Here is a 72,089-nt window from a genome sequence, read left to right as displayed (position 1 = left end):
TTTAAGGCATTACGATGCAGGGGGTAGAGTGAAACAAAAAGATTTCTTCGGCAAATTTTATGACGTATTGGAAGAGAACATTAAATAAAAAAACTCCAAGTAGTCTTATAGGTGTTTTCTTAAGGCGGCATTCATATATTTATTTCGGTGTGATTATGACGGACCGTATAATCTGTTAATTTTCATGTTTTATACCTTATTGTCAATGGTTTACGGGCTGGTTTGGCCTGGTTCTGTAACTAGCGGGGCAGAGGGATTTGCAGATCTGTGCCTCCAGAAAGGGACCCCAAATAATTAAAAACAGTGGCAATGATCTGAGAAGAAGCAAACTAATTTACTAAATATGGTATCAAAAAGCAAGATAACACGCTGTCATGAAAGATAATTAGAATTGAAGCTAATAAATCAAATGAAATGAGAGAGAGTATCCAAAAGGTGGAAAGGCCTCATCATAACACTGATGTGAGATGTGCAGTCAGGTGGAGCAGCAAGGAGGAGAGCTGAAAAAAAAGGGAAGGTCTCATAACCTTTCCAGACTTTATGTCTCCTCTCTGAACTCAAAGCCTTCTGGGGTATGTAGTTCATCGTCTCTTCTGGACAGGTGCCTAGAACTGGAGCATTAACTTTTTAACTCTCAGTACACTACATGAGGTGGAATACCAATAACCAAAAGTCATAAAACCATGACACTTACGCTTATCCAAATGTATATGAATTATATTATCTGTTTAATGCACCGATGTCCTGTTGCAATTAGTAAGGATAGAACTGTAAAATAACTACACTTTTTCATGTAGTTTACTAAGATTTCTTTGAGTAACTAAGGTGTCTCAATTTATCTTTAGACTTAATCAAATTAGAGATTTGCTAGGACATGATTCATCTTATCCTACATTAGATTTATACATATGGCCATACAAATTCTTAAAGTATCCTGAAATTCTCCATTTACCATGAAAGTATTTTGAAGATCTAGACAACCCAGATGTCAGAAGTTCTGTAGATTTAACTATATTTTTGGCCACGTCAGTCCTTCAGTACAGCTAAATAACTTTTAAAAGGAAAACAAAATAAAGATATGCAACAAATTTGAAGTCCCAATTGCCTTTATTAAAGTAAAAAATGTTGATTTCCCTTCGGAACAAGATCTGAAATTAAATTATAGTATTGCAATAGTTTTTATTTAAAAAGGAAAGTCAATCATTTTCTCTCATTACACTTAGAAATTATTTTAGAATGTTTATTCACGAAGTGTAACTGTTTTCATGAAAAGTAAAATTTTATTTATAGTTCACAGTAACTGAAAAATTAAGTAATATTCTAAAGTTAGGCTGTAACACTGAAAGGTGAGATGGGCCTCACCAGTGAAAGCAAAAAGGCGAAAGGCTTCACAGTGACTGAGAATAAGGAGGGTGAAGGGGAATAGTTAGAGATAGTTTATAGAAGCAAAAATGTAGAGCTTGTTAGAAAATAAGGGATGGCAGACACTGGGTCTGGGATAGTGAGGGAGATGAAGGCCATAAAGATAAGGGTTTGAGAACAGCCTGAGGACATTTGGCAGGGAGGTGATTAGATGCCACAGGGCAAGAAGAAACTGGTTTGGGGGATGCCCCCCTGAAAGGTCAGAAGTTTACAGAGAGAAAGGTCAGAAGCCTTCGCGAGGAAAACAACAAATCTTCATCCTACGACCCATTACGCACGCACAAGAGGGGAGGGTCTGCATGCTAATGAACTCTCGGGGTGTAATGAATATGTATCTGAATTCTAGAAAAACTATTGATTATGTATTAGTTTCGCCTGTATCTGTAGCACAATTACTCCAGACGGTATGCAAGTTAGGCGGATCTTTCCCCCTTGCACCTGATGTCTGTGCAGCACTGAATAAACCGTACCTGCTTTGTAATCTTATTTGGGTTACAGAGTTTGATTCTGCACGTCAACACTTCAAAGTTCATAAATGTGTTTCCAGAAAATTGGCTAAAATAATAGGATAGACTAAAACAAACAAATAAATAAATAAATTTGCCTTCTATTCTTCAGTCATCTTCCCACCTCCCCCTGCTTTTATTCAGTTTGTTTTATTTTCTAATAGGGAACAGTTTACTTCAACTTGATTTACTTCTGCTTTCATTATGTAGCAATATCTGTTCTTAGTATAAAAGTATATATATAGATTCAGATTTTCTGAACATATTTTGTCAGTATATTCTCCCTTTCTAAAGAAAGGTCCATAATCTCTTTGTCATAGGCTGTGTATACTTTTATCACTTTAAATGTACAGCAAATATTTGTGATCAAAATAACATTTTCTAAAAACAAACAGATCTAAAAAGGTGTGAAAACCTTAAACAAAATTTAATGAAGAAGAAAAAACAGTAATGTTTAATTCACCTCCCAATTCTGAAAACGTTTATTTGTACTTCAACACTGAACAGCTTCCATCAGCCACACCATAAAGTCAGCATATTAAGTTGTACATGCAAAACGGAGCCAAATGTAAATGTGGGCTTCCTGTTGAATGAGGTATGGGACCTAGTGAGAATGGACATGAAAAAGACTAAATAAATCCTTGACTTCTGAAACTTGACGGAAAATCTGGAGCAAGGAAGATTCACATTCAGTAGTGGAAGATCAGAATAGGAAATATTTCACTCACACACAATCTCTCCAATTGGAAGGGATCTGCAGGAATTATCATGTCCAATTCTTGGTTCTGGGCAGGACTTCCCTGGTATGGCTTTATGATTTTTTGTTATTGGTGTTCCACATCATAACATCATGTGCACTGGGAGTTAAAAACTTAATGCTCCAGTTCCATGGATCATCAGTAGTTCCGGGTATACCTGTCTCAGAAGAGAAGGAGAATAACATGCCCCAGAGGACTTTTCATTTCCATTTTCCTTTCAGAGGGAAAAATAAAACTGTTCACAGGTCATGAGACTTCCCTTTTTCCCCTTCTACTCATATGTGGTGTGTATGCTCCCTAACCATCTCACTTTCAGCATTAGAGTAAAACCTTCGGTTTTTGGACACTCTTTTTTCTCTCATTTTATTTGCTTTATTAGCTTCAATTCCAATTATTTTGTATAATATTGTGTTATCTTGCATTCCAATATCTTATTTAGTAAATTAACTTTCCTCTGCAGATCACTGCAGCTTATTTTTAGACTCATCTCCCTACCTTTCACCTTTCCTGGGGTGTGGGTCTGTGGGTCATTCTTCCCCATTAGTCACGGAACCAGGCTGAAAAATCCCATAAACTGTTGACACTCCCAAAAATCAAATCATAGTTCTGGGAGCATTGTACAGATTAGACACTCAGGAACACTCTTGATTATGTTTGAAAAGATGTGGCAAATGCAGGAAGTTCCTAAAGGATGGAAAAGAGCAAATATTGCTCCTTGATTCATAAAAGGAAAGAATAAAGATCTAGAGAATGCCAGGAAATTCAGTGTTGATTCTTGGAAACAGCATGGAGTAAACAGAAAGTGAACTGAAGAAAATTTCCAGGCACATGAAAGACAAGAAGATGATGGAGAACAGTCTCAGGAACTGAGCTTTTCAGTGTATTAGAAGTTGTCTAGAGGCAGAAAATAATTCAGAAGAGTCAAAACTGAAATGACAGTGAAGGGCTGTAGCATATCCTCATGAAACTCTAAGTGGCTTAATCTTACCAACATTGAAACAGACCTGCAGTACAGTCATCTACAATCTGAGTTGGTCAGTTAATATGTTGCAGAGTAGACCAGCTATTCAAGGAGACATGAGCAGGCTTGAGAAATGGGTTGGCAGAAGCCTCAGTAAGTTCAACAAGCAAAGATGTCAAGACCAGCAACTGAGGAAGGATAACCTCCTGAAAGTGTAGGCTGAATAAGATTAGAAAGTAGCTTTGCGGAAAAGGATTTGATGGCCATCTATTCCCTTGCATTTGCAAGTCATTTCCTTATGACAAAGGTCAACAAAATCCTGGTCTGCATTAGTAAGACTGTTCCAGCAGGTCAAGGAAGGTAATCCTTCTCTACTCAACAGTGTTAAAACACAGCTAGAGTACTTTGTCCAGACCTGTACAAGTACAAAATATAGATCAAGCTCAGAAGAGTGAAAATGAGGTGGTCAGGCAATCAGAACACATACTGCATAAGAAGAAGGCACTGAGAGTTGAATTCATTCATCTTGGACAGAAGATTCAAGGGAAAACAGCTTGCTGACGATGAGCATCCTCTTGAGAGGATGAGCATAAAGAAGGCGAGGCCAGACTTTTCTGAGAATTGCACTATGGAAGTGTAGCTAGGAAGGGAAATAAACACAAATTTGAATGTCTCAATATCAGAAGAGGTTTTTTTTCACTGTGAAGGGAATCAAACACAAAGAAATTGCTGAGAGTTTGTGGAATCCCCATTCTTGGAAATATTCTGGAATTAAATACGATATGCTTTGAAGTGAAATTTGAACTAGATAGCTTGTACAGTCCCAATCCAACATTTGTGATTCTGTGACTATATGATTCTTTGAAAAAATTCTTGGTCCGTAACTTCAGTATTAAACATATTAATATTTGATTCTTAACAATTAAATGAGTTCAATCTTACTGCTAGGGTGACCTGAGGTACATTTCTTTTCCCTCCCTTCCTTTCCTAAGTTTTTCTTTTGAGATATTACAAGAATAGGAAAAAAAAAATGTTTTCTTTTCCTCTGCTTCTTTAGAATCTCAGTACCTACAAAGTACTTCCCAAGAAATTGTCTGGTGCAATTACACAGCAGAAGTCTTCTCCAGTTTACATATCTTATATTATGATATCAGGGAATAGAATCTGAAGATTTTGTTTTTGTGAAACAAAATAAAGGTAGTGCATACATAACAGGGATCAATTAGAATACTTCCTCTATTTCCTCCTCTCTGTAAACTTAAATCGTCTCTAATCTCTTCCTTGATGTCTAATCTGTCTGGTTTCCTACTATTTATCAAAAAGCAGTACCTATGTTTTTATACATGTTCTATTTCCAAATCATGCATACTTATATATAATTTCCTTCCTCTAAAGAAAATCATGTCTTTAATCACCAGCACTTCTAAGTTTCAAAGCAGTCATCTTCTTTAAATTTCCAGTGTAATATATATTTTGTGTCCATAATTTTGCTCATTAGCTACTTCATGATTATAATGTAAAGGGATACATAATGTGTTGATCCAAAATGTGCTGTTATATTCAAGAGATGTAACAAGATGTGCTTTAAACAGGCAAAATTCTGAAATTCTGAAAGGAGGAACTCAGTATCACTATTCTGTAATAACTGAAGGGGAAGAATTATTATTTAGGAAATATTATTGCTGTTATTGTTGTTAATTATTTGAAGCATTATTTGGATGAGGAGCTGCGAGATATGGTTTAGAAGCTTGTAGCAGTGGTAATGAGAAGACGGTTGGACCCCCTAGTTGATCTTATAGGTTGTTTCCAATCTTGTGATTCTATGATTCTATGATCATTGTTCAAAGCTTTTCATTTTAGCGTAAAGTGAGAATACATGGTCATTTATTCATTATTACTTTAGAATAGAATTTTTGATACTTTGGCTGTAAAGACTTCGATGTAGAGTCATGTACTTTTAAAAACAAAGTAATTTATTATAATTGGTGTAATGCCAGTGGTGACTACAATTAAAAAAAAAAAATCCTTTAGAAGAGCTTTGAAGACTGACAAATGAATAGCAATGTAGTTGCAACATGAGGAAAAGAAATTAAAAAAAAAAAAAAGCTTTTTAAAACATTATGAATTCTAATAAAACAACTCTTCAGACATTCCCAGAATGCTATTGCCCCTTCTCTTAATAAATATTTAACCATTGAAAGAGAGCTAATCCACGTTTAAGACCCCATCATGTTCACGATCAATGAAGCTCTTCTTCTGCACATTAAGCTGTTGAATATTCAGTAGAAACAAGTAGAAATGGATCTCTCACAGGGTAAGTGCCTCCAATCTCACCCAGAATTCTTCTGGCTTTTCTTTTTCCCTAGTTAAGGATTAGTTAATGCAACGATTTAGAACTTTTAACAAAATAATTACACAAAGAAACAAACAAATATTAAGTATCTCCAACACATCATGTTGATATAAGCATTTACTTGACTAGGAAGTATATATACACTTCATGAAGCAAGAAAATAGGTTAAGTCTCCTCTGGCAGTTGCCTGCAAAATATAACCTTGAGGATTCTTTCTTTTGCTAGGATACCGGTTAAGAAATGACACTCACTGGTTGTTCTTTTTTTGCAACACATGGTTGGCTTGAGAATGTACTGAGCAAAGCTTATATTGAACAGAGGGTTCTTGACTGAGAATCCCAGATGCAATCTCTAATACACAAAAAATTATTGTGATTATTTCTGTAAGCCACACTGATTCCCAGGAATATTCATGCATTATTTTTCTCCTTATTTATTGTTATTTATTTATTTATTTATTTATTTATAAGTATGCTGGGTTGGGAGGCTTCTTGCTGTTGTTTGTTTGTTTTGTGGAAACTATTTATAGTTGCCAAATCCCCTCTTGTGCTGCATAAAACCCTTGCATTCCTGACTTGAAATTTCAATTCCCGAGTTTGTTATCCAAATCTGGAAAAGAAATGTAAGCATTGTGACAGCTGCAAATACAAAATATATGAGTTTCACAGCACACTTCAGAAATCAAAAACCTAAACTTTTCAATCAAAACTCCTTAATTTGGCAGCTATACTACCTATGAATTCAAGCTGTTTTCATTTGAGAATATGACTGAAGAACTGAAAAACTTCAATGTATATCCCAGCACAATGGTTAGGATACTTCCTAAGAAGCAGGGTACATGAGTTTGAAATATTATGAACCTTCAAAGAAGATTCAGTAGTAAATTATTTTTTATGGAACACTTTTTAAAATGTTCAAATTCTCAGAGAATATAAATACTTCAAGCATCTGCCCAAATACATATGTCAGTTTGTCAGAGGTAAGTGGTAACTTATTTTGTTTTTCCTTACTAGTATTTTTGTAGGGATAAAGTTATTTCGATCTGAAGAAAAATCACTTCAGCTTTCTTTGTTTAGATGTGAAAAAAAAACCACAAAAACGAAACCTCCACACTTTTATTAGAAATGTAGAAAAAAATGCAAAATGTCATAATCAAGTAAAAAAGTCTGCTTTTCCTATTCTTGCTGAATTTCTAACATTACAGCTTTTCATTTTTTTCTCTCTCTGTTTTATGAGATAAATGGTAAAGAAATAGGTACAAAATGTTCTTTAGTTTGCTCTGAAATATCAGTAAATTCAGAAGTGACTTATTAATGATCTCTGCCACAACTTCTTTAGCTAAGCTTGTTCTACATTGTTTCTAAATATAGACTCATCAAGGTAGGTGTACAGTGACTTCTATTCCCTTCAAAAAAAAAATAATAAATAAATAAATTGGAGAGTCTTTTCCAATGAAAATTTGCTTTTGCTGAGAGACTGAATGGCTAAATACTTTTTAGACTTTCCTGGGGGAACTGAGCAATCTTTTGAGGAGCTATTTTGGGAACAAAATAATTTTCCCCAAATAATTCAGATCTTGTGTGCAGGACATAATGTCCTTCAAGGTCTTGGCCGATTTCTTGGAAAAAATAAAGACACTCACTGCCCCAGTGAGCGGGAGTCAGTTTTTAGCCTTGGTTTAGTCTACATTGAATACAGTGCCATTTTGATCGCAATTGTACAAAACAAACAAACAAATAAACAAATAAATAGAGCAAAGAAGTGGTAAAAGACAATATTGAACATTGTACTGTGCTTTTATCTACTATATTATAAGGCATCTTCACAATATTTTGTACAAACTACTGACATTTCTGCTTAAGTTGTAGAATGCAACAGAGTGGCTTGTATGTACAGAACTATGGTGCATTTCACCAACTCATGCCTCTTAGCTGCAGCTGAGGGCAGAAGGAGGAGTAACAGTCTTGAACCCTGGGTCTTAAAAGCTTACAGGGTCAGGTAGATATAGACTGTAGGAGCTTCAAAGACTGCTTAAACTTATGCTGGATATTGCATTAAATGTCTGTAGAAACAGAACAAACAAACAAATAAAACAATATCACATTATTTTTATCCCTTTTACAACCCCAAAGAGTATGTTTGCTGTACTATGGCTTCTGAATCATATGTGTTTGTCATTCCAGGTAAATATACAGGCCAAGGATTCTTTGTCCTCTATCAAAGAGAGAGGAGCTAAATTTAAATGGCTTCCACAAGCAAGATTTTAACTCTGATTTGTACCCATTTTCTGCTTCCTTTTCTCTGACATTAGCATAACATGTTTTATATGACAGTGTAAATTCTCTGTGGACTAAAGAAATGCCTGGTTGTTGAAAATGAGATGCATTTGTGTGATCACTTTACCTCTACAATGGAAGAATACATAAAAGGAGACAGGCACAGCCCATGTGCTGATACTGCTCAGGGAAGAATGCGGAGACTGACCACAAGTGTTGTCAGTCATTTTTTAAAAATAGCTGGACTCACCTGAACAAAGAGTGTGACCTGTTTAGATAAAATGTTGTACTGGTTGAGTGGATCAGCTGGATATGTATGTAATTACATTACATTGCTGTATCTGGTAAGGTTTTTTGTTATTGCTTCTTTGAAATTACGAACCATTTGAAGAGATCAATTATTAAACTTTGTCATAATTATGAAACTAATTCAAGCTAATGGAGTTACCCCCAAATAGGTTACTGTCTCACTCCAATTTATGGGAAGGAGAGGAGGTTCTTTTAACGTAACACACCCAGTGTGAGATTAATGGTTCAAATGTTGGTCCAACCAGTTTATTTTAAATCCTAATCAGGGAGACAAGGAAGGGAAGGACGGTGACTATTACAAATTAGGGTGACGGGGAAGAGAAGGAGGGTGATAGAAAAGATAGGAAAGAAGCAAGAATTGTGTAAAGCGGGGATAGTCACCACCAGGATCCAGCAGCGGTCCCAATGCACGACGTTTCGAAGGTCCGAGGCAAAATCACAGCAGGGGGAGAGCAGCAGCAGAGTGGCCAGCCTTGGGCAGCAAGCAGGTAGCAGGAAGAAATTGCAGAGCCAATCCATGAGGAAGCAGCAGGTCTCAGGTAGCAGGCCCAGGAGAGTCCGTCAGCATGCAGGAATTCCACAGTGAGGAATCTGATGGCAGACACCTTTGTTCTTCAGCATGCTGGTAGAGCTCAGAGCAAGTCCAGGAGGGAGAGAAGCAGGTTGTGAGGCTTCTCGTGTCAGAAACCTTTTGAGGAATCTGTTGCCAGAAAACCTCCACCTCATGTTTATTATAGGTCTCCTTTTTATCCTCCTCTTCTGCCAGCGTGGCATTCCTGGGCGCTCGTGTGCAGCACCTCCTGAGATGGCCATCTTCCTCGAGATAAACCCACTCAAAAGACTGCTTCCTGGTCATTAATCTGCAGCTTATCTCTCTCTCATTTCCCCTGGCCTTGTCATCTGTGTTCCTCAGACAAAGGATTTTGCAACCCTTGCCCAGGACTTGCTTGGACTTGTTCATCTGTATCCCCAGTAAGCTTTGAGACAATGATGTAAAAGAATAATCTCTTACAGTTACTTAGTGGAAAAATTCAGACAAAAAAAAAAAAAAAAGAAAAAAAAAAAGATAAAAAAAAGCTTTCAATAAAAGAACAGCGTTCTTTGCAATAACTAGAACTAAAGATTTTAACATAATAATGCTTTAAGAAAATTGTGAAAGGTTACATTAGAAATACTAGTTATTGTAAAACAGAGTACTTCTTCCAAAAATACTGTTTTTAGAAAAGTGATTCCCTCCTGCTTCTTGTCCTGCCTCTTTGTCATCCCAGTTCCTTTCATTAACAGTCTTGTCAATGTAGTACTAAGAAAAAAAATGTTATAGCTAAAACCTTTTAAATTGAAAGTAGCTTATATACACGAGCTGTTAATGTTTATGAAGCATATTTATTTTCTGAAGCTTAAAGTAAAGCTCTTTCTACCACTAGCACACAGATTTTCTTCTGAGTTACTGGTTCCAGTCATACAGTTTCATCATTATCCAAATTGTACAGCTATGTTATTTTTTCTTCCACATATTTCTAAATTTCTAAACTCAAAATGGCTACAGTCTCTACTGCTTTCAGACAAGATACTTTCATTTAATTATGTGTCCCTAGAAGGAGAGGTCAAGTAAGCAAGAAAAAATAAGTAAGTGAAAATGTATGAATCTTCCCACGTAGATCCTACTACATCTGGATCCTACTATACAGGCAGCACAGTTTGCAAGATCCTACATTTCCATTTCTGTCCATTGTAGTTTTATTCATGAGCTCAGGGTATGCCATCACATTAACACAGCTGACATGCAAAACTTGCATGCAGCAAGTACTCTGGTATTCCTAACATTCTCTGAATTAAATATACATGAAACTAAAGGTGATATTTTGTTAGTGTTTCAAAAATAAGAAAGACTTGCAGGAAATTAGCATCTGACAGAACCTGACAGCTACACAATATTTCCACCCCATGAATCTAAGCAGATTTTCTGTGATTGTGACTGCTAGGTAGAACCTATTATTATGATGATACGATGATTCTTTGTCTTAAGCAAATTGTCTTTTTCAAAATTTTATGTATGAACTGTTGCAGACATTAGCAGAATGACAAGTATATAAATATAAAATACCATGGTTTTTTTTAGAACTTGCATTGTAATTTATGTAGACTACTTATAAAAGTATATGAAATACTGAAGGTGTAGATACAAAACCTGTCAGAAAATAAGCATTAAAAAAATGCATATGAAAAAAGTCACTCAGATTAGTTTCTGTATTTAGTGTATGAATCTCTTGCACTTCTGTTAATAGTTTCTTAAGTGATTCTTTCTGATATCTTGCTACGTCTAAAATTAAGAAATGCAGGCAATTGACAGCTGGAGAATAAAGAAGAACCATAAAACATAGCATCTCTGTGGGAAGAAAATAAAAGGAATTGGCTTTATTCTCTAAGTACTCACATATTTTCTCAAATTCTCAAATAAAATGTTTGCAAAATAAATTTTACATTATATGGAAAACTATATTTTTAGAGTGAGTGCAGAAATGGAAACATTTTTCTTTCAAATTTGTCATTGTGTTTTGTCAGCATAAATTGCAAAACTTTAGCTGCTAGAAGAACGTAAGCTGTTGAAGCATTATGTATGCATTCATTTTTATGTTTTGCAGGAATTATAATTCTTATTAAGGTTTTCACTTGTTATGAAGTTTTTGTTGTTTTTGTTTTTTTACAAGATTTAATTATGGAGAGAAATTATAGAGGCTATATATTCTAGAGTTGTGGAATATAGGAGGAACTTTCAGCTGTTCCTAAAAAATGTTTAAATCTTCAGCTTTCCAAAGTTGTCTGATTTTTCTGCTTAGTACTTATTTTATATGAGTACAAGCTACTGTTGCTTTTAGATTGTTGGTCATAAGTTCTGAGTTTTCAGATTTAGAGTCATTCTACTTATTGATCTACATAATTTCTATGTCTCTCTTTCATGGAGAGTAATTATTTTCCATGTTTCCTGAATAGCTGGTGGGTTTTGTAAAAATGTGATTGCTAGTGTGAAATGGAGAATATATTTTAAAAAGTTAGAATAAAAGCCCCAAATCATTATTGACTCAACTCTTTTATAAAGGCTGGAAAAGCAAGTGTTTGCTTTTAAATTGCTCACATAGTTCTGTATTCATAGTAAATTGCTCTCACATTATAAAATGCAATTAAATTTCTAGGCCTTTTTGACCTCAATAAATTTGCAGTGACTAGGAAAAGAATAAGGAAGGTTACAGTCCGGAGGGGCAGTATCACAACTGTATGATTACTACAGCAAGAAATAGCTGCTGAATCTCCTTTTTAAAGACTATAATCATAAGCAGTATATTAAGGAATAGAATTATAAAAAGATGAGATGTATATCTGAAAGATTAAGCATACACACTTATCTGAAGCAGTTTAGGGATGAATCTCAATGGTTCTAGAGCTTAGTATCTTCACCTTTACAGTTGTGGGAATATAGGGTCTGAATTTCACTCCTGAAGCATTCTTCCTTTTTCACTAAAGTAAAGTGGGTTTCAGTTCTCAACTACAGAATTATTTTCACCTGTTCTTCATGGTTTCTTTAAAGAGAAAATTAACTTCAACAACAATGGCTATTAATAGAACTTTAACTATGGTTGAAACATTAATTCACACTCAAGTCAAGCTCTTATTAAGTCAAATTCTTAGGAGTAAATGGGTCTTCTTGTTAGTGTAATAACAGCACAGAAATGCATAGAAATTAGTTTTTGAGCCTGTAAGATTTGTAATATGAAAAATGTCTTTGCAAGTAATAAATGTTTTCTTTGTATCAGATGAAAGTGTTTTCTTTTATCACGGTGTGGTCATAGTGGTGTCTCTGATAGATTCCTGTTTTATTTCTACAATAATAATAGCAAATTTTACAAAGAAATCCCTATTTTCTGAAATTCACAAAATCAAGGATTATTTATTATTTCCCTATATTCTGCTCCAGTACTGAGAACATAAGTAAGCTGTATTCTCAACATCTGCTCAAGTCAACTCCAAAATTATGTGATTTCATTTCTACCACTTGTGAGACTACCATAGAGATTCCTTCCTTTTATCCTTTTTATCTGAGTCTGTTTAACATAACTCTCATCTGAAATTTATCATAATATACTTTTTAGGATTTCAATTTCTCATTATACATAAAACAACACTTTTTTTTTTTTTAATTTGAAAATCCTTTTTACAGACACAACAAAATTAAACTGTAAGTACACTTACTTGTTATTTCATACGCAAAATCATTAAGCATTTTTCTACTTTATGTAGAATTTAAAGTAAAAATAACAATATTTGACAAAAGACATAGAAAATAAAACAATATAGAAAAATAAAATAAGTAGCTAATAGCATAAAGAAGGTTCTGCCTTCTTAGTAGTGAACACCCATGACTCATTATACAAAGCATGAAACAGAAGAAACTACAACAAAACCTAAGCCTGTGAGAATGGAAATATATCAGTTTGCCATGGGAAAAAAAAAAAACAGAAAACAAATAAATCCCCTGTCCTACATAGGAAACATTTACATATTTAAGAAGCAGCAACAATAAGTTTGTTATCCATAAGTTTATCCAAATTTATGTAAAGATATACTATCTCTAAATTCTTTCATTTTGAATATAATATTTGAGCTCTTTATAAAGAAAATCACTAATGTCTATGATAAAGTGTTTAGAAGGTAATGACATGGAGTTCTTCATATGATTAGTATGTTACTAGATAAACAGAGACTTGACTGAATATTGCCTGTGCGAGAAAGAAAGGTAGCAAGGACAATAGAATTGATGAGGTCGATGAGGTCTATTTTTGGCCTTCTTTTCCTCACGCCTTCGGCTTTCTGACTCTAAGCAACTATAAAGTTACCCTGCACGCTTTAAATAGATTTTGGCACTTTCCATTCTACACAGAGGAAGCATATCAACAACCAACAACAAAGAAAGTTTTGTTTGTTTGTTTATTTTTACCATGCCCACTTGCCCACCCCATAGGGTATTTTCCTGGAAAGAGGGACAACTTCAGCCTAAGGTTAGGTCACTTCTGTGTTCTCAAAAACTTGTTTGATAAGTGAAATATATTATGTTAGTGGTGGGCACCAGTTTACATATGTAAAAAAACACTCAAGAATTGATAAATACCCATCTGTTAAGAACTTATGGATAGATTTCACAAACAAACAAATGCAAAAAAAAAGGATATATATAATATTTCTGATAAATACAAACATCTATATGTAATTTGTGTTCCCAGAGGGTTATTCATTGTTGAATGTATTAGGACTTGAGAGGATTAAAGATGACAAAATCAAGTTAGTGAGGACTGAGATAAGCTGGGCTTCCTTCAGCCATGTAAACAATGACTTTAATGAGTAGAAATTTTCAAAGTTATGGTAGTTGGGCAATAAGCTCTATGTTTTGTTTTTTAAACAAAGACTTCAGAACAGCCTGAAACTTTTTCTTCTTCCCCTTGTTTTGGAAAAGATCTGATGAATATCCTTTCTCTTTTTTTTTTTTTTTTTTTTTTTCTTTTTTTAATACAATGTGTATCATAACCCTTGAAGTAGTATCAGAACTTACTACTTGTCTGTTTACAAGAAAGCAGGTAGACTAAACACATAGAACATCTCAGAAAAAGTTGAATGATGGTGTAAGACTGGGATCTTTCAAGCCAGCATTTGTAACAAAATGGAAGGTCTCAGATATGTATTTAGGTATGTGAATGTCTTTTTCTGATTGTATTTTTGTAGAAATATAGCTCACATCTGCCCTCAGCACGGATGGTAAAATACATGAAGACCAGACAAGTGTCATTCTCTGAGATGTATGACCCTTAGTTTACTTGTCTGAAGGACACTGACCTTAGTGTTATGGCACAAACATTGTTTTAACCAATGAACGTCATGCCAAATTAGAGATAGTACCTTCATTAACTTATAAGCTAAAAACTTGTCCAATGAAAGGGAAGATTAATGTGCTTGTCTTGAGGAAAGCATTCTCTGAATATCAATTTGCATATTTCCTTTCTTACTTAAAAGGTCTGTAGGGACACCTTGTGGATTTGAATCTATCTGAATTGTTTGTTAATAGTATGAATTACAATGTAGTTTCAGTAGACTCAAGGAAAAAAATGCAATTTCTTTTTCTTAAGACCTGACAAATTGTTTTCTGCCGTATACTTTCATAAGCTGATGTTATACATTAAAAGTTCAGAGATTAGAAGAAATGAATCTAAATGTCAAATTTTGACTTGAGAAAGGGAAAGCTTTAGCTTTTAGGCTAAAAACAGTACTAATAAAATCATAAGTTTACTAAGACATGAGATGAGTAAGATGATTTTGGAATTATAATTTAGGCTTGTGTGGGAACATCAGTATATTTAATAGACTGAAGAGTTTAATTGATTTTTTATTGAATATATATAATTCCCATTAGGTTCAGTAGAATTTTTAAGTGTAAATACTGGTAATAATATGTGTCTCCATTTTACTATTTAAAATGGTCTAATTAGAGCACTGTCAAACAAAGTTTCAGAGAAGCTTGGTAAAGTACAACAGTAAAAGTGAAATTAACATTTATGGCTATTGGTTTATACAGGTATTCATAATAAAATGATTTCCTTATTTCATCTTTGCCATTTTTTAAGCAGAAAAGTTTTTATTTACAACATAAGTTTTCCTTCAGAAAGTGGTAGGTGTTTTCATCAAGAAAGTGATCTAGAGATTTTCCTATTGCTGATTTTTGCAAGTATCAATATATGGGAAAAAAAAAAAGAAATATGAAAAAAAAAAATGCACGCATTGAAATTAATTGATGTCTGTTGAACATTTAGAGAGCATAGAGTGGATGTTTGCAGAGGTAGTGGGTTAGTATGTTTTAGCAGTTATGACAACAGCTTGAAAGACAAGCTACTTTCCAGACAGCAGTGAGTATTTTCACGTGTGTCATGCAGGCTCTTGTTCATTGCTGGCAAAAATATAGAGCTAATAATTGTGACTATGTTAAAAAATAGTCAGAATATTTTTTTTTTTTTCTTTTTCCTCCAGCTTTTCAGAAACCAAGAAACAGAATAGGTGAATTGGGTAATTAAAAAAAAATTCTTTATTGTGCCTGCATTTTAGAATGGATTAACAGATTTGGAAATAACTATTCCTTGTTACCACAAATACCCTGATAAATCAGAGTTGAGTGGAAAGACAGAGGAATACAGTTAATTAACAGAAAGTTAATCTAAGAGTCAATTGGTCCTCTCTGAATGCCTGACTTCAAACACAAAAGGAAAATGTCTTCCTTCCCCTGAAAATAGTATTCTACTCTTCATAACCGGAAATGTCGTGCCTGCATGCTGACTGGCTGAATTTGCTTACTCTCTTAATTGCCTTCCTCAAATCACTGCTGCTGTTGCAACAAGTCCCAAATCTCCCAGGTGCTCTGCAAAGACCTGGTGAGGTCTCTAAGATAATGCCATATGACTTGCAAGAAATGGCATAAGGCATGTGCAAAGTTGGATGCTGGTCTCCATGTATAAAATGTTGGGAGTGTTAATAGTGTCACATACCACTGAGAAAAACATAAGTACTTTCCTCTGCTGTGGTAAATAGGAATACTGTGTAGCAATAATGGACTGAAATCTCTTCTTTTCCTAATACCTTAGCGAGGGTACCGAGAGAGTCATTATACCACTTGGAATGAATGGTTTGAATGATTTTCCTCAAGTAAAGCACCATGTGTGCTTCTTTCAAGAGAGACTTCTCTTTCAGTAGAAATGGAAAGAATTTTATCTTTTTCATGTGTAGACCAGAAAAACATTGGTTAAATTTCATTTTCTTCTTTCAACAAAGCCCTGAAGTAAGAGATTCTTAAAGTTGTCTTGTTTATCAGGCAACTTCTTCCTCTTGTAATAAATATCCTCTGTGGAGTGAAAAAGACCTCAAGGTTTACTGGTTTAGAGAAGATGTAAAAATGAATAATGCTTTTGTAGCCCAGTAGACCTCTCAAGAATACATACTTGCACAAAGTACTGATTAGTATGCTGGCTTGGGTTATGCTCCCTGCCCCTAGTAGTACTCATGTATTTTACATAACTAATTAAGAAAAATAAAGAGGCAGCCCTAGTAGCAGGGATCAAAATCCTGTTTCACTACTTTTATATGAATAGCTTACATAGTAGGCTACAGAGTCACTTTCTCATTTCTTCCCTGTAATTATTATTGAATCCTTCTCTATGCACTGGCAATGGAGAGTGGAGACCTGATTCAAGCACTTGTGTGCCTTCTAGTTGAAAGTGATAAATAAACTCCCTTTCTGAGAACAGTTCTATTCCTAATAGAGATTACTAAGACTGTAAAACTCCCTTTACATGGTCAGTAATACCATTTGGACAAAAAATCTTTGAAGGCTCTCTACATTTTATACACAGTCTGCTCCTTATCCACAGAGTCAAAATATCAAATTTTAACCTTCAGCTATAGCAGCTGAATAGTTCCTGTGTAAATCCAGATTCTGTAGATAATTCTATATATACCAAAATGTTAGATTTCATTGAAACAAATTCTAATTATGCCAAAATGTTGTTATTAAGCAGTTCATTGTAAGGAAGTAATATATAGTTTTTCAAAGCCATATGTAATTTTAAACATGTTTTTCTTATACCATTAACTACATAACTGGTTAAACATAAATATTTTAAATATAAAATCATAGAATCATAGAAGCATAGAATCCTTGGAGTTGAAAGGGAGATTCATAGGTCATCTAGTCCAACTCCCCTGCAATGAACAGGAACATCTGCAGCTAGATCAGATTGCTCAAAACTTGGTCTATCCTGACCTTTAATGTCTCCAGGAACAGGACTTCCACTACATCTCAGGGCAACTTGTTCCAGTGCCTCACCATCCTTTCTGTAACAGATATATATATATACAGTCTAAATCCATACTCTTTAAGGAGCCTTCTCTTCTCAGGCTGAGCAGCCTCAGCTATTCTGGACTGTCCTTGTAGAAAAGGTGTTCCATCCCTTGAATTATTTTGGTGGCCCTTGTCTGGATGTATTCTGACACATCCATATCACTCTTGTACTGAGGAATCCACATCTGGATGCAGTACTCCAGGTGAGGTCTCACCAGCTCGGAGTAGTGGGCCAGAATCACCCTCCCCTCCCCAACATGCTGGCAGAGTATGGTTGGCTTTCTGGGCTATGAGAGTAAATTGATGTCTCATGTCCAGCTTACCATTCACCACTATCTGCAGGCCCCCTTCGGCAGGGCTGTGCTCAATCATTTCCTCCCTCTGCTTGTATTGGTTTTGGGGGTTGCCATGATTCAGGTGCCAAAACTTGCACTTGGTTATGTTAAACCTCTTGAAGTTCTCATGAGACCACTGCTCAAGCCTGTTCTAGCTCCCTCTGGATAGCAGTGCTGGAGCTGATAATCTTTAATGTCTTCATTAATAACACTGACACTAGGGTCGACAACTCCACAGCTTGGTGTCATCTGCAAAAACTTGCTGAGGGTGCACCTGACACCACTGTTGATGTCACTGATTATGATATTAAAGAGTATTGGTCCCAGCACTGACCCCTGGGGGACACCACTCATCCCTGATCTCCACTGAGACACTGAGCCATTGACCATCACTCTCTGGACTCAATCCTGCAGCCAATTCTTCGTCCATCGAGCATTCCACCCATCAGATCCATACCTTTCCAATTTGGAGAGAAGGATGTTGTTGTGGGGCCGTGTCAAAGGCCTTACTGAAGTCCAGGTAGATGACATCAGTGGCTCTTCCCTTGTTTGCTGGTGCAGTTACACCATTGTAGAAGGCACCTATGTTGGTCAGGTTGGAATTCCCTTTGGTAATGCCATGCTGGTTGTCTCATATCACCTCCCAGTCAGTCTTCCATGCGCCATAAGATGGCATCCAGAAGGATCTGTTCCATGAGCTTCCCCAGCACAGAGGTGAGGCCGACAGGTCACTAGTTGTCTGGGTCATCCTTTCTATCCCTCTTAAAAATGACTGAGATATTGCCTTTTTTTTCCAGTCACCAGAAACTTCACTTGACTGCCATGTCTTTTCAAATATAACATTGAGAATGGTCACCCAGTTCCCTCAGGACTCTGGATGCATCTTAGTCAAACCCATAGACTTGTGAACGTTCAGGTTTCTCAAGCAGTCATGACCCTAATTTTTGCTTACACTGGGAGGGACATTTCTCCCCTAGTTCCCACCATTTGACCCATCTGCTTGAGGGGTGTGTGAACAGTATTCACCAGAGAAGATTGAGGGTAAAATACTTTTGAGTACCTCCACCTTCTCCTTATTTATTGTTCCCAGCCTACTTGTATTTCTTGCTATGGGGATATACCTCCTTGGATTTACCTCTTCTGTTTGTTGTACCTGCAGAAGCCTTTCTTGCGCTTCTTTGCACTCCTTGCCAAGGTCAGTTACAGTTAGGCCTTGGCCTTCCTGACCCAATATCTACACACCCTAGCAGCATCTTTATACTCCTCCCAGGTTACCTGTTTCTGCTTCCACTGCCTGAGCATTTTCTTCTTGCTCTCCTGTTTTGTTTTTGATTGACAAGAGAGCACGAAGTGTCAGTGGGATGAGTGCAACTACTGTGTGTGTGCAGTGATCACCAAGCTGAAGCAGTCAGCAAGTACTGGATCCATAGGGAAGAGGAGAGATCTGGCAAAGTGCAGGTAGAGAGGCCATGTCAGTGCTCAGGGTATATACGTGTGTGTGTGTACTGGTGAGCCTGGAGGCATGTGCATGTTCTTGTATCATAGAGCTGTTCTCTCTGCTGGCACAAGAGAAGAGGACCTAACTATCAAAATATGTATTTCATGTGAATCCCGTGTGAGAGTGCTCCTGAAGACAGTGCCTTGTCTGTGGCAGTCTGTGTGACCAGCTGTATCAGTGTCTTCTGCACTCACAAAGGATGGCTGTATTCGTGTCCTTATCTGGGACACGTGCTCAGCTTTACTACTGTTTGAACTTGTGAACATGAAGGCAGCATGTGCATTCCTCAAGCTGAGCAGACGTCCTGAATTCCCCAGGGCATCTGACTGGACTCCAGCAGCTGGGAGGCGGGCAGTCTGAACATCCCTTAATGGTCTGAATTAAAAAAATTGCATAATATGGAAGGTTTTTTTTTTGAAGATTGAATACTGTTCTGGCAGAGCTGCTTATTTGAATGAAATAAGTTATTTTTAGAGACTTCAAACATAAATATTTTTGTTCTTCTCAAACCTTTACAGTGGAAATATCACTATATAACAATGACAAATAAAAATGAAAAGTTAGAAAAATAAAATTGACAGTATTTTTGCATCTATTTTGTGTGTAGAGGATGAGAAAAACCTGAAATCTTTCCTGAAAATTCAAAGTTAAAGAAAAAACTGTTCTGGATTTGGATTAGAAATTACAGAGCATGTTTTTATTTCTGTGTGGAAGAGAAAAACTGCTGTCATCACCTGTACAAATTTTAACCTGTTAATATCCAAATAGAAAAAGAAGAATTCTATGCAACTTCAAGTACCATAGCATCATGTATACATATAAAAACATTAGGATGATAACAAAATATAACATTGAGATTATAACAAAATAACAAACATGCTTTCATTCCATAAAACTGTAGCTCTTAGAATGAATTTAATTCATTCTTCTAATAGTTCTAAATAGTTCTTCTAATTTTGGATATTCCTCATTAATTTCTTCCTGACTCCAGCCCCTCCCTTCGCCCCTGACCAAGAAAAAGCCATTTCTTTCCCTGGCAAAACATAACTTTCATGAGTTTTGCCAGCAGCAAGTATTATTTTCCCACAAGTCTCATAATAAATTAGAAATGGGTTAATCTCTAACAGCAAAGAAGTATGGCTGAGATAAGCAATTTATGTGAAACTTTTCTTGGTGGCCTAGGGCCTTCACTGGGAATTTATAATTTAGTATTCCACCATATGTTTGGAGAGTTAAGACTATATTGTGCCACTTCAGGAAAAATCAAAGGAAAGCTACTTCTGGAAGTCATATTGTCTCAGGGGAAGACCAGAAGCTTTAACAGCTTGAAATTGTGTCAACACAGGACAGGGAATAATTCCTTGAGCACTTTTTTGTTCAAATAAACATACCTCCCACCTGAGGACCATCCATCTTTATTAAAAAACAGGGGGGTCATTTATGTCCCTACTTCAAATACTTTAGCAAAGCACTTGAAGGCAATGGAAGTAGTTTCCAGTCCCTTTTTAAACTGAAAGTGCAGCTTCTTTCTGTTAACTGTGTCCTTTTGCATGTGTGTATGATAAAGACTCATTACTAAACTAATGTTATTCCAGTTGTGTAACACTGACTCATTTTAGAAAAGGGAAGCTTGTCTGCCTGATGTTTTAGCCTGGGCGCTTGGTGAATAATCTCAACTCTAATGCAGTTTGATTCTAGATCCTTAAAACTTTCATTTCTTGTCCATCAGTTTTACTAGTCTCTTTCTCTAGTGACTATAGATAGAACTGTATTCAATTGCTGCGTAGCCACAGCTCATTTCTAAACTAATTATAGGAAAAGCTATTGCCTACTGTAGTACTGTACTACTGTAACTAAAGACAATAGCTTTTATACAGTAGACTTTGCCTCCACTCTTTTTTACTATCATGACTACTTAAAACTAATGCTCATTCAAAACCTAATATTCTTTATTCCAGACCTTAAAGGTCCTCCCTTTTTTCTCTTTTCCTTTTTATTTAAGTTTTCTCTAGTTTTCAGCAGTGTTCCCTGAAATAATATGTTAATTTGGATTTCACATGTGGTTATTATTTTGCAGATGCATTTCAAAATCTGGTAGATATATATATTAATATTTTAATTAGAAATGGGACTCACTCAAGAAGAAAGTATTTTTTTTCTGGGAATTGGAGCACTGGAAACAATCTCATGTATCATCACAACTCCAGGCCATTACTGTGCTTTAGATGTTTTTTGGTTTTATTGGCTTGTGTGGGGGTTGGGTTTGTTGTTTGTTTGTTTTGTGACTTGTTGCTTGTTTGTTTGACTGGTTTTGGTAGATTTTCTGAAAATAAGCACAGATCAAAATCTGCTTACAGTATTTCCATTAGCATCCATCCTAGTTAAGACGTTAGCACAGTATGCTGAGATAAATATTGAATCGTATTCAAAACAATCTATTTACAAAACAGATTCAGAGACTATAGATTTGCTGATTTACATTGTTTCCTCAGTGTCACCTTGCAGCTATGGAATACATCAAGCTGAGGTTTTTTTTTTCACCCTACCTACATGGATGATTCATTTTATTATGGTACTGACCTGCCAAATTGCCAGTGTCTATTCTCAGGGCTTCCACAGTCCAAAAAGGAAAATGAGATCTTGCATTTTAACTGATTAAGTTGTACTCCATATTTCAAGTAAATATAGTCAGAGTTTGTATTTCTACAATCTTGTCCACTGAGGAAGCCTAACCAAACTTATCAATTACTAGCAGTTGAATCAGGATAGGGATTCTCAGAAGTATGGATTCATTATTTGTATCTGGAATCTCTGGATTTTTTTCTTTTCCTTTTCTCTTTTTCCTTTTTTTCTTTTTCTTTTTCTTTTTCTTTTTCTTTTTCTTTTTCTTTTTCTTTTTCTTTTTCTTTTTCTTTTTCTTTTTCTTTTTCTTTTTCTTTTTCTTTTTCTTTTTCTTTTTCTTTTTCTTTTTCTTTTTCTTTTTCTTTCTCTTTCTCTTTCTCTTTTTTTCTTTTTCCCTATTTGCTTCTCAGGATGTAAGTGAATGCAACTGCTGAAAGCAGTGCCTCTTTCTCAGAGGAAAGCATGTAAATACTAGAGGTAGAGAGGGGATAAAATGTTAGTTACTACTTGCTCTGTATTTTTTAAGGAAGTAATCACTTCTAAAAAAAAAAAGAAGTATATTCATAGATAACATGAATGTTCATTAGATAACAAAAAATACTAACAGTAGACTGAGAAGAACAGACCCTATTGAGTGAGTGCACAGCTCTTCACAGTAAAGAGTCTGGCTGCCTGTAATTTTAGTTGCTGTCTTTGCATTTTTTCTGCTTCTTGAAAACCATTTAGGGCAGAGACCTTGGTTTTTTGTTTGTACAATTCTTGGCATAAGGGAATTTAATAAAGGCATTATTGGGCTAATTGAATCTTCCAAAAATAACTTCTAAATTTAACAGTTAAGATTAATTTAAAAAGAGGAAATAGTTATGTGTTCAGCTGATTACATGAGAATTTTTTCTTTGTAATTTAGATAAATGTTTTCCTGGCAAAGAGACTGAATAGAGAAATATTAATTATTCACAAAGTAAATGTAATCACATTGCACAGCCAAATGAAATTAACAGATATCACCAAGAGGAATAGAAAGACCATAAATATTAAATACTGATGGTGAAAAAAAATGCATGATATCTATATGTTATTATTCTTTGTGCTTGTGGATGTTTTACATTACTAAATTTTCTAAACTGAAAGTAGAAGAGATTTTTAAAAGTATTTCAATTTCCTATTCCCTGTTGCTTTTCTTCTCACAAATAAGAGGACGTATGTGAAGAAAATTATCTGAATAATTTGTTAGTGAGCTAGAATTCACAGAAGATATCTTTCATCAATGACTCTCAGCGATTTTTGGAAAGTGATATTGCATCCACAAGCAGGCTTTTCTGCCACTTCATTTGTCTGTCTTGGAAGACATACAGATAACTAGATGCTTGACAATTACATTACTAACAAATATGCCATACCTTTCATAATAATACTGACTGGATAGCCATCTATATTTCAGCTGTGTACTATTTCACCTAAGAATATATAGTTTTCTTTTCTTCCATATGGGCAATCATTCCTCACCATTCTTTGTATGAAAGTCTGTACTATACTGGCAGACTCTTGTACTGCTGCTGGTCCCTGCACATACTGATTTGAGGTTGTTTCCCCTAAGCACCAATTTTCTGGACCACACTAAAATTATTCATTGTTAAAGGTACTTACTAATGGGTATGCAGTAGGAGTAATTAGGGATTATTAAGTAGTTTAATAGTGTGGCCTGAATAATTCAGTTATGCTTTTGCTATGAATCATCTTTTAGAAAAGTCTAAAAGAATAATATCCTAATCTGAGAACCCAAATTAGCTGTCTAAAAGTAAGGAAAACAGCTACTCAGAACCTGAGATATATGACAGACAATTACAATTGCAATTACAAATGTATTGTTTAAAAGTATTTATGTTAGTTCAAACAATCATATTTTAGATCAGTGCAACACAAAAATGCTTTTCAAGATAATACCGATGAGCTCAAATACATCAAGAATTTAAAATGATTTTTTTGCAAGACTGTATGTGTGCACTGAATTGAAAAACACTGGAGTGTTGTAAAGTTCTTCAAATATTAATCCTAATAGTGTAAGACTGTGCAGTACTTCATATAAACTCTCCTTCAAATGAGTTGACAGGTAATCTGGTTGTCAGATGACATCTCCCCAGTTATCTGAGAAGTCATAAAATTGCGGATATAGATTTAATTTGTTTTTTGCACTGTTTAGCTCTAGAAAGCCACTTCCTGCAAGTAGACTAGCAGATTTAAGTGTTCCAAATATGTAAGGTAAATCAATAAACATTTACATTTGCTTACTGAAATAAAAGGAAATGTAAAGAAAAGTTCAAGAAGCTCTTTGCAATCTGTCCTTTACAGCCTTCCTGTCTGCAAAGCAAGTGAAGAATAATCACGTCTTATGCATGATGCACAAATATAAAGTTGACACATTTTTTTCATTACAATGCATTTAAGTATTCCTTACAATAAATTCTGGTTTTCACGCACTGGGTACTTCTTAAATATGGTAATTACATATATATTAGATATATATTTCACGTATTAGACTACAGGGTATCAGATTCCAGTAGTCAGATGGTGGGGTTTCTTTGCTTGTTTGTTTGGCTGTTGTTTTTAATTGTCACAACACTGGGCATTCCCACACACTAGAAAAGAACTCATGGGTTGAAGCTGGCCCAAGCTGTCTTACTGTCTTTTAAGTCCTGTTGGTTGCTTGTTTTTAGTAACCTATGTTGACTTTAGAAGTTGGAACTTAGGAAGGCCATTTATATAACCCGATGAACCTCTCAACTGATAAAGACTTCTATGTACAATAAGGGCCACCCTCTGTTCCCTTTTATGTTGAAAGAAATTTAATTTCCAGTATGGTAGTTGCCACTTCCTTCATTCTTTTAGTTTCATGAGCACATCATCCTTACCTGTCCTCTCTGAGTCTTCTTCCATTGTCATGGTTTGTCACACCAGGTGGGAGAATACATCTCATGTCAATTTTGCAAGTATTGTTTCTATTTCATTGTTACAAACTCTAAAAATCCACTACTCAAAATTTCAAATAAAATATACCAGAATGATCTTTCTCTTGTATTTTTTCTGATAAGAAAAAGCAAGTAAACTTAGATTACCCACACTAAATGTCAGGCATAAATAAAAGAGGTGCACTGTATCAACAAATTAAATTACAATTAATTCTTTTATTTTATTTTTTTTCCCATTAATTACAAACACAAACTATCCAATTATATTTGAAAAGACATGGCAGTCAAGTGAAGTTTCTGGTGACTGGAAAAAAAAGGCAATATCTCAGTCATTTTTAAGAGGGATAGAAAGGATGACCCAGACAACTAGTGACCTGTCGGCCTCACCTCTGTGCTGGGGAAGCTCATGGAACAGATCCTTCTGGATGCCATCTTATGGCGCATGGAAGACTGACTGGGAGGTGATATGAGACAACCAGCATGGCATTACCAAAGGGAATTCCAACCTGACCAACATAGGTGCCTTCTACAATGGTGTAACTGCACCAGCAAACAAGGGAAGAGCCACTGATGTCATCTACCTGGACTTCAGTAAGGCCTTTGACACGGCCCCACAACAACATCCTTCTCTCCAAATTGGAAAGGTATGGATCTGATGGGTGGAATGCTCGATGGACGAAGAATTGGCTGCAGGATTGAGTCCAGAGAGTGATGGTCAATGGCTCAGTGTCTCAGTGGAGATCAGGGATGAGTGGTGTCCCCCAGGGGTCAGTGCTGGGACCAATACTCTTTAATATCATAATCAGTGACATCAACAGTGGTGTCAGGTGCACCCTCAGCAAGTTTTTGCAGATGACACCAAGCTGTGGGATGCAGTTGACAGATTTGAGGAATACCATGGCATTCAGAGGGACCTAGACAGGCTTGAGCAGTGGTCTCATGAGATCTTCAAGAGGTTCCTTTGGATGGCCTCACTTCCCGCTATTGTGTGAATGGCACCACTGAGATTGGCGTCATCAGCAAACTTGCTGAGGTTATGCTCAATCACACTGTCTCGATCATTGTTAAAGATATTGAAGAGCACTGATTCCAAGACAGACCCCGGGGGGACATCGTTTGTGACCAGCCTCTACCTGGACAGAGAGATATCAACTGTAACTTTATCTGTGACCATTCAACGAATTCTTTATCCACTGAATAATCCACCCTTCAAATCTACATCTCTCCAATTTGGAGATAAGGATGTGATACAGTACCGTGTCAAAGGCCTTGCACAAGTCCAGATGACATCTGTTGCATTTCCTTTGTCCACTGATGCTATTACTCAATTATAGATGGCCAGTTATAGATGGCCACCCGATTGGTCAGACATAATCTACCCTTGGTGAGGCCATGCTGGAAGTTTTGGATGACCTTCCCATCTCACATATTCCTTAACATCTCTTTCAGGAGAATCTTTTCCACTATCTCTCTGATCACAAAGCTAAGGCTAATTGGCTCTTCCTTTTTCCTTTTCTTGAAAATGGGAATGATGTTTCATAAAGTTTGCTGATGACACCAAGCTAAGAGATACAATAGAAATAAGGACACCATCCAGAGGGACTTGGACAGGTTTTAAAAGTGAGCAAGTGAGAAACTAATGAGTTTTAAAAAGGCCAAATGTAAAGTGTTGCACTTAGGTTGAGGAAATCCCAGATATTAGTACAGACTAGGATAAGAATTCATTGCAAGCAACCTTGCACAGAAGGGCTTGAGGTCTTGATGAATGAAAAGCTGGATATAAGCCAGCAGTGTGCACTTGTAGCTCAGAAGGCCAACAGTTTCCTGGGATGCACCAAAATAGGGGTGGCCAGCAGAAAAAGGAAGATGATTGTCCTTTTATACTTTGTTCTTTTAAGACCCAGTCCAAGCCTCGGAGCCCCCAATGCAGGAGGGATATGGGGTATTAAGAATGAGTCCAGAGGAGGGCCACAAAGATGATCAAAGGATTGGAGTACCTCTCCTATGAAGAAACATTGAGGGCTTTTTCATCATGGAGAAGACTCTAGAAAGACCTCATCCAGTACTTGAAGAGAGCTTACAAGCAGGAGAGGACCAACTTTTTACATGGTCCAATAGTAACAGAACAAGGGGGAATTGGTTTAACTAAAAGAGGAGAGATTTAGGTTAGATGTGAGGAAGAAATTATTTACTGAGAGCTTGGTGAGGTGCTAGGTTGTCCAGAGAGATTTTGGATGTCCTGCTCCAGAAAGCAATCAGGGCCAAGGTGGGATCTTGGGCAGCTTGATCTAGTGGTTAGCAATCCTGCCCATGGCAGATTGTTTGGAACTAAATGATCTTTAAGGTCCCTTCCAACCTAAGACATTCTATGATTCTATAATTTTTCCAGTCACCAGGAACTTCACCTAATAGCCATGACTTTCCAAATATGATTGAGAGTTGCTTGGCAACAGCATCATGCAGTTCCTTCAGGCCTCAGGAATGTATGTTGCCTGGCTCCATAAATTCATATACATTCAGCCCCATGGGGTTGTTCTGCTCTTCCATTGTGGGGGTCCTCTCTGCCCTGACTCCTGCCTGGAGGTTAAGGGACATGAGAGTTGTGTTGAGTTGAACATGAGTTGAAGCTTGACTGCCAATCAAGAACAAGATAAAGAACTTGTTGAGTATCTCAGCCTTCCCCGTGTTTGTTGAAGTTTGTTCTCCCTTCTCATTTATCAAATGGGGTACATTCTCCTTTACATGTCTCTTACAAGAAATGTACCTGTAGAGTCCATTCTTGCTATCTTAGAAAACACTTTTATCTTAACCCACAAGTTCTACTTTTGTTGTTTTGTTTTATTCTCCCACATCCAAATCTTGGCTTGGAGCTGTCTCTGGCAGAACCGCCGCGACTTTTAGCGAGGTACGGGGGGATTTAATCGCTTTCCTCATCGAGGATTCCCGCGGCAACCATGCGGACACTGCTCTCAGTCGGGCTAGTCTCGCGAGAGCAGCTGACGTAGCGCGGGCGTTGCCTAGGCTGCGGCGGGAGATTTAAATGGGCACAAACCGGAAGCGGCCCTTGATCGCCGCTACAAAAAAGCCCTCGGGAAGGCAGCGACGTGTCGCTGCCCACCTGAGGCACTGCGGAGGAGGTAGTACAGCTCTCTCCCAGGCTGTCTTAACGTGGTGCTTTTGTAAGGTACCCCTGTCTGCACTCCCCTGCAAGGAGACCAGCTTCAAGACAGGTGACCGCTCTCCCACTCGCTGACCCAGTGACTGTAAGTTCAAACATGGTCTCTACCAGACGTCGGGCATGCTCCAACAAGTCTGTGGCGACCCAGACAGAGGGACTGCCCAGATCTGCAGCGGTCCAAGTCTCTGGCTGCAGGGAGTGCCTGAGTCTGCTGCTGCCGGGGGACAATGGGAGGGATGCCACCTGTGTGAGGTGCGAACAGTTGGATGAGCTGCTCAGCTTTGTGGTAGAGCTTAGGGAGGAGGTGGAGCGGTTAAGATCCATTAGGGACTGCGAGAGGGAAATAGACTGGTGGTGTAACTCTCTGCGAGAAACAAGCAGAGATTGCAACCCCCAGCCTGTAGTGGACTCTCTGCCTTCCCGTAGTAAAAACGAGAGAGCTGACTTGGGAGGAGAAGAGGAATGGCAGCATGTCCCACCTCAGCGACGCAGGCGGCGCCCTCCCCGACCTACCTCGGTTCCTCAGGTGCCCCTAAGTAATAGGTTTGAAACCCTGGAACTGGAGGGTGAGGAGGCTGAGAACGAGGTGGTGGAACAGCCTCTGAGCTTTGCTAAGGAGAGGCGGTCGGCTCCACGCTTGAAGACCGCCTCTTCTGGTAAAGAAAGGAGGGTGATAGTTGTAGGAGACTCCCTTCTAAAAGGAACTGAGGGCCCGATATGTCGTCCTGACCCCACCCGGAGGGAAGTGTGCTGCCTTCCTGGGGCACGGGTCAGGGACATCTCTAGAAAGCTGCCTGGGCTTATTTGCCCGTCTGACTACTACCCCTTATTGGTAGTTCAGGTTGGCAGTGATGATACTGCCAAGAGAAGCCTAAGGGCAATCAAAAATGACTTCAAGGGTCTGGGGAGGGTACTGGATGGTGCGGGAATGCAAGTGATCTTCTCTTCTATCCCTTCAGTGGCGGGGAAGGATTCTGAGAGGATCAAAAAGGCCCTCCTCATCAATAAATGGCTTAGAGGATGGTGCAGGCAGAAGAACTTTGGTTTTTTTGATCATGGGGCAATTTACTCGGCTCCTGGCATGACGGCTGCAGATGGAGCTCAACTGTCTACAAGGGGTAAAAGGATCCTAGCCCAGGAGCTGGCAGGCCTCATTGAAAGATCTTTAAACTAGGTAAGAAGGGGGAAGGGGACAAAATGAGCACTGCTGAGGTTCAGGTAGTTCAAGGCTCAAAAGTTAATTTGATGGGTGACGAGGGTGGAGTTCGAAGGGATGGAGTGTGGCAGGGGAATGCTGCCTCCCTGAAGTGTCTATACACTAATGCGCGCAGTATGGGAAATAAACAGGAAGAGTTAGAGATCTGCGTGCGGTCACATGGCTATGATCTCATTGCGGTCACTGAGATGTGGTGGGACAGCTCGCATGACTGGAATGTTGTCATGGAGGGCTACGTGCTTTTTAGGAAAGACCGGCCGGCAAGGCGGGGTGGTGGAGTTGCTCTTTATGTAAGAGAGCAGCTTGAATGTATTGAACTCCACCTGGGGGAGAGTGGTGTAGCAGTGGAGAGCTTGTGGGTAAGAATCAAGGGGCGGGCTGGTATGGCTGACACCGTTGTGGGTGTGTGCTACAGGCCCCCTGATCAGGAGGAAGAGGTTGATGAGGCCTTCCACAAACAGTTGGAAGCAGCGTCACGATCCCAGGCGCTGGTGCTTATGGGGGACTTCAATCATCCAGATATTTGCTGGAAAAGCAATGTGGCCAGGCATGCGCGGTCCAGACGGTTCCTGCAATGTGTTGAAGACAACTTTCTGATGCAGGTGGTTGAGGAATCGACGAGGAAAGGGGTACTGCTGGACCTTATTCTCACTAATAGGGAAGGGCTTGTCAGGGAAGTAAAGGTCGGGGGCAGCTTGGGTTGTAGTGACCACGAGATGGTGGAGTTCAAGATCCTGAGTGGAAGAAGTAAAGCAAAAAGTAGGATTGCTATCCTGGACTTTAGGAGAGCCAACTTCGATCTCTTTCGGGGCCTACTTGGAGCTGTCTCATGGGCTAGGGTGTTGGAAGGCAAGGGGGCCTGTGAGAGCTGGTCAGCATTTAAGCAGCTCTTCTTCCAAGCTCAGGATCAGTGCGTCCCTGTGAGGAAGAAATCGGGAAAGGGTGGCAGGAGACCTGTGTGGATGAGCAAGGAGCTCGTGCACAAACTCAAAGGAAAGAAGAAGGCCCATGAAATGTGGAAAAAGGGTCTGACTACTTGGGAAGAATACAGGAATGTTGTCAGGGTCTGCAGGGATGCGACAAGGAAGGCTAAAGCCCGCCTGGAATTAAATCTGGCAAAGGGGATAAAGGATAATAAAAAAGGTTTTTTCAAGTACATTAACAGTAAAAGGAAGACTAGGGAGAATGTGGCTCCCCTGCTAAGTGACGGGGGTGTTCTGGTAACGGGGGATGCTGAGAAGGCGGAGATACTGAATGCCTTCTTTGCTTCTGTCTTCAGTGAAAAAGCTCACACTCGGGAATCTGAGACCCTGGAGATGAGTGAGAGGATCTGGGGAATGGAAGACCCCCCTTCTGTCAGGGAAGAGGTGGTCCGGGAGCGCCTAGGCAACATCAATGTTCAGAAATCCATGGGACCCGATGGGATTCATCCACGGGTGCTGAAGGAGCTGGCAGAGGTGATTGCTGAACCGCTTTCGGTTATCTTTGAGAAGTCTTGGAGGACGGGGGAGGTGCCTGAAGACTGGAAGATAGCCAACGTCACCCCAGTCTTCAAAAAAGGCAAGAAGGAAGACCCAGGCAATTATAGGCCAGTCAGCCTCACCTCTGTCCCTGGAAAGGTGATGGAACAGCTTGTACTGGATGTCATCTCCAGACAACTGGAAGAAGAGGAGGTTATCAGGAGTAGTCAGCACGGGTTCACAAGGGGGAGGTCGTGCTTGACCAACCTGGTAGCCTTCTATGATGTTGTCTCTGGCTGGGTGGATAGGGGGAGAGCAGTGGATGTAGTCTACCTTGATTTCAGCAAGGCATTTGATACTGTCCCCCATGACGTCCTTATAACAAAGCTGAGGAAGTGTGGGATAGATGAGTGGACAGTGAGGTGGGTTGAGAACTGGCTGACTGGCAGAGTGCAGAGGGTCATTGTTGGTGGTGCAGAGTCCGGTTGGAGGCCTGTAACTAGTGGTGTTCCTCAGGGGTCGGTGCTGGGTCCGGTCTTGTTCAACATCTTCATCAATGACCTTGATGAGGGGATAATGGCCACCCTCAGCAAGTTTGCCGATGATACGAAGTTGGGAGGATTGGCTGACACGCCTGAAGGCTGTGTTGCCATTCAGCAAGACCTGGATAGGCTGGAGAGCTGGGCAGAAAAAAACCGGATGAGGTTTAGCAAAAGCAAGTGTAGAGTCTTGCATCTGGGGAGGAATAATTCCATGCACCAGTACAGGTTGGGGGATGACCTGCTGGAGGGGACCTCAGCGGAAAGGGACCTGGGTGTCCTGGTGGACGACAGGTTGGCCATGAGCCAGCAGTGTGCCCTTGTAGCCAAAAAGGCCAATGGCTTACTGGGGTGCATTAAAAAGAGCGTGGCCAGCAGGTCAAAGGAGGTGATCCTCCCCCTCTACTCTGCCCTGGTAAGACCTCATCTGGAGTACTGCGTCCAGTTCTGGGCTCCCCAGTACAAAAAAGACAGGGATCTCTTGGAAAGAGTCCACTGGAGGGCCACGAAGATGGTGAAGGGCCTGGAGCATCTCCCCTATGAGGAAAGGCTGAGTGAACTGGGTCTTTTCAGCCTTGAGAAAAGGAGACTGAGAGGGGACCTGATCCAGGTCTATAAATATCTAAGGTGTGGGGGGCAGAATGGCGAGGCCGGACTCTTCTCAGTGGTGAGTGGAGACAGGACAAGGGGAAATGGCCAGAAACTGGAGCATAGGAAGTTCCGCACAAACATGCACAAGAACTTCTTTACAGTGAGGGTGACGGAGCACTGGAACAGGCTGCCCAGGGAGGTGGTGGAGTCTCCTTCTCTGGAGATGTTCAAGACCTGCCTGCATGCCTACCTGTGCTACCTGGTGTAGGGAACCTGCTTTGGCAGGGCGGTTGGACTCGATGATCTCTGGAGGTCCCTTCCAACCCCTACAGTTCTGTGATTCTGTGATTCTGTGAAATGGGAAGAAGGGCAGCAAATGAATGACTGTGTAGTGTTTAGCTACCTGCTTGATTAAACCACAACAGAAGGCAACTCCTACCTTGCCTATCCATCTAAAAAACTTGTAGCCCTCAATTATAGTATTCTAGTTGTGAGATTCATCCCACTGTGTTTCTTTTATAACAATTAGGTCATATTTTTGTAAGTGTAACATGGTTTCTATCTTGTTCTGCTTATTTCCCGTGCTGTGTGCTTTGATGTAGAGGCACTTCAGCATGGCTATTGGCTGCATTACTTTCTTGGAGGAGCTTTCCCAAAATTTTGAGACAAACCTGAGGTTTCCCCTGCTGCTTTCAAAATGACAGTATTCGCTGGATCTTCTCTGTGACTCAGCAGTATATTCCTTTCCCCACCAGGACTGGTGGCTCTGAGCAGCTCTGTCCTTCACGATTCCCTGTCAGTTTTTCAAGCTCACTCCTGGTTCACAATTTTAGCACTTGTCCTGGTTTCAGCAGGGATAATTTTCTCCATGGTAGCTAGTATAGTGCCGTGTTTTGGATTTAGGATGAGAATAACGTTGATAACACAGTGATATTTTCATTTTTGCAGAGCAGTGTTAACACTAAGTCAAGGACTTTACATCTTCCTGTGTTGCCCTGTCAGTGAGGAGTTGGGAGCGCACAGGGGCTGGGTGGGAGAGAGCAAGGACAGCTTACCCAAACTGACCAAAAGGATATCCTGTACCATATGCTCAGCAATAAACTGGTGGGAATTGGCTGGTAAGGCTGCTTGAGGAGTGGCTGGGTATCACTCAGCTGATGGTGAGCAATTCCATTTTGCATCACTGGATTTTTCTTTGTTTTTATTAGTTCTTTCTAAGTAAACTGTCTTTATCTCAACCCATGAATTTTCTAACTTTTACTCTTCTGATTTTATTCCTCCTCATCCAGCTGATGAAAGGAGCAGGGAGTGAGTGAATGGCTGTGTGCTGTTTAGCTGCTGACCAAGATTAAAACACAACAGTTACATAATACAAGTTGATCTTCCTGGAAGTGAAATATCTAGATTCTTGATAGCCAATCAATTAGTGTAACTGACCAGGTTTATTTATTGCCTTTCTCTCCATGTTTGCTGTGCCAGATATGATTGCCTGTATATATTCTTCCCATTTTCTTTTCATACAAATTATGAGGTATCTGATCAGATCACCTAATAAACATTCAAACATTCTCAAATGCCCTCATCGGTTAATGTGATTGACCATCTTCAGTTCACAGAAACACAGAATGGCCAGGGTTGGATGAGACCTCAAGGATCATGAATCTCCAACCCCCTGCCACATGCTGGGCCACCAACCTCCCCATTTAATACTAGGCCAGGCTGCCCAGGGCCCCATCCAATCTGGCCTTCAACACCTCCAGGGATGGGGCATCCACAACCTCTCTGGGCAGCCTGTTCCAGTACTTCACCACTCTCTCTGTAAAGAACTTCCCCTTAACATCCAGCCTAAATCTTCCCTCCCTCAACTTAAAAACATTTCCCCTTGTCCTGCTGTGTTATCTACCCTTTCAAAGAGTTGATTCCCCTCCTCTTTGTAGGCTCCCTTTACATACTGAAAGGCTGCAATGAGGTCAGCCTGCAGCCTTCTTTTCTCCAGGCTGAACAAGCCCAGCTCCCTCAGCCTGTCTTCATAGGAGAGGTGCTCCAGTCCCTTGATCATCTTTGGGGTTCTCCTCTGGACCCTCTCCAACTGCTCTCTGTCTTTCTTGTATTGGGTGCTCCAGACCTGGACACATTACTCCAGATGGGGCCTCACAAGAGCAGAGTAGAGGGGGACAATCACCTCCCTGTCACTGCTGGCCACCCCTCCTCTGATGGAGCCCAGGACACCATTTGCTTTTTGAGCCGCAAGGGCACACTGCTGGCTCATGTTAAGCTTTTCATCCATCAAGATTCCCAGGTCCTTCTCCACAGGGCTGCTCTCAAGGACTGTTCCTTCCATTTTGTATGGATGCCTGGGATTCCTTCAGCCTAAGTGCAAAACCTTGCACTTTGCTGTATTGAACCTCATTAAGTTCACCCGGGCCCACCTTTCAAGCCTGTTGAGGTCCCCCTGAATGGCATCACTCCCTTCCACCGGGTCAACCACACCACTCAGCTTGGTGTTATCAGCAAACTTGCTGAGGGTGCACTCAATTCCATCATCGATGTCATTGATAAAGATGTTAAAGAGCACCGGTCCCAAGACAGACACCTGGGGGACACTGCTCGTTGCCAACCTCCACCTGGACATAGAACCATTAATGACCACCCTCTGTCTGTGGCCTTTTAACCAATTTCTTATCCATCGAGTGGTCCACCCATCAAATCCACATCCCTCCAATTTGGAGATAAGGATGTGGTGGAGGATCGTGTCAAAGGCCTTGCTCAAGTCCAGGTAAATGACACCGGTCCCCTTTCCCTTGTCCACCAATGACGTCACTCCATCATAGAAGGCCACCAGATTGGTCAAGCATGACCTTCCCCTGGTGAAGCCGTGCTGGCTGTCTCAGATCACATGCTCATTCCTCATGTGATCAAGTATGTCATCCAGGAGGACCTGTTCCATGATCTTCCCAGACACTGAGACTCACTGGTCTGTAGTTCCTAGGGTCCTCTTTGCTTCCTTTCTTGTAAATGGGAGTGACGTGACCCTTCCTCCAGTCATCCAGGACCTCACCTGACAGCCACGACTTTTCAAATATCATGGAGAGCGGTTCGGCAACCACCTCAGCCAGCTCCTTCAGAATCCTGGGATGCATGCCATCCGGCCCCATAGACTTGTACACATTCAGTCTCATGAGGCGGTCTCAGACTTGCTCTGCCCTTACAGTGGGGGGGGATTTACCACCCCGGTCCCCACTAGAGGCTTAGGGATGCAGGGCTAGAGATGTGAGAAGTACTGGAATCCTGGCCACCAGTGAAGACCGAGGCAAAGAACTCATTCAGTAAGTCAGCCTTCTCTTTGTTGAAACCAGTTCTCCTTTTACATTTACAAAGGTGGTACACTCGCTTTGGCCTGTCTCTTCTTTACCTGTAGAATGTGTTCCTACGTACCTGTAGAATGTCTTCCTATTGTTTTTCACGTCCCTTGCCAAGTTCAGTTCTGCCTGCACCTTTGCTTTCTTGATCCCACGTCTGCAAGTCCAGAAGGCATCCCTGTATTCTTCCCAGCTGACACGCCCTTGTTTCCAGAGTTGTAAGCACCTTTCTTCACCCTCAGCATGCCCAGCAGGTCCTTGCCGAGCCATACCAATTTCCCACCTCCTCTGCCTGCTTTCTTATTCAGAGGGATAGAGAGCTCTTGTGCTCTCAGGAAGACATCCTTGAAGAGTAGCCAGCTCTCTTCAATGTCTTTGTTTTTTAAGACAACATCCCAGGGGATCTTGGCCAACAGCCCACTGAACAGCTTAAAGTTCGCTCCTCCAAAGTTCAGGGTCCTGACGCCACTCTTTGCTAGGCCCACATCCCTTGAGATCATGAACTTGACCAGGGCGTGGTCACTGCCTCCCAGGCTGCCTCCAGCCTTAAGGCTTTCATGATCTCCTCCTTCAGTTCTTTTACTGCTTCATTTCTCCAACACATTTATTTCCTTATATGTTCTTGTTTATGGTTTTCTCATTCCTTTTCTCACCGTTTCCTTTGTTGTACTGAAAATTTCCTTGACCAGGTATACCTGAATGAGCAAGCACTCTACTTCTATGTACCTGTTCAAAGATTATTAACTCTTGTCTTCCTTCTCTTGTATTTTTAGATACTATTTATTTCCCTATAGTTTTCACAGTGCTACTCACTTATCTTCCCTTCTTACACTATGGAAAAGCTTCAGCTCTCAGCCTTTTCTTTCACTGAGATTTCATATTTAAGAGGCTGTTCATTATTTTGTTTGTTTGTTTGGTGATTCTTTGTCACAGAATCACCAGAGTTGGAAAAGACCTTCAAAATCATCCAGTCCAATTATCCATCTATCACCAATAATACTCACTAAACCATGTCCCTCAACACAATGTCCAACTGTTCCTTGAACACCTCCAGGGTCAGTGACTCCACCACCTCCCTGGGCAGCCCATACCACTGCCTGACCACTCTTTCAGAAAAGTAGTATTTCCTAACGTCCAGTCTGAATCTCCCTTGGTACAGCTTGAAGCTATTCCTTCTAGTCCTATCACCAGTTACACAAGAGAAGGGGCTGACCCCCAGCTCACTACAACCTCCCTTCAAGTAGTTATACAGAGCAATAAGATCTGCCCTGAGCCTTTTCTTCTCCAGACTGAACAATCCTACTCCTTCAGCTGCTCCTCATAAGGCCTGTGGTACAGACCCCTCACCAGCTTCATTGCCCTTCTTTGAACATGCTCCAGGGCCTCAATGTATGTATTTATTTATTTATTTGTTTATTATTTCATATTTCTTTCTTAAACGTTGGTCTCTTTCAACTTTGCACAGAACGTTTTCTATTACCAGTATCCTACTTGCCTTAGATCCATTATCTAACCTGGTCTTTTCACAGAAAAAACTTGTACAACTTTCTCAGCTGTTTTGATTAAGCCCAAATAAGTGGCTATTGAAAGCACAACAGATGCTGATTCCTTGCTTTCTATATCAATGCAAAAACCTTTTCCACAACACACAAGCTCTTAAATTGCAGGAAATGACCTTGTAAGGATACATATAAAGATACTTGCCAGTATAGAAATCAGTGTATCTTGCAATGCTAGTGAAATAAAACTTGATAAGTGTCAGTAGAGTTTAACTGCTTAAGGAATAGCACTACAGTGAAGAACCAAATGAACAGCAAGCTTAACACTTTGCCAGCAATGCACCTTCATAGTGATGAAGGTGAAGTGGAATCTGTACTGCATCAGCAAAAATATAGCTATCAGATCAAGGGATGTGAATATTCTACTTTACTCTGTACTTCTGAAACTACTGTGTTCAGGTTAGGTTCCCCATTTTAAGAAAGGCATGAAAAAAAATTGAGACAGTCTAATGGAAAATGCTAAAGAGCTTTGGTTGAAGAGGTGCAGGAACTGAAGAAGAAAGAAATACTGATGGAACTGAATTTGAAAAAGGAAAAATACTGATGGAATTGAATTTGTTCTACCTAGAAAGGAGAAGAGTCATTCTTCCTGAAGGAAGTTAAACAAAAAGAAGCAGTATTCTCACAACTGAGCAGAGCGACAGAAAAAGAGACAAGAGGCACAGATTTCTTAAAATGAAATCCCATATTCATATAAAAAAAAATCTCTGGGAGAGCAGATGATCATTAGATGAGGTTGCCCAGAGATCTCTCTTGCTGGAAGTATTCAGGGTAGCTTATCAGGGCCCTGGATAACCTTATTTGAAGCCCCATCTTCAGCAGAAGGTCGGATCTGTTTCAGTCTTCTTATTTATTTGTTTGTATGCTTACTTATTAATTTATACTCTTATTTCTGTGATTTTATAATTTTGGAGAACTGTGGCAAATGCAGTGTTGTTTTACAGAAATTGTTTTTCTGCACAAATTATCTGTAGGGCTGTGGCTGAACTTTGTTTAAGAATAACTAATCTGAATGATAAAAGGTCATGGATCAAACATGAAGTCAATTAAAATAGATTTTCTAAGCTTATAGTGTCATTCTCTTGAATTTATTAGTGTGCATATATTCAAAGCTCAGTAATGAGATGTGTTTTTGTTGGTTAGACTGAAGGCTAATAAAGGATCCTGAATTAAAAGAGTTGTGGAGTAAAATCCCTAATTTTGCCAGTAGACTGATAATCCTCCCTGGTTGAATGCTGAAGCTGTAAGAGAACTGTAAAAATATAGATATACAAAGACTGATTGAGTGATATAAGTGCAATCTGAGCATGTTAAAAAAAAAAAAAAATGCAAATGTAACTACAGAAACATTTGCTTTTTGTATGACAGCCTGATAGTAGGAAATAAAGCTTGTTGTAGCTAGTTTAATGAAAATAAAGCTAATAAGGATATTCATATTTTAAAGAGCATTCTTTGAAATCTTAGACACCTTAAAAAAATTAACAAACATAATCAAACACTACTGCATTACTGTTCTAAATTTAGAATTTTATGATTAATTTGCACCTACAAAGTTTTGTTTGCCTGATTTATTAATGGTTCAATTGAGTACCTCACATAGGGATGAGTAGACTCCAACCCAAATATTTTTGTTAATTGGTATATTGCAATGCTTTCCTGATATAAAACATTGTTTAAAACACTGTTTAAAAACAGCTCTTGCTGAGAGAAAGAAAAAGATGCATGTAACTTCATAAATATTGTGTGCACGACTGAAATGACAGCAAAAGAATATAAAGGACAAACTTGAATGTCAGATAGATGTTTGTCTAAAAACTTGGTACATAGAAACACTGCAATTGCTAATTGCACTGGTATGTATCTTTAGAACTAAGTCCTGTGTCCCCTGCTTGGAATTCACTGAAATACATTCTGTACTTTTATTTCAGCTAAGTATTTACTAATTGCATGTTTTAGCCAAGTATCTGAATTATAATTTAATGAAATTATTCAAGAACTATATGAACAATCACATTTGATATGAATGTTTGAAAAATACATGTGGATTCTAGGAGTTAGAAATTTTAATAGAAACTCTGCATTTTCCACTAGAGAAAAAAATGTCAACTACAGTGTGATTTAGCCTAAACTGAGCACACAATCATAGCAGAAAAGGAGTCAGATAAACATATTCTACATATTCCTATCCTCCCTTCCCCCTCTCCCCCCAATGTGTCTGTGCTAATATTAGGACTGACTAACATTATAATATTATTAAATGTTCCCCCTTCTGTAAATCTATCTTCCCTTTCATTTTATATTTTTCTATGGAAGGAAGAACTTCATACTTCTCTTAGCTCACATTGTTACTATTTTAGACAAGATTAAACAAACAACGTATACACATGCATACCTACATGCATTTATATATGTAAAGTATCTACAAGGATTGATTTGCAAGTAATGCCTCCTATTTTATTATGCAAACCCATGATGTTAAAGGTGAATGTTGGTGATATTGCATAGGGATTGAACCTTCTTGCCAGTATTCCTTTACATTTTGTTACTGTGTGACAGACAGCAGTAGAGGGGCAGTCTCACAAAGTGCTGTCTCACACATGAAGCAAAGGTGCATAATAAGTTCCTCCGTGTGTAAAATATTGAATCCACTGACATTTGTTGATGGTTGTTGAACACTTTATGGAAATTGAGCCATGGATATGAGCACAGAGAGGCTGTGGGTGTTGCATTTCAACAGTAGTGACAGTGATATGAAAGACAGACTGCATTCTGGACGGCTAAGTGAAGCCGTCACACCGCAAAATGAAGAGTTCTTGTTCTGCTCATCCACATGAATCAGCTAGTGGTAGTGACTATGAAAAACAAAGTGTTTTATCTGAGACTATGCTCTACCAAGCAGTGTTTTTGTGTTCTTTGTTGTAATTTCCACGAAAATAGATGTGAGACATTACTTACAGAGTGACCTACATAAGCTACCCTGATGATGAGTATCAAAAAAGTGTTTCTTAGGTCCATTCAAAATTTTGGAAAAAAAAAAGAAAACACAACAGAACAAAAATATGTCAATGGGGTATTCTTTAAGAGCAGAGAAAACAGTATATCCTGTTGGTAGTACCCAGATTTCTGAACACAGATGTTCCTAAACATTTAAGTAATTAGCTCTGAATGTCAGGAACTTAAATTCTAGTCTTGGAAAATAAGTCAACTTTAAATTAATGTAAGTCAGAACAGGCTTTTCTTTTTTCAAATTTAATGTCTTAAAGCATATTTTGAAGTGAGAGTGGAATTTAGACTTTCCACCAAACTTCAGAAGAGAATTAAAGAGTATCATTTCTTCCAAGCTCTATGCAACCTACAGTAAATCATATTTCCATATGAAAATCTTGTCAGTGGAATAAACTCTAAGTCGGTAAATAATTCTTGCAAATTGTATGGGTATAAGTAAAGATGAAAGAAGTCACAGATTCCACAGTGCTAATGCTTTGAGATGAATTCACCTCACTGAAAATCGATGTCTAATGTTAAATAGATTTGTCATGCTCCTATAGAGTTTATTTTGATTCATCAAATTAGGGTAACCTTAGGTTTTGTCTGTCATCTCTTAGTGAACAGATTTCACTGTTTCTGACTTGAAAACATTGCTTATCCCACAGAATCACAGAATCATAGAGACTGAGAAAGAACTTGGGATCATCAAGTGCAACTCCCAATGTATAACTCATCAATCAAAAGCAATTAAAATAGTTATCTGTACATGCAGTGTCTTAGTTTCAGCTGGAATTGAATTGTTTTCTTCAGAGTGCCTGGTATGGTGCTATGTTCTGGTTCTAGGAGAAAAGCAATGTTGAAAATGCACAGATGTTTAGAGTTACTTCTAAGCATTGTTGTACAGATACAAGGCCATTCTCAGTAAAGGGCCCAAGGAGATGGGGAGGAAAGAATTAGGACAGCTGATTTAAACTGGCCAAATGTGTATTCCATACCATATGACATCATGTGGAAGTAGTTATGAAGAGGTGGGAGTTCACACTCTTCCACTACTCAATGGCAAGGTGGGCACTGATTGGGTGGTGTTGAGCAATTATTTGTGCATCACTTGTTACATACATTTACATATTTATATACAGTCATTGCTATTTTCTTTTTCCTTTTCTCTATCTTAGTAAATAGTTTTATCTCAACCAACGAGTTCTACTTTGTTGATGTTTGCTTGTCAGAATCATAGAATCACAAGAGTTAGAAGAGACCTCTGAGATCAAGTCCAATCCCCCTACTAATGCAGGTTCGATAGAATAGGTTGCACTGTAAAGCATCCAGGTCAGTTTTGGATATCTCCAGAGAAAAACATGCCACAGCCTTGCTGGGCAGCTTTTTCACTTTTTCAGTGTTTTGTTACCTTCAAAGTAAAGTTCTTTTTCATATTTGTATGGAACTTCCTGTGTTCCTGTCTGTACTTATTATCGCTTATTATCATCCTGTTTCTGGGCACCAGACAAGTGTTGATAAGATTTCCTCTCAGTCTTCTGTTCTCCAGGCTAAACTGGCTTTTAGTCTTGCCTCCTGAGAGAGGTGTTCCAGGCCCGTAATCATCTGTGCAACCCTCTACTGGACTCTTTCCAGAAGTTGCATGCCTTTCTTGAACTGAGGAGACCAGAACTGGACACAGTACTCCTGATATGGCCCCACCAGGACAGAGTAGAGGGGGAGGATCACCTCCTTTGATCTGTTGGCCATGCTCTTTTTAATACATCCCAGAAGACAACTGGTCTTCTTGGACACAAGGGTGCACAGCTGGTTCATGGTGCTTAGACAAAGTCACACTGCTTCTCACACTGCTCTGCCAATGGGTAGACTTGATATCCATAAGCTGGGAGGTAACCAAAGTAATATTCCATGATGTTATATCCTGCAATAAAAGCTGGGGAGGAGAAGGAAAAAGGTGAAACATTCTGAGTTCTGTCATATATTTTCCCAAGTAACCATTATGCTTGATGGAACCTTAGTTTCCTGGAAATGTCCAAACATCTGCCATTTGAAGAGGAGTACTGAATTGATTCCTTATTTTGTTTTGCTTGTGAATGCAGCTATAGCTTTACCTGTTAAACTGCCTTTAACTCAATCTATGGGTTATCTCATTTTCAGCTCTCAGATTTCTACTATAACGCAAAAGTAATGGGGCTGTGTTACTTGGTTGGTGCTTGGTTGCCTACGAAGTTTAAGCCACAACATAGACAGAAATATTTTAGTTACAGACTAGGACATATAAAGTCACATGAATTAATGAGGAAGTGGGCAAGTACTGTGAAACAGGCAGATGATCAGTACAACAGAGAAAAATTTTCCCTGAATATACTGTACAAACGTAACACAGCATAGCGAGAAATAACATTTCTAGTCTTGTTTTCACTGCATGTCAGTCATAATTTATTATCACAACTGTGATCTATGGAACACATAGCTATATTTAACAAACATAAAAAAGTATATTTGCTCAGATATGCCTCTGTAAGCTGACGATTTTATTTTTTATTGTAAACATTAAATATAGTTTTCTAGAAATAGAACAGTGTTTTTTTTTTAATTTATTAAAAATGAGTTTGAAATATTAACTTATCATTCAGAGATTTTTAAAAGTGAAGCTCCCTCTGAAAAGCAAATAATTTTTATTAATTTTATTTATTTTATTTTCAGATAAATTTCATTAATTAAGCTGTTTTTTGCTGTTTGTACTTCTAAAGCACATTTTTCTTTATTGTCAAATTTCTGATTGTAGTAAAAGAAAGTTTTAGTTTGCATTATAATTAGATTGTAATAGATTATAAAATTATTTTAATTTTTACTTTAAAAAAATGCTGTTCTTGGAATATACTGTTTATCCTTACTATTTAGATATGAAATGTGCCATTTCAAATAATTTCAGTTGCAGCAGATTTTTTAAAAGCTGATACTTGATCTGATTTGTGAAGCTGTAGAGATACTTTCATGTGCAATTTCCTTACCCTTAAAAGATGGTACTATAGAAACTTGGCTCCAGTGCCTATCTCTATTGCAGAGTTCATCCACATTTAATCTATGTTTATTGCTAATGAATGATTTACCTGATAATAACAGGATAAGAAGAAAACAACAAAGCAATTATACATTCTTTTTTTCCTCCTTCAGGCTATATTTATTGTGTTCTTAAAGACTTTTTCAGTCAAAGAGAAATAGGTGCATCTACATAATCATTTCAAATTAATTAATGTGACTTTTGGAGCAGATTCCCATGTTGTTCTAAGCACTGCCTTTGGATGAAATCTACGAAGAAGATATATTCTAGGTAGCTGCCTCATTCCTGAACAACCTGATTGAGCTGGGCATTCAGTTCAATTTAAAGTTTTTTTGAAATGCTTAATTGGGAGGACATTGCATCCTCAGTACCATCTGTTTCACTGTGCAAGCCCAATCCTATATATCTGCATTACTTGCTAAAATTGACATATTCGCTGAGCCCAATTCAGTTTGGGCACACAGAGTAACTGTACATGTGCAACACAGAAGGCAAATTAATATGAATAAATTATGGCATACAGTAAACGTGTCATACGTATTATGGATATCTAGAGTATGATCAATACTTCTGATCTGTCTATGCATAATGGATATTCCTATGGTTACTGAGCATTTGTCCAAACAGTCATTTCTACAGCTACGCTGAGTGGACATCTAGTTAAATATGAGTTCTTCACTTCTTGCAAGAGGCTTTCTGCTCAGAGAAATGGAGTCCTGTATGGAGGCTGACAACTGCTCTCTGAAAATTATGATTCACCTTTAAACAGAGGTCACAAAACAGACCATCTCTTGTTCATGATAATACCTGAGATGCTCCAAAAGTAATATCTCCTATATATTTCCATGGAAACTACAACAGATACAAAGAGTACAGTAGCACTATTTGAAAGAGCAAATTCTCAGTTAGATTACACTATTTTTCAATATAGTCATCACTATTAGTTAGCAGTAAACAAGAGCCTGCATGTAGCACTTGTCTTCCAGAACATGGCTTGTCTTTCATGTCACTATCACTCCTGCCGGAACACAACACCCAAAATTTCACTGTGCTCACATCTACCGCTTGATCCCCATTAATGTTCAGAAATCATAAATCACAGAATCACAGAATCACAGAATCACAGAATTGTAGGGGTTGGAAGGGACCTCCAGAGATCATCAAGACCAATCCCCCTGCCAAAGCAGGTTCCCTACACCAGGTCGCACAGGTAGGCATCCAGGCAGGTCTTGAACATCTCCAGAGAAGGAGACTCCACAACCTCCATGGGCAGCCTGTTCCAGTGCCCCGTCACCCTCACTGTAAAGAAGTTCTTGTGCACATTTGTGCAGAGCTTCCTATGCTTCAGTTTCTGGCCGTTTCCCCTTGTCCTGTCTCCACTCACCACTGAAAAGAGTCCGGCCTCGCCATTCTGCCCCCCACACCTTAGATATTTATAGACCTGGATCAGGTCCCCTCTCAGTCTTCTTTTCTCAAGGCTGAACAGACCCAGTTCACTCATCCAAATGGATGTCAGTGGGTGCCATTTTTGTCAATATGTAGGAATTCAGTTACGCATTCTTGCTTCATAGCAATTCCATGCCAGATGCTGCCGTTGTGTAAGACTGCCTCTCTGCTACCATCTGTCAGACAGCAACAAAATGTCCTGGAGAACTGGATAGAAAGTTCAGTCTCTACTCTCATACCACCAACATCTGCCTCAGATGTCATGGATTGGTGTAATGAAATAGAAGGAGTAACTTTTGGAGAAGCACTTGCACATAGTTGTAATATTTGAAAGCAATAAATACAAGAATAATATAACATTAACTTGTTATTTTTAGCAGCAGTCACGTATCTATATACAAAAGAACCTCAAATCCATTAGGCTTTTGATCTTAATTCTGAAAACATTTAAAGCTCAGTTCATTCTCTGTCCTAAAACAGTAAGTTTTGATTTCTCATGTGAATACTCCTGAGCTTAAGTCCTTATGAGCAGTCCTGTGGAGAAGGATTTCGGGGTCCTGGTGACTGAGAAGCTAGACATGAGCCAGCAGTGTGTGCTTGCAGTGCTTGCAGTCCAGAAGGCCAACTGTGTTCTGGGCTGCATTAAAAAAGGGGTGGCCAGCAGGGAGGAGGAAGTGATTGTTCCCCTCTACTCAGCTCTTGTGAGGCCCCATCTGGAGTACTGCATCCAGGCCTGGGGCCCCCGTACAGGAAGGGCACATGGAGCTCTTGCAGCAGATCCAGAAGAGGACCACTAAGATGATCAGAGGGCTGGAGCACCACTCTTTTGAAGAAAGGTTGAGGGAAGTGGGCTTGTTTAGCTTGGAGAAGAGAAGGCTCTGGGGAGACCTCATTGTAGCCTTCCAGTACTTGAAGGGAGTATATAAACAGGAAGGGGAATGGCTGTTTATGAGGGTGGATAGTGCTAGGACAAGGGGGAATGATTTTAAATTGAGACAGGGGATGTTTAGGTTAGCTATTAGGAGGAAGTTTTTCACGCAGAGGTTGGTGACACAGGTTTCACAGAGAGGTTGTGGATGCCCTATGCCTGGCGGCATTGAAGGCCAGGCTGGATGTGGCTCTGGGCAGCCTGGTCTGGTGGTTGGCAACTCTGCAACCCTGGTTGGCAACCCTGGTTGGCAACCAGGGGGCTTGAAACTCGATTATTATTGTGGTCCTTTTCAACTCAGTCCATTCTGCGACTCTATGATTCTATGAAAAGTAAAATCTGTTTTTATGGCTGCAAATTAAACTTTCTAGAATAATAAACTGTTTTCTTTTAAGTAGAAATTGAATTTGACAGTGATAGAGACTAAAGAGTGTAGACTCCAATTGTAAAGTGACAGTCAGTGCTGAGAATTTATACTCTGCCTTTCTGTGTAAGCTTGCTCTTGAGTTACAGCCAGTGATGCTTCTATTCTTACTCCTACAAATGTTCCCATTTAATCAACTTTGCTACTTCAGGATTTTCTTTGCCAGCTACTGGGATTACCCTTCTGATATCAATGTGAGCATAAATATAAAACAGTGACTGCCAAAGACAATCACTTCTGCTGCTCCTAAATTGTATGTTTAGTCCTTTTTCAAGCTGATTAGATTTACTTTAATTGCATTCAGTCAACTGATTATTCTAATTACAAACAGTTTAATAAATGATAGTGGCTTAAATGAATTAAGTTGCACTCTGTCAGAAAATATTTTTTCTATTATATAGGATAAATTCATAGGAAATTACTCTTTAAACGTTCACCAAATGCATATTTTTGCATAAAAGAAATTATGGTCCGTTTGTCCACATGGAGTCGATATTTCCTTAAGTAGAGTAGGAAGCTAAAAATAGAATACAGAGAAAATACTGAAAAACAGGCATTGCTTTCTTATATTATTGTAGTAAATTCTAATAACAGATGTAGGTAAAAGATTTTTAATTTATTCCAGAAGTCACAAGAATAAGAAATCAGGTTAAAAAACATTTGCACTGAGATTAGGGAGAGATTCTTAGCTCACTAAAAAAGTCATTTCACTTTACTGAAATATATTTCTTGTATGTATCATATATACCACAAAGACAGTTCTTCTTCAGACTGTATTTTCTATTGACAGAGTATTTTTACCTGTTGTGTTTACCTGTAATATATCTGTTTTAACAGTCCAGGAATGAAAAGGGCAAAGGCTGTGTGAATACAATTACTAGTTTGAACTGAAACCTAGTATTAAGTGTCAGTCTGATAATAGTTATCTCACACTCTCAGTTTCTAACTTGATTTGACTTTCTTAGGTTATTTAGTAAACTAAGTATATTTTTTGTGTGTGTGCATGCGCTTTTTATGCAAATGAATCAAGCACATTGTTCAAGACGATTTTCAGCTCTTATACCAGATAAAAGTGATATAGACATCTAATTCTGTTAGATTTTTTTTTTTAATATATATATATATAAAATATTTAAATGGACAACAAAATCCTGCAAAATTTCACAACTTTTCAAAGAATCATGGAATCACAGAATCAGAATCTTTTGAGTTCGAAAGGACTTTTAAAGGTCATCTAGCCCAGCTTCCCTGAAGTAAACACGGACATTTACAGCTAGATAAGGTTGCTCAGAGCCTGGTCCAGCCTGACCTTGAAGGTTTCCAAGGACAGGGTTTCTACCACATCTCTGGGACCTGTTCCAGTGCCTCACCATTCATATTTTATTTTTCCTCCATATCCAATCTAAATCTTCCCTCTTTTATTTTGAAATCATTTCACCTTTTCTTATCACAACAGATCCTGCTGAGGAGTCTGTCCTCTACCCTTTTATAGTTCCCCTTTAGATACTGTTAGGCTGCTATCAGGCCTCCCCAGAGCTCTCTTATCTCCATGCTAGACAGATCCAGCTCTCTCAGCCTGTCCTCAGAGGAGAGATGTTCCATCCCTTGGATCATTTTTTTGGCCCTTCTCCAGATGCACTCCAACAGGTCTATGTCTCTCCTGTACTGAGAACTCCAGATCTGGATGCAGTACTCCAGGTGAGGCCTCACCAGTGCAGAGTCACTTCCCTTAACCTGCTGGTCATGCTTCCTTTGTTGCAACCCATGATACAGTTAACTGTCTGCACTAGGAGGGCATGTTGTTGGCTCATGTCCAGCTTACCAGTCCCTGGCACTAGCTATGCATTTTTGCTGATTATGAACAAGAGCCTGCATGCTGCACTCCTAAAATTCAGCAGAGGTAGTACACTGTGTCACAGCTGCTGTGACTGTGCTCCATTGCTCCATTACATCACTATTCATTCTGGGAATATTTTTTTCCTAATATCCAATTTGACCCTCTGTTGATGGAGGATATTATCTCTTGTCTTCTCACTAGTTACCTGGGAGAAGAAGCTCATCATCACCTCACTACAACCTTCTTTCAGGCAGTGTGATAATGTCTCCCCTGAGCCTAATGATCTAAATATAAATACAATAGGAAAAAAAAAAAAAAAAAGGAAGAAAAAAAAGAAAATCTAATATCATTGAGTTTACTAGCTGTTATCGACTTATCTCAACAGAAATAATTTTTGAATTTTTTCTTCTAATGAGCATAATTCACACACATACTACTTCTGAAGAATTTTTTGTTGAGTCTGACATGTTAATCATACACTGTCCGTCCAATTAACTTGTTTTATTATTTATGTTACCTTGAGGTGGGTGTCTTCTTTTTAAAATTTTCCTACAGGTGAGAATAAAGCTTCTTTACTAAGTCTTTTAAGTTTCATTTGTTGGCATGAAAACTGTAGTGATTATAGTCATGTAGAACAAACCTTTGAACTACTGACTTTATATATAGATTAATTATTCAAGTGTTGTACAAGCAGATGATCTGGAAAGTTTGTAAATTGTCAGCTACCTTGTGGAATGGTCTTTCTGAGTGAGAGTTTATTCTTCTAAGTTAAAAGAGGAGACCTTCATCTTTACTCACTTCATACATAAAATTAATGACAAATCTGAGCTTAGAGAAAAGATTTCATATTTTTATGATTTACTTCTCATCCATGATCAGTACAGCAGCAGCCGTTGTCTTCTACACACTGTGCCAGTTCTCTGTGAATACAGCAGTAGAAGCCTAGATAACTGTGAGGCATATACGTGAGGTTTTTTCATATTAAATTGTTCCCCCTGGGGGAAAAAAAAAATATCTTCAGTGAAATATTGAAGATTTCTAGTGATGCCAGAAGCTGCACATAGATTATATTGATAATTTCTATTAATTTTATCAGAATTTCTTACTACTTTCTTCCAAAAACAAACAAAAAAAACCAACCAAACAAACAAAAAAAACAATTCTTTTTTTTCTTCTTATTCTTCTAAATATTTTGTTGTGAGAATATACACTTAAATGTCTATTTATATATGATGTAATATAATAAAATATTTAAGCAATTGGTTAGTCTTTAATACATCTTTATGCATTTTATGTATAAGATCTTTAATACATCTTATGAATTCACCTGTATTTGCAAATAAAACAGTAAAGATTACTGACAATTAAATAATTTATGTGCTCCTAGAATAAAGTAAAAAATGAATAAAGACATTAAAAGTATAAATTTGAATTGACATATAAGAATCCAAAATTCCCCATTAGGTATCTAAATTTGTTTTAGAAACTCTAGTGTGGCAATTAATCAATATGAAAAATTTGCATTCTGAGTGGGCACAAGAATATTTTCATTCATAAATTTATTTTTGTTTATTATTATTGTGGTTCATGTGAGAGTGGAAAAAATAGACTCTTTAAGCTATTCCAATTTGCTCACATGTATTTCATATTTTAATCACTACACAATAGAATTAGCTGAAAGTGATTTATTTTTCCTTTTACTTATATAGTATGAGATGTTAGTGTTCCTGTAATATATTAAAATTGTCTTGATTATGTAGGAGATTTATAGCTTCAATAGCTTTGCAACTTTAATGTACATAAGTTAATGAAAATATTAGATACAGAGTATAAAAAATATTTTCCAACATCTGATAGATTCATTCTACTTATAAATTGCATTTGTAGAGATTAAAAACTCTTTATTAATCAATTTCATATTGTGAATTCCAAAGAAGTACTTCCTTGTAATGTGATTTTTTTATTTCTACCCATGATGGGAAATTTTCTTCCCCTCTCTCTCTCTCTCTCTCTCTCTCTTTCAATCTCCCTCTAAAAAAAATATAAAAAATAATTAAAAAAATAATAATTATTATTAATGCTTTTAGGTTTAATGAGATTTCAAAGATTGACAGGTGAAGTGGAATTTTGTCAATTCCTTTCACCCCTTATAGTTGACCCAGTTTCAACTAGAATAAGGTTAATATTCTTCCTAAATATGGTATCGTGTCATATTTTGGATTTAGGATGAGAATAATGTTGATAATATGACAGATTCTTAGTTGTTACTGAGCAGTTCTTACAAAGTCAAGCCTCTTAGAGTACCTTAGCATTGAGGAGGCTGTTGTTGTAAAAGGAGCTGTGAGGGGACAGAACGAGGACAGCTGATCCAAACTGGCCAAAAAGGCTATTCCATAAAATTTGCTGTCATGTTTAACGATAAAATGAGGGGAGTTGTCCAGAGGGGCAGCTGCTGCTCAGGGACTGGCAGGACTTAGGAAGGTGCATTGCAGCATCACTGTACATTTAGTATTTATCTTTTTTTTCCTTTTTTTTCTTTTTTTTCTTTTTTTTTTTTTTTTTTTTTGTGTGTGTGTGTGTGTGTGTGTGTGTGTGTGTGTGTGTGTGTGTTATTAAGCTCACTTTATCTCATCTCACAAGTTTTATATTTTCTCTAGTTCTCTCCCTCACCTTTAAGCAAGGAGTAAGCATACAGCCGTATGGTGCTTATCTGCCTGCTGGACTAAACCACAACTGCAGTCAAAGAAATCAGACTTTTTAGAGACAAAGTATTTGAAGACATATGTTCTGTGATGATCAGACAGAAAAGAGAAGAGATTTCACCATATATTGACACCCAAGGAAGCTCTCGTTATTCTAAAAAGAATTAAGTAATATTTATTTTAAAAAATATATAAATAAAACAGTTTGCAAACTTCTGTCCTAAAAGTATCTAATAGGCATACCATTGCTAATTAATGCCTCCTTTAGCTTGCCTTTTACAAAGATGCAGCAACTCGAAAATTCATGTAGTAGGAAATTCAAGGTAGCAAAAGTGAAAAGAATTCTCCATTCAGCAATTATTTAGGATGTACTGATTAACTTATATTTACTTGTTTATTTAATATATATGTATTTGGCAAAATATGCATATCCAGTACAGTGATCATTTAACACATCTCCATTTTAGTTCCTTCTTCTCATTTCAGACAAGTTCAGCAGTAATAACTTATGTGTCATTCTTCAAATTTTGTAAGATTCTTCTAGAAACAAAAAAAAAAAAAAAAAAAAAAAAAAAACCACAGAAAATCTCAAAACCAACTAAGTACAAAAATAAATAAGAGGGGAAAACAAACTAAAAACAAGTAAAGCGGGATTGGAAACTGTAAAAAATAATCAGTTGTCAGACTGTGTTCTTATTCATTTAGAGGTTCACAAATTTCCCAAGTATTAACATGTATCTCAGTTCCACAAAAGTTTTATCTTTCTCAGCAGAAATAGATAATCATTAGTTTTTTGTTTTACTAGCGTATATTTTTTCCTAAAGAAAAAAATGACTAAGAAATGATGGTCTCGTCTCACCTAATTTTACACCTAATTTTACACCTAGTTAAACCTATGTTTGATGGCTTTTTGTGTATAATCATTGGATATAAACAGGCACTCTGAATGATGAAAAATTCACTTCAGTCAATATAGACAGAATTTAAGATAACTGTAAATGACATAAAAATCTGTCTATTCTAAATTAGATTAGATGAATCTCACCCTAGAAGACTGATATTTACTTTCAGAGATTTTCCTAAAAAGGAGCTTACTCCTGAATTGAATTTGCTGAAATTCCTATGAGACTCAGAATAACACCTTAGCTGTTTTTCTGCTATTCTCAATTCATAATAATTCGTAGGAACAGATTCATAATCTGTTGTTTGGATAATAAAGCTCACTGTAAATATTTGATTAAAACATAATTAAAAACAGTAAAGATAGTTGATTAGATAATACACATTACTAAGGAAATTAAGGAATGAAAAATTTTGGTCAGTTAACAAGACTAAGTTTCTAGAAAAGAGATTTTTGCTAGCAAACAACTATGGTAGCAGCATTTTAAACAGATTTTATTAGCAAGCCAGAGACTCGCAGCTCAGTTTGTTTAAACTATTTTAAAATAAGATAATTCTACTAAATTTGAGTCTTGTTTGGAAGTACTTAAAAGTTGTATGGATATGGTCCTCTTAAGCAGTGCTGGATGTCCATGCTCGAGAAGGTGTGGTTGGACCAGATGATCTCCAGAGTTCTCTTCCAACCTTAACAATTCTGTTCCGCCTCTACTCTGCCCTTTTGAGTCCGCATCTGGAATACTCTGTCTAGTTCTGGGCACCTCAGTTCAAGGACAGGAAACTTAATGAGAGTGTCCAACACAGAGCCATAGAGTTGATTAAGGGAGTGGAGCATCTCCCTTATGAGGAAAGGCTGAGGAAGCTGAGTCTCTTTAGCTTGGAGGAGTCTGAGAGGTGACCTCATTAATGTTTATAAATATGTAAAGTGTGTGTGTGTCAGGAGGATGGAGCCAGGCTCTTCTCAGTGGCATCCAATGATAGGACAAGGGGTAATGGGTGCAAGCTGGAGCATAGAAGTTTCCACATATATACGAGAAAAAAAGAACTGCTTCACAGTAAGGGTAATAGAGCATTGGAACAGGATGCCCAGAGAAATGGTATGGTCTCCTCTGGAGACATTCAAAACCCAACTGGATGCATTCCTGTATGAGGTGATCTAGATGTTCCTGCTCCGGCTAGGGGATTGGACTAGATGATCTTTTGAGGTCTCTTCCAAACGGTGACATTCTGTGATACTGTGACACATTCTGATTCTGTAATTTTACAAAATAAAGTCATATTTTTCTATTAGGAGTTAGGAAATCACTGAGCTTGAAACTCAGCATGTATGTCTAAACTAAGCAGTAAATACGTGTCTCTTTATTAGTTTGTGGAACTGACTGAACAGATGGAGCTGTATGATGATTTCATCCTGAAATTAGATAAGAGACCATGGGCACAGACCATGCCCAAACAGATAAATCTTTGCATCTGAGGAAAACATTCATACATGAACAAGGAGAGGATCTCTATATGTTCTAGAAGACTGCTTAGGTGCCATGCTGACTGGATAACCTTCCCTGAAGGCATGTCTATGGATAAAACATACCTCATTTTCTTAAGGAAAAGTTAGTTGAATTAGATGGAACTGCCTTCCATAATGCAAAAAGAGCTGCCAGGCGCTATCGAGTTCATAGCCAACATCCCTTTTTTTTCATTTATTTAATCATTTTGAATTTCTAATAAGCTATCTTGAATTGACAAAATCTGATCACAAAGCAACAGACCTGGAATCACTTTGGCTCTCAGAACTTGATTCTGCAAGTATTTCAAAGTCAGTCGTTTTCCGGTAGAGACAGAGGAGAGGCTTGGCTTCTTTTGAACATTTTAAAAAAGGCAGTATGCCGTACTATTATGTGCATTCCACTACAGGCAGTACAAAGTCACTGGTTGTAGCAGAAGTAAAATGGGATTTTCTGCGTGTCAGATGTATTGCTTAAGTGATGGAAATGAAAATCTCCTCCTCTATCACTTCAGCCTCTTAAGCAATGCTTTTGTTATAAGAAAAAAGTTAACTTTAGTGCTATCTCTGCTGGAATCCTTTCCTGCTGCTGTAACATTGCTTTAATTTAACATCCTTTTTATGTCAGTGGAACTGTTGAGTATATAGGGGGAAACTGATAGCATAAATTGTGTTCATCCTGTTCAAGAGATCTGTACTTTTATCTTGCTTAACCAGGCTTAGTTCAACACATCTCTTAAAAAAATCCCCTCGTCTGCACATCCGGAAGATGCTGGGGGAGATTTTTCAACATGACATGGCTAGTAATTTAAAACAGACTTTTTCTCCCTTTGTTATCAAGGTGCATGACTAGTGTTTGACCATTAAAATGTGATTGATGTAAAAGTGTCACTATTTAAAATATCTGTAACTGTGTAAATATTATTGGGACACAGTGAGTCCACTGACCTACAGTCTCAGATGAGTACTGAGTTTCAAGAGGTCAGTGCTACTTTTTCATACACCAGTGTGATGTTTTACACAGACAGACGTATATATATCATTTTTAAAATATAGACTCCAAAAGATAGATAATTATCATTTTTTAATTTTATTCTGAAGCATATTAAAGTAAAAGCTAAATTTTTAAGAAACTGAACTTGTATTTACAAATTCAAATGAGGAAGCTAATATAACTCATAGTAACTTTTTTAACAGTAGAGTATTGAAAATATGGTCCTGGATGAAGCATTTTAAGCCAAAATAAGAAAAAATAAATGTATGTGGGGGGTGGGGAAATACAGAGGAATGTACTGATTTGTATCCAGGATGTAAACTTAGCATTCCTTTTTTTGAAACATTAGATTCAGTGATTATCTTTCCACATTGATTCACAGGAAAGAGAAAAAAAAAAAAAAAAAAAAGGCAGTCAAGGACAGTATAAATAGTTCAGCTACAATATTTTCAACTCTATCTATGATAGCTAAACAAGTGACTCTTTTATGGCAAGCACTCAGCAGAACTGTGAAAACACTTTCATTTTCAGCACTCCATTTTATCTCCAATTCCTGAGCAATCATTAACTGAACCTGTTTTCATGCCTTTCACTTTTCACTGCTTCTTCCAATCCCCTAAAAGAAGGCATGGGATTGTGAGAAAAACTGATTTAGACAAGAGAAAGTAAAGTTGTAAAAAATGAATATTCTTGATTTTCTAAATACTTGTCTTTTTTCTTTAATACATTCAGAATTTTTTTTTTTCTTAAGCAAAGCCAATCAAAACAAAAACAAAACAAAACAAAAAAAAAAAAAAGACAAATCCTTCTGTGTCATTTCATGAAACCAAAATTAATAGTTAAATACACTGGCAATAAAATGCTAGTCATGAGGATTTTCTTTTCTTTAAAAATTCAAATAAATTATGTTCACTAGGTAACTTTACTAGAGAACCTAGTTTTACCTGCAAGTACCTCCAATGCAAAAATGCCTGGAAAGGCAATAATTTCATAAACTATATTCGTTTAGTTAACATACCATATGTTTTACAATAATATATTTTACCTTCAGTAATTAAAGAAAAATAAATGAACAACAGATGCATATACACAAATGTGGATTATGAAACTCGGATATCAAGAAATATGATTTCACACAATTGTATTTACATTTACTGCATTTGAAAATAATTTAAAAAGTTGCTATATTTTCATGGAAGCCACGAAGAACTTATGACACTGAAAATCATGCCTGTCACTTCGTTTTTCATGTGGTCTCCCATATTTCCTTTTTCCTATTTCAAGTAATTTATATTTCAATTTTATGGCTATGGCAGATGCTTTTCCTTCAATAATTAATTTGTTAAGGTATTATCCAGAGAACCTGTAGTGTACATTCAGTCAGGCTATAGGCATGGAGATGTGTTCCATATCTGGGCTTGTTAACAAGTTGTACTATTCTAGGTAGATCTTCTAAAACCTAGAGGTGCCTTAATGCTTAAGTGAAATCTGGAGTCAGCAGATGCCCAGAGCATGTGTTTTGCACCCACTACTGACTTTTAAATGTGTTCATTTATCTTATCATCATACATGATTTGGTTTATTTCTCAATGTTCAGGTAGAAGAGTCTGTTTCTTGGGACAGAATTCCAAATATACAGGTGTAATGTCTTAGTATTCACTTCATGGTTTTATTCCAGAGGATAGTACAAATAAAACTCTGATACCATGGAAGTTGCCTCAGACATAGAAGAAACAATCAGGAATACAGTGAGGAATATGTAAGAGGGTCTTTATAAGTCTAAGAAAAGCAAAAAAAGAAAAAAAAACTGAGCTAAGATGTGTATGTGACATCATTTCACAAAATCATTTATGCATACAGATAACATATTTACTAGCTATGCCTCGTTTTTTATTCTCATGTCTATTGACGGCAAACAAACAAACAAGAAAAAAAAACAACAAAGAAACAAAAACACCACAAAGAACACAGAACTTTATTTTTTAAACATTAAATCAAGTGCTGGTTTTACAGGAAATTTTGGAGAAGCTGTATTATCTTCTATATGGATTTCAACTTTAGATTCTCTTTTAAGGTTAGCAATCTACTGGGGGTTTCAATGTAGACAGAAGTAGATGCATTTTTAAAGGTACAGTTTAACTAATTATGCTATTTTTGTTGCTGTTTTTGTTTTTTTATTGTTTTACTTCTATTCTGAATTCTATCAAGACATGACTCCTCAGCCAGCTGACAGTATTGCCTCAGGAACTGACAGCTCCCACCAGGAGACTGCTGTCATGGGAAGGTAAGGTGGGAGGATTCTTTTACTAACGGGATCTACAGTGAAAGGTATATCAGGCTTTGCTCACTTTTTCCTCAGAAATCAGTCTGGAATAATAAATAACCAGTTTATCATCAGCTTTGGAAAAGAAGTGATCTTTGAAGTTCTTTTTATGCCCCTGATTCTTGAATTCATAGAACGTTGATAGCTTCAATACATTTAATGCACTTAATACATTTTAAAGAGTGTTTCAGGGACTTGTAGATGCCCCAGTGTGCATCAAAAAGAGTGTCAAGGGAGGTGATCCTTCTCTTCCCTGGTGAGGACTCACCTGGAGTATTGTGTCCAGCTCTGGGCTGTGCAGTACAAAAAAGACAGGGATCTCCTGGAAAGAGTCCAGAGGAGGTTCACAAAGATGGTAAAGGGCCTGGAGCACTTCTCTCATGAAGAAAGGCTGAGCGACTTCAGTCAGTTCAGCCTTGAGAAAAGAAAACTCAGAGGGAATCTGATCACTGCCTGTAAATTTCTAAGGTGTAAAGACAAAGGGACTAGGCTGGGTGTGGTGATAGGATGAGGGGAAATGGCCACAAACTGAAGCATAGGAAGATTTGCACAAACGTGCAGAAGAACTTCTTCAGTAAGGGTTACAGAGCACTGGAACAGGTTGCCCAGAGAGTTTGTGGAGTCTCCTCTGGAGACATTCAAGACCTGCCTGGACACCTGCCTGTGCAACATGGTTTAGGGAGCCGCTTTGGCAGGGTGGTTGGACTAGATAATCTCTGGAGATCCCTCCAAACTCCTACAGTTGTGTGATTCTAACATACAAAAGTCCCCAAAAGGTTTGGGAGGAACAGCACTTAATTTCTAAAAACTGTGTGGAATTTATCTGTGACTTTGGAGACATATAGAGCCTGTTTGGTCTTGAGTTGTTTTACACTTTGTGATAAATGTTTCTTCCACTAAGGAAGAAACTGGTAAAGAAAAGCCATTCCAAGGTTAGCTTGAAACAGCGTGACTAATTGTGTTTTATTTTACTTTCTGAAAACGGCTGCTTTGAAATAAGAAGACCAAAGGTGGAAAAGGAATATTTGTTCCAGAAATATCATACAGAAATCCAACTAAATAATCAATATTGAGGTTTATCTTCAACAAGTTTTTGTTATTCCTCGGCTAACATTCATATTGTTTTTATGACATGTATGCAATGTGAATGAATGAAGTTGGAAAAGATGCAAGTTGCTCTGCCTACACATTTGTCAGTATACCGTTAGACATTCATATATTGCTGATGGATTAGGCATACTTCAGGATTGCTATTTTAAAGGAATGATAATCTGAACAAATGTGTTAATTCATTGAACAAGAATCCAGCAGATTTCAAAGAGGTGTAATCAGAGTAGATTTTATATAGTGACTTTTTAGAGTTATTATGTAACAAGACAGGGAAAGAAAATGACATTTCATGGAGTAAATTCACATAAGCTCCAAAGAATGAATAAAGTGACTTGGAGTGCCTGCCCGAAAAGGCTGCTGTTAGGTCTCCAGCTAACCATGATGAAAAGACATGAGGTGTTCTATGAGCAACTGACAGAAGCTGTGTGATCAGCAGACCTTGAAAACAAAGAAGTTGTTAGGATGTGCAAAGAGAAAATTAGAAAGGCAAAAGTCCAGCTTGAACTCAACTTGGCCTTTGGAAAAAAAAACCGGTTTTCGGGAGAACAACAACAACAAAACTTTTTACAAATATATTAACAGTAAGAGGAGGACCATAGAAAATCTTCATTTTTTACCGCATACAGCAGGAAATATGACTGCTAAGGAAAAGGGAAAGGCTGAGGTTGTCAGAGCCTGTCTTTAAAAGTCAGATCAATTATCCTCATTGTTCTCTCTACTCCCTGTCCTGAAAGTCTGAGATGGAGAGCAGAATAAACACCCTCAATTCAGATGGAAATATTTAGAGATCTGTTACACCACCTGAACATTTGCAAGTCCAGGGGGCTAGTGCCTCCAGCTGGCAGAGATGATAGTAAAGCCACTTTCTATCATTTATCAACATTCCTGATCAACTGGAGAGGTCCCAGAGGATATGACTCTGGGCAGCCTGGTCTAGTTGGTGACACTGCACATAGCAGGGGAGTTGAAACTAGATGATCATTGTGGTCCTTTTCAACCCAGCCCATTCTACAGTTCTATGATTGTAGGCTTGCCAATGTGACTCCTACGTTCGAGATTTGTAAGGAGGATCCGGAGAACTACAGGCTTGCCAACCTGACTTTCATGCAAGAAAAGGGTATTGTGTGATCTCTTGAAGGAGATCACACAACATGTGCAGGGCAGCCAGGGGGATCAGGCCCAGCCAGTATGGGTTCATAAAAGACAGATCCTGCTTACCACAGGTCCTGCTTACCCAATCTAATTTCGTTCTATGATTGAGTGACCCACCTGAATAATAGAAAATTACAGCAGATAATATATCTTCCTCTAAAGAGATGATCTTTACTTTATGAAAAATGTTTTAAAATTGTGCTGATTTTTAATTGTAGGCAATATTACTTCAAGTTTGTATCTGTTGTAATATCTATCTCTGTCATTAGCATTTTGCATAGCCATTAACTTCTATCTATCCATACATGTAAATATTAATACTCTAGAATTTTATTTATTACCTAACTGTATTATAATTTACTGTACAATATTATACAGCTATTCTAGATCAGTATTAGTATTCAGTTCTCACTAGTATCCTCAGTGTCTCCAAATTCAGGATATGTTATGATTTCCATGGCCTTGTCAGTAATTCTTCCTTATAGTTGGCGTGTAAATCTAGCCCTTTGAGCTGTATTCATGGAGGTAATTTGAACCACTCTTGATTCCGTAAACTGAAATATTATTACTTCTCTGCTTCAATCTTTTAGCTGTTTCTGGTTATCTGCTAAGAAATTAAATTTTGACTCTTTGACATTTGGATAGGGAAGGCCTTTAAAATTAACTTTTTAAAGATTTGAAATACAGCTCACAGAGCCCAGAACTACCATCTTCAGTTGTCCTCTGCTATTCTCCAGAATTTTGAAATCATTCACAGCATTCTACAAAATTATTTTCAACCATCTCAACCAGTTAGAAGAATTATTTGCCTGCCTACTCTTATCCTTGTGTCAACGGTTTACGGGCTGGTTTGGCCCACTTTCACAACTAGCAGGGCGGAGGGATTCTGCAAAATCAGCACCTCCAGACAAAAAGGGAACAGGGGACCCCAAAATAATTAAAAACAGCAGCAACAATCAGAGGAGAAACAAATTTACTAAATACAGTATCGGAATGCAAGATAACACACCATAATACAATGTAATTAGAATTGAAGCTAATAAATCAAATATAATGACAGAGAGAGAGAGTGTCCAAAAAGTGGATAGGCCTCACCAAATTGCTGAGGTGAGATGCGCAGTCCAGTTGAGCAGTAGAGAGACAGGAGGAGAGCCAACAAAGAGCGGATGAAAAAGAGCTCATCAGGTGATCTTGCCAGGAGCTATATCTCCTCTCTGTGACTGCAAACTCCCCCAGGCAATGTAGTACTTCTCTTCCAGGCGGGTACCCAGAACTTGAACAGTTAAACTCCCAGTGCACTACATGATGTTATGATGTGGATTACCAAAAACCAAAAATCACAAAACCATGACACCTTGTCAGGCATATTGTCACATTTCTCTACTAAGATTTTCCTCAGAAAAATAGGTATATTTCTCTCTCTTATTCCTACTGGGATCCATACTGTCAGCCTGAATGACAAACTCTGCATTCTTTATTCTAATTCCACTGGTCATTCACTGAACAATGAATGGTTGTATCACTGCAGAATTAATCCTTTTATCTAATATGGACAGAATATCTCTTGGGCACAAAATCATTTGTATAATGATGAAGTCAACTTTTTTGATAAACAAAAAATTTTAGACGTCTCTATTGTTTTAAAAAATTCTATAGTCTAACATTAGATATATATTTATGCTGCATATGTACTTTGAAATAATATATTTTTCTGGCGTGTAACTGAAACTCTACAGTAACTTGACAGTTTGAAGAAAAGGTACAGGCAGAAATCACAGTTGGTCTGGTTTCAGACAATCTCATAATTAATGGATAGAAGAATAGCATCTGCAAAAGCAGGTCTTCAAGAATTTTGCTTTCCCTTTCCCACCCTGCTCAGTCTGTCTCTGAATAAAACACCTTGGGAGACAGCTCCCCATCCCCTTTGCTTCATTTTTTATAGCCAAACATGATATTATACAGTGTAGAATATCCCTTTGGCCAATTCAAGTAAGCTGATCTAGTTCTTTCTACTAAGAGAGAAGTATGGAAAAAAAAGAGAAATCTTTGAAGTTGTGCAAGAACCATTCAGTGATAGCCAAACAAATGGTTTGTTATCAACACTTCTTTTCTCCACAAAACCAAAACCACAATGCTGCAAAAGCTGCTATGAAGATAGTTAATTCCATCCAAGCCTTACACAGTGTATTTATAAATACTTCTTTTGAAAACAAGAAAACAAATGAGCTGTGGAATATTATTGTAGTGAAAGTATTATTTCCATTCCCTTATTTTCAGTAATCTTATTCCTCTCACCTCTATATCTCTGATAAGAAATATTTTTATTTTCTTCTTGTAGTGTAGGACAAGTGACCTATGTTTTTTTAACCAAATTTCACATCCCAACTTAACTGAATTTCTCAGCAGCATGGTCACATTCAAACTTCTTCATTTATTTCTTTGAGTTATGTGAACTACTCTACAGTGTATTCTTACAATTAGACTTGAGGGAAAAAAAAAAACCACAGAATGGTTGAGAGGGATCTTCAGGTCCCACTGGCCCCAATCCCTTTACTCAGGCAGAGACACCCAGAGCAGGTTCCCAGGACGATATCCAGGAAACATTTAAAAATCTTCAAGGAGACCCCAGAACCTCTGGACAATCTGCACAAGCACTCTGTTACTCTCACAGAAAAGAAGTGCTTTCTGATATTTAGCTGAAACCTCTTGTTTTTTCATTTGTTCCCATTGCATCATATCTTTAGCAATGCTGAAGAAAGCCTGGATCCATTCTCTCTGCTTCCTTCTTTCAGGTATTTATAAGACAGTAATAAGATCCCCACTGAACCTTTAATTCTCCAAGGTAAACAGTCCATCTCTCTTCGTCTTCTCTTATACGAGGAATTCTTCAGATTCATCATCTTTATGATCCTTCATTGGATTCTATTCAGTATGCTCATCTCTCTTGTACTGAGGAGCTCAGAACTGTATACATTCCAGATGTGGCCTCACTAGTGCTGAGTGGAGTTCACCTGCTGCTGATACATTCCTTCAAATGCAGCCAAATACACTACTGTCCTTTGTGGGACAAGGGTTTTTGTTGGGTCCAAGCAAGTGTCCACTAGGACCCTGAGCTCTTTTCTGTGAAACTGCTTCCTGGTTGAGCAGCCCCCACATATACTGGTGCTGGATTTGTTCTTTACTACATGCAGGACTATGCAGTTCTCCCTGTTAAACTTCATGAGAATCCTTTTAGCCCATTTCTGCAGCCTGTTCAGGCCCCTCTGGATGACAATACAACGATCTGGTGTATTAGCTGCTCCCCTTATTTTTTGTGCCATCTGCAAACCTGCTGAGGGTACATTCTAACCCATCACTCTGATGATTAATGAAGATGTTAAACAGAGCTGGACCCAGGTTTTACCTCCTTGATACTGTGCTAGTACTTTGGTAACACACTGGCCTCCAGCTAGACTTCAAGACACTGATCCCTACCCTCTGTTCTTAGCTATTCATTTGATTTTCAGTCTGCCAATCTGTCCATCCAGCCTACAGCACTTTCATTTAGTGTACTCTCAAAAGTAACAAAATTAACAGCCTAGAAAAATACTTCAGAGCTAAAACCATGTGAGATCATTTCCATATTTTAAGTTAAATGTGTTGCCAAGTGGAGTTATTTTCAAGAAGCTAAAAAATCAAAGTGTCTGATATTAAATACTTGTTTATTCATTTTAGTTCAAAGTCTGTAATCCAAAACCTTGCATATAAAACAACAAAAAAAAAAAGCTTTTCAAACAGGAATTAATGATTCCTATATTTCCATACTACATGAAATAAAATTATTAGGTGCGTAAAGTATATTTTTAATGTATGAATGATAGAAAAATGCAGGAAAATAGTAAACTTCTACCATCAGCTGGAAAAAAAAAATTGAAGATAGAACTTATGCTCTCTAGCATGAAACATTTTTGTGAAGAGCAAACTCTTCAAACAAGAACAGGCATTGTATGGGAACTGCTGAGTCACAGCCTGAAGCTCTGATTGATCACCTGAGGCAAGCCATGAGTCAGCCAGAAGAGCACAGGTGAAGGCAATTCACCTGTGCTGCCGGAAGGGGTGGAGTCAGGCTCCACCTCTCCTAGACCTATTTAAGAGCTGGCTACCAGTGCAGAAGGATCTCTTCTGGAGTTTTGTGAGTGAGTCCAGGATAGGTGTAAGCCTTCTATTTATTCTCTTTTTGTTATCATAGTCTGCTTTGTCAAACTCTCTTGTTTATTTCATAATTATAACATCTTAATATTCATTGATTATACAGGTATCAAATTTTTTTTATAAAACAACATAAGTAGTCTGAATGGTCAGATATGACAAAATAGAGCATATCAAGTTGCTCAAAATTTTATCAGTCTGGGATTTGAAAAGTCTTCCAGGATGAAGAATACACTGAATCTGTGGGCAACCTATTCTACTACTTGATTGTCCTCAGAGTGAAAACAATTTTCTTCACCTTGATCTTAGAAACCCTTCTCTCTGTCTTTTCCTCTCATAAAAATACACATAATGATCATTAAATCTGGCAAAATGAGTTTTTCAGCAAATGAATTAGTTTTCATTGGCTATTACTGTTAATGTGCCACTCTGAACTTCTTTCTTCAAATAAATGTCAGCACAATTCAGAAGAAAATAAGATATCTTCACAGACTATGTAACTTGATCATAGGAGCTGAAACTGAAAATAGATATTTTCAATGGAGATAAGATGTTTGGAGTTATTTTAGCTCTTAAAAATCAATTTAAACTTAGACATCTGAAAAAAAAACACTAGGTGTCAGTGGGAGATTCTCCTATAGAGTTATTCAATTCATAGCATTACAGAATCATAGAATATCTAGAGGTAAAAGGCACCCACGAGGATTATCAAGTTCAACTCTTGACTCCACATAAGGACACCCAAAATTTAAAACTTATATAATTCATTAGATAATTACCTGAAAACATACAAGTGGTGCCATTTTTGATACTACTGAGCATCCTGGCTGGTTTTAAATTAGTATACAAAGGAAACTCAACTAGGATTCAAAGGCCAAAATCATTATATAATCACAAGTCACAACAACGCATAGAAAAGATAAAGTATATTAAAGCTTATTATTTCAAATTAAGTGGCAAATACAAAAATAATAACTGAAAAATGCTCACCAATATCATAGGCTCCCAATAAACTCCAGAAGGAGCAACCTACAGAAAAAGATCCTTTTCCAGTGGCAGTCAGCACTTAAATGAGGTGTAGGAGAGGTGGAGCCAGGCTCCACCTTCCACAGGTGAATTGCTTTCACCTGTGCTCCCACGGCTCACTCATTGCTTGCCTCAGGTGGTGATTCAGAGGTTCAGGCCATGATCAGCAGTTCCCATACGAACTAATCTCATCTGAAAATATTTTTTTGCATGTAGACCCAGGAGATTCAGTTGGTGAAACCTTTGCTCTTGCTTGCACTGTGGATAGTTTAGGCTTCAGCTCATCTCATGGAGAATCCCTTCTCTTGATTCTCCTTCTTATTTGAAGAGATTCCCCCAACAGAAGGTAATTAAGTGAAAAGATATTAGAAGTTCCAAAAAGTGAGAAAGGAGAGCCTTTTCAAAACTGAAAATGGACTTTTCATTTAAAAAAAAAAAAAAAAAAAAAAAAAGATATTGGGGCAAACAAGCAGCAGACAGACTGTGTGGGAGTTAACTGTCACTAAGGAAATTGTTTCAGTCATAAGCATATCATGCCATCTCAAATAACCTTAGGCTTCTAAAACACCAGAATAAGGATAAAAGATATGATTCATATTCTTTGATGAAGTCTTACTTTCCATTCAGCAGCAGCTGAACGTAAAAAGTATATCCTAGAACACATCAAGAACGTGAATACAGAGGACAGTATAGACTCTTGGTGTATACCTCATAAGGGACCACATGTGAACTAGCTGTACAAGCTACCCTTGAAGGTGAACTAATCAATACAATCTTGACTCAGCTTACCATAAAATAAACTGTTACTTTAAAACTGACTACAAGCTCAACTCATTTGCCACACATAAGTTTCTACCTTAATTTGAAGCTCCTTAGGTTATCTGGAAAATCTGCATGACACTTATAGCAGAGGACTTGCAGGGATTCCTGCCCTTCTGAATAAACAGCTGAAGGGCAGATGGATAGGAAGTGTCAAATGGCTGTATATTTACAGAACTGATTGCTTCTTGATCTATACTAGGTACTATGCTGTCTTTGAAACCTTAAAGCACAATACATTTTAGATGTAATTTTAATGATCCCCTTGATATCCAATTTCCACTCTAAAAATTCATAGGCATCTAGTGTCTTGTGCCACACCTGATCTCAGTAGACCAGTGCTTCTTAAGGGACTTACCTTTAGACAATAAGTTTACAGGAAGCAGGTAGTTATTTTGTACTGCTAGGAAATGAGCCCCCTCCTTATGTTTAGGTAATGTGAATCCCTTTAGGTAGCACATTAAGTAGAGCACACCAGCAGTAACGTGCTAACAGGGTTGACTTCTTAGTCTTATGTAACAGTACCACAAAACAGATGATACATAAGAAGCATGGTGTGTTTCTCAGAGATGAACAGATGGGAAGTGGGAAGACTGGTGGAATGCAATTCAGTTCTCAACAATGCACTAGCAGCCCGGAAGGCCAACTGTGTTCTGGGCTGCATTAAAAAAGGGGTGGCCAGCAGGGAGAAGGAGGTGATTGTTCCCCTCTACTCAGCTCTTGTGAGGCCCCATCTGGAGTACTGCATCCAGGCCTGGGGCCCCCAGTACAGGAAGGGCACATGGAGCTCTTGCAGCAGATCCAGAAGAGGACCACTAAGATGATCAGAGGGCTGGAGCACCACTCTTTTGAAGAAAGGTTGAGGGAAGTGGGCTTGTTTAGCTTGGAGAAGAGAAGGCTCTGGGGAGACCTCATTGTGGCCTTCCAGTACTTGAAGGGAGTATATAAACAGGAAAGGGAATGGCTGTTTTTGAGGGTGGATAGTGCTAGGACAAGGGGGAATGATTTTAAATTGAGACAGGGGATGTTTAGGTTAGCTATTAGGAGGAAGTTTTTCACGCAAAGGGTGGTAACGCACTGGAACAGGTTGCCCAAGGAGGTTGTGGATGCCCCATGCCTGGCGGCATTGAAGGCCAGGCTGGATGTGGCTCTGGGCAGCCTGGTCTGGTGGCTGGCAATCCTGCATATAGCAGGGGGGTTGAAACTCGATGATCATTGTGGCCCTTTTCAACCCAGCCCATTCTATGATTCTATGATATTCCCGTATTCCTTAACGTTATTTTGATCTATGAGGCCAAAAGGTCAGGAAGCCTGAATCTTTCTGTACATCCTATTATAAACATAAGAAATCAACATGACAAAACTAAGACAGCGCTTAGGAAAAAGGTATGTTTAGATATTGTTTATACATCAAAGTGTACTTCAGCTGTATCTAATATATCAAAGTAATAATTGCCATTTTATTAATATATAGATATATAGGCCGCTATTCATATTCTTGATACAATAAGCTTCATGACTGCACGTTAAAGCTGTTATTAATTTTTAACTAAATTTTAATTGAGGGCCTTTGTTGATTTGTTTTTGTTGTTTGATTGTTTATTTGTTTTTGCTTTGCTATTGTTTATTTGTTTTACTGCTGTAGCCAAGAAAACTGAAGATTTGTGTATCAAACAGGACCACATACAACTATGTTTTTCACAATACCTGGATTTCCCGCATTTTATAAATAAAATACCCAGGACAAAATCTGCTCCGATTGTATTCTTCATATTGAACTACAACTGTGGAATCATGTCTTGATCAGCAGTAGTCAAAATCCTGTTCCCCCTGCACCTAAGCCTATGGTACCTGTCACACCTTGACCTGACATCATCTGACATGATGTACATAAGTTCTGTACAAAATGTATGTATGTATCTCTTTCTGTGTTTATGCCATAGAACCAAAATTGTTCTCCACCCTGTACACATTACACCTAGCAAATAAATCTTCTAATTTATGTTTCTGAGTTATGTGTTTGTGATTACTTCACTCTAAATTCCCGTGACACAAGGAAGGTATCAAATGGCACTTAGTACTTCTCTTGCAGATGATCACATTAAATCTTTATTGCTTACTGACTTATTGTAACTGTTTAAAGTAAAGATAAAAAAATGGAGTTTCTCTCACATAGGCTTCTGGTATTTAAAATAACCTGGTATCAAGTTACCATCACAGAAGATTTCTCTGCAGTCCAGTGAGATACTTGTTGACCCCATACAGGTGATTTGCAGATACATGTGAAGGAAATTTGTAGGCAGTGGGAGTAGGGATATGAGGCCTGGGTAGTACAGGGACATCACCCAGCAGCATAGGATTTGGATCAGGAAACCGAAGGCACAAGTAGAACTGAACTTTTTAAGGACATGAAGAATAATACAAAGGCATTCTACAGATATTCTAGCCAGAAAAGGAACATTAGAGAGAGTGTTTTCCTTCTGATAAGCAAAATGGCAGTATTTGTGACAACAGATACAGAGAAAGCTGAAGTACTTTTTTTTTTTTTTTTTTTTTTTGCCTCAGTCTCCACTGGCAATCTCTTTTATCACATCTCTCAAGTCTGCAAAGACTCTGATCCTCAAGGCAAGGACTGGGGGAATGCAGTGTCTCCCTCTGTGAAAGAAGATCAGATTTGAGATCACCTGATGAATATGAGTAGGTCTATAGGTATTGATGAAATGCATCCTAGGATCCTGAGAGAACTGTATGATATTTTGGTTATATTTTTTTCTTTAAATAAATTCTATCACATATATGTGATGTGATAACCAATAGATATTTTCAAAAATATGATTTGTATGTACAGCATGCACTTCTGAATGTTATATATCGCAGCTACCATTAAGGCATGTAGAATGTTTCAGTGATTTTCTAATGGGAAAACATTTTCTCTTCTTGATCTCTTTTAACTTCCACTGGCATGTCTTTGCTTTGGGTGCAACCTGTCAAAAGAAATTGCTCAACAAACTTTTTAAAAAAGTGTTAAAAAAAAAACAGTAAGCCTAATGTGATTTAATTAGCACAATGTAGTAGACTCAGCCAGTGACTGCTTCAGGAAACTTGTCACTGAAATTTTAGCTTGCAAAATCTTTAGCTTAAAGACAGTGTGGAAGTTATCAAAAAAGTTTAATATATTTCTTTTTAATTTTATTTTGTTCTGCTTTGAATGTTTAAGGATTTTTCTATCATTTAGTTTTCCTTACCTCGCAGATTTTGAAAACAGAAAACAAAGTACAAAACAAAAGAGAGCAACCGATTCCCGGGAGAAGATAACGAGTGAAAATATTTCATCAGATTGAGATTTTAGTTAGTGATTATATATTTTACACAGCCTCTTAAAACCTGTATGTATTGATCGGGGCAAAGCTTAACTATTTGTCAATACTGTCTGATTTAGTAGCTCACTCATCTACTTTTCCTTTACTTACACAGGAGTATCACTGCCAAATATGTTCACTAAGTCCCTGTAAACCTTCTTTCTGTTAACACCTATACTTTAAGTGTGATGAGATCTCAAACTATGTCACCAAATGTAAGTTATAAAATATAAACCTCATTCACTTTTTAATAGCATAGAGAGAGTTATAAACAGCAACAACAAAAATGAACATTCAGTGTCATACATGTCATTTTTTCTAAACAGCTGATATCTGGAGGAGTGGGAAAATGAAAATGTGCATTCATTTTTTAATTACAAAAATAAAGAACAAGTTAACGTCTACTGTCATTTGTAACCCAGGGATTCTGTTCAGAAACAGAAAGGGTGTTTCAGAAGCTACTAGAGTTCTCTAAAAAGTTATTACTATGGAAGTGCATCTCTCTTGTGATACTTTAAGTGCTAAATATGAGATAAAAATGGGATGTTAATGTAACAGTAATGAATTTACAATAATACATGCTTGAATATCCTTATCAGAATAGAGAAATAATTTATAAACACTAGAAATAGAGCTAAACTGTAGTTTATTGATTAAGATTCATTCTACTACTCAGATTTAAATATTTGTGAGACTGATTCCTGCTTATTCTTTTTATGCTATGGTCTGTGATATGAGAACTTAAAATATATAATAAATATAAATAAATATTATATATATAATATATAATTATATAATATGAAATATAATAAATAAAATGTTCTTTAAAGGGCAAAAAACTTATTACTTCTGAGCTGTATATGAACTCAGAATGTCACACAGTATTTCTGTGCCAGGTTACAAATCCATGGTAATTCCAAGCATTATCAACATGCTATGTTTTTATCTATTGCAATATATTTACTCCCAAATAACTATTTTTCAAAACCAATTGCTTTATCGTTATTCTTTTCTGTGTAGAAAACACTGTACTGTTGCTATCTAAAAACAAACAAACAAAAGTATAAAAAAGACATACATATATATATATGTAATATATAATATATAATATATTTTAATTTGATTAGTAGAAATCATCAGAGATAAGTAATAATTATATTTTATAAGATAAAAATGGAAATTGATTCATAAGAAAATTAAGGTTTCACAGTTGGCAACATATTTTCTCTAATACAGTACATCTTTCTTCCGAATAAAATCTTATTTTTGTTTGATTATGCTTTTTCAGTTGTCTTTATGATTATTTTAATGTTTTTGCAATATTTCTGATTTCACAGAGCATCACCATAAGTAAGTATATTTTAAAAATATCTATATCAAATAAAAATTATTTTCACAACCTGAAGATTCTGTGATTGTTCTGAAGAAAAGTACACTCTTCTAAATAGAAATTTTACATAAACTCAAAAGACATAGACTCAGGGAGACAAAAGGGATATTTTTGGAGGAACCTCTACTTACTCAGTGATGAGCGAATATTACAGTCAGGCTTGTGACAAACATTAGAAAACATGCAAGCAAATTATCAATGACAAAAAAGAAAGTGCACATCTGAAATGATGAAAATGAAGAAGGGAAAACGTTTGACAGAAATTTGTGTAATATTTAGAAATAGTAGGTGAAAAGGAAATCCCCTCTAGGATTGACTCTGATTTTTATTCAGAAGTATCTCCCATTTAATTTTGCACAGATTTTGCCTACAAATTGTCTTACATTTAGCATATATATATTAATACGTCATGCAATGTTATAGCATATTTTTTTCCCTTTTTATTATAATATAAGATTGAAACAATAGTTCATCTTTCTTTTGCATGAGGAAAAAAAATGTGGGGGAAAAATAAAAGGAAAAAGAAAAGAAGAAAAAAAGAAACATCCCTATCTTGTGATTTACTGATGATAATGTCAATTTACAAATATATGCACGTTCATGTTATAGAAATGGGTAGTAGAAGTGGAACTGGGAAGCTTTGTGTTATAACCACAGCAGCAGCAGTGAAATCTTGGCATTTGCAGAGACCTTTATTCTGAGTCTTACTGTAATTTCCAATACTGCTCTGGTCCATCTGGGATGCATTAAAAAGAGTGTGGCCAGCAGGTCAAGGGAGGTGATCCTCCCCCTCTACTCTGCCCTGGTAAGGCCTCATCTGGAGTACTGCGTCCAGTTCTGGGCTCCCCAGTACAAAAAAGACAGGGATCTCTTGGAAAGAGTCCAGCGGAGGGCCACAGAAATGGTGAAGGGCCTGGAGCATCTCTCCTTATGAAGAAAGGCTGAGTGAACTGGGTCTGTTCAGCCTTGAGAAAAGAAGACTGAGAGGGGACCTGATCCAGGTCTATAAATATCTAAGGTGTGGGGGGCAGAATGGCGAGGCCAGACTCTTTTCAGTGGTACGTGGAGACAGAACAAGGGGAAACGGCTGGAAACTGCAGCATAGGAAGTTCCGCATGAATGTGCACAAGAACTTCTTTACAGTGAGGGTGACGGAGCACTGGAACAGGCTGCCCAGGGAGGTGGTGGAGTCTCCTTCTCTGGAGATGTTCAAGACCTGCCTGGATGCCTACCTGTGCGACCTGGTGTAGGGAACCTGCTTTGGCAGGGGGGGTTGGACTGGATGATCTCTGGAGGTCCCTTCCAACCCCTACAATTCTGTGATTCTGTGATTCCATCTAGCACTGTTTGTCTTTCCATTGTGCCTTAAATATTTTTATATACACACATTTAAAAAAAAAAAAAAAAAAAAAAAAGATAATGGTAATTCAGATAATACAGTTAACAGCACTATTGAATGATCTTTTTAATGAGAACAAACTTAACCCTTCCACAAACTACAGAATTTGGTTATTACGGATAATAGATTATATGTATTGTTAAAAACAAAATGAAACAAAGCAAACTCAGTGAAGCAAAGTTCTGAAAAGCAGGAGTATTTAATTCAACAGTTTCTTCTTCGCTATTTAGGGCCACAGATATCAATTAGATGGAATCTGAAATTAGATTACTAAAGCTCTTCCCAAGCTTATGAATAGATACAAATTTTCCGTACAGCTTGCAGTTTAGCTGATTCCTACTAAAGAAACAGGATACTAAGGATTTTTATAAAATAATACATTTTTTCCTTAGAGATTAAAATGGGTTGCTGACCAGAAAAATAGTCCATGGGAATACTTAGGGTTAATATCAGTCCCTAAGTCATTTGTATTAAACTGTTTTTGTGCTTCTTCCAGTTCACATCCCCACTCATATCAAAAAGCAAATAAGATTAAAAATGAAAGGTCTTACTTCACTGAAATTCCTCTGTACAAATTTTTATCTATTTCTAAATTACCAACATCACTGGAAATAAAAAGTTGGCCAGATTTGACATACATAAATTCTAATGCTTAATTTACACATTCAAGTCTGAAATTTAACCAGTAATTTCAAGGAAGTATGTCCAAAATTATATAGCAACTCTGAAATTCCAAGCTGTGTTTTTTTTTTTGTTTTGTTTTGTTTGTTTGTTTGTTTCATAATATAGAAAGTTAAGTCGGGTGCACAAGTACATTACAACTTCTGTGATAAAAAGATGAAATAATGGGGTAGGTGGTATGAAAAGAAATCAAAGAAACCACTTGTTACACTTAAGAAATTGGAGAAAGTGAAAGAGAAGTTGAAAGAGAATGAGAGAAAGTAGATTTATCACACCTACTATCTCTCACTGATCTGAAGATAAAGTCACACATTAGTAGCAGTCTTTTACTAGTCTTACTATTATTCTAACTAATGTCATACCCAATGTCATTCACAAGATTCTGTGAGCAGTTTTTTTCTCTCCTCCTGACATCAAAGAATTTTGAAAACACAGCAAAGTTTTCTCTTTTTTTCTATTTATCTTTCCTGCTTAAATTCTTAGTTGCACAGTACTTCTCAGGGAAGTTCAGAGGTGACATACGTTATAGCCTAGAAATATAAACTTAATATGGTTACGTACCAAAAGGCACAATTAAAAGGGAAAACCAAGATACTACAGGACTTACAAAGGCATTTAGTGGGCGAGGCGAGGCGAGGCGAGGCGAGGAGGTTGGGATCACATTTTTGGTTTTTTAAAACATTATTACAGATGTTCAACTGCCCACTCCTTTAAGTGGGAGGACTATAACTGGGAAGCAGTGACATTCCATCTATGGTCAATAAAATTTTAAGCGTCCAGTTGTATCAGCTGAATGTTCATAAGCCCATGGGTCCTGACAACATTGAACCCAGAGTGCTGAAGAAGTTAGAGAATATTATAGCTGGAGCCCTCTCGATAACTTACTGGATGCCTTAGGAATTTGGAGGAGTCCTTGCTGACTAGAAGCTAGCCAATGTTTAACCCATCTACAGTGGAATAAAAGTCCTGGGAAACTGCAGACCTGCTAGCCTAATTTCAGTGCATGGGGTGCTATTCACAGAATTATCTT

Source organism: Tetrao urogallus (assembly GCF_951394365.1).
Source record: "Tetrao urogallus genome assembly, chromosome: 1".
Classification (NCBI taxonomy): domain Eukaryota; kingdom Metazoa; phylum Chordata; class Aves; order Galliformes; family Phasianidae; genus Tetrao; species Tetrao urogallus.
This window is presented reverse-complemented; position numbering follows the sequence as displayed.